Here is a 72,089-nt window from a genome sequence, read left to right on the forward strand (position 1 = left end):
GTTAAATGTAAGATGAGGTGCTAATGTCATCATAGGATTAAGAATTAAATTTGTGGTAATCTTCAATACTTCTTAGGAAATTTTGAAGATATGGATAAAATTATGGGTTTTAGAAAACAGGCCAAATGTATACTTCTAAAAATATCCTTTAAATTGATGGACTTAGTAGTTGTTTGGCTTTATATTCAGTAAATTGATACCATAAAGAGAATGATATTATAATCCTAATCCAATGCAGTTAATTCCTCCCAAACTTCAGGGGATTAAGGCATTCTTTCAAGAAAAAATAAAATGATATGTCCAAAAGAAGATATTATGAATGTTAATAAATTATAATTTTTAAATATTGAGTCTCAATCTTACAATGTAAAATCAGTTTTTTCTTTGCATGATAGTGTGGGACTCTAAAAAATGATCATGGCAAGGTGAAACCAAGCAAAAAGACTTAAATTATCAATGGGAAAATTAGGATCATTCCATCACCTTTAAAATTTTTTGTCAAAGCATTACAATTTTTCTTATTTTTGGTTATAAATACACAGTTGATCCTTGAACAATGTGGGGGTTGAGCTCATGAAATCTGTGCAAAACTGTGCAGAGGCTGGCCCTCTATATCTGTGTGGTTCAATATCTGTGGAGTGTGTAGTGCTGTAGTACATATTTATTGAAAAGAATTCATGTAAAAGCAGACTCCCATAGTTTAAAACCATGGTGTTCAAGGGTCAACTGTATAGAGAAGTTGAAAAAAATAGTAACACTAGTATTACTTTAGCACACTGTCACTGAAAACACTGAAACCAAGAAAAATAGTGAAAACACTGAAAAGAGACTGTGGTGCTGGAGAAGACTCTTGAGAGTCCTGTGGACAACAAGGAGATCAAAAGGAAATCCTTTTTGATTTGAAGTCAAAAGTCAAATCCTAGAGGATTTGATCAAAAGTCAATCCTAAAGGAAATCAACCCTGAATATTCATTGGAAGTACTGATGCTGACCCTGAAGCTCCAGTACTTTGGCCATATGATAAGAGCCAACTCAGGTGAAAAAGACCCCTATGTTGGTAAAGATTGAAAGGAAAAGGAGAGGAAGGCAGCAGAGGATGAGATGGTTGGATGGCATCACCAACTCAATGAGCATGAGTCTGAGCAAACTCGGGGATATAGTGAAGGACAGGAAAGCCTGACATGCTGCAGTCCATGGGGTTTCAAAGACTTGGACGTGACTGAATGAGTGAACAACAATAGCAACACTGAAAACGGTAGAAATGTCCAGAATTTAAATGTTTTATTTTCTTGTAAATATTTATCTATAGCAATTTTAGCCATGCTTGCCTTATTCTCATCATATCACTTATAGATATGGAATATCTTTTCTAGGCCTTGGTGAACTTTCATAATTCTTTCTAAGAATGGATCAGTTTCCAATTAACACTGACTTTTTGATACATTGAGGGTTCCTCAAATGTGAAATTTTCTGTAGGCATCACTTAATCTGAGACACCTTCGTCCTTTTGACACTGTTATTTTCCTCATTGATGTTCATAAGTTTGCCTTCACTAAGTTCCTTTAGGCTCATATCTATAATTTCTCATCCAGTGGTGGTATCAACATTCCCCAGGTCTGCTATATCTCCTATGGCTTCATTTAGATTCAATTCAAATCTCACTTCTAGCATTTTCATTTTCATCTATGTTGGCTGATTCCCTTTTTCTACTTTTGTCCATATAAATATCACATGGGTTTATTATTGGAATACAAGGAAATAATGTAGGTATAGTTGACTTCAAAACAATCTGGAGTTAGGGGGCCAACTCTTTCTGCAGTTGAAAATCCATGTATAACTTCCCAGTTGGCCCTCCAAAACCACAGTTCTACACGTGCAAATTCAACTGACCTCTGATCATGTAGTACTGTAGACTGTATTAACTGAAGAAAAAAGTCATCTATAAGTGGACTCATGTTGTTAAAATCACATTATTCAAGTGTCAACTGTACACAATTTGCTATCTGTGCATGGAATTAATAGTCACTGACAAGCTTTGAAAGAAGTGTTGTGATTGATCATTGATGTCATTGATTACTGATTGTACATTTATTGTTTCCACTGTCTTTCATAGAATGAAGAGCTACTAGTAAAGTCTGTGCTTTGTTCAATTACTAGTATTTAATATATTGTGGCAACTGAAATTTGAGCCATGTTGTTGGGGATTTGGCATTATTTAAATAAACCATGGTAACTGAAACCTTTATATATTGAAATTGCATAAAGCAAGGACAGCATATATTAGAAAAAAAGAAGATTGTGTTGGTCATGGATCCCTAGAATTCAGTTCTGGGTTTACTTTTGCCAAGTGTACTATCTGAAACCTTTAAAAGAATTAGCTATAATACTTAATATTTAAAAGACACAAGAGAAAGGACAATAACTTTTTATTTTAAAAGGCTGACAAACAAGGATATATTGAACAACACAGAGAGTATAGCCAATATCTTATAATAACTACAAATGGAGTATAACATATAAAAATTCTGAATCACTATATCATATGCCTGTGATTTATACACAGTTTTATGTAAACTGCACTTCAGTTTTTTAAAAAAGCTGAAAAAATACCAGAAGTAATATATCATCCAAAGAAATAAGAAAATTTAAAAATTATCATCTTACTTAGAGAGCATGGCAAGGTAATTCAGCTTGTTGTCTAGCATCTGTTGATCAGAATAGATTTTCTTTTTTAATTGGTTGTTTAGAAAAGGTTTTGTGCATTCTGTGCATGCTCAGTCGCTTCAATCATGTCCACCTCTTTGCATACCCGTGAGTTGTAGCCCGCCAGGCTCCTCTGTCCATGAGATTCTCCAGGCAAGAAAACTGGAGTGGGTTGCCATGCCCTCCTCCAGGGCATCCTCCCAACCCAGAGGTCTAACCCACATCTCTTACATCTCCTGTATTGGCAGGCAGGTTCTTTACCCCTAGTGTCACCTGTGCATTCTGCGGATTTGGGCGAGTGTATAGTGGCATATGGGCTTCCCAGGTGCACTAGTGGTAAAGCACCTGCCTGCCAATGTAGGAGACATAGAGACATGGGTTTGATCTCCAGGTGGGGAAGATATTAAATTCTAATTGGGCATTAAAAATTAAATAGATATTTTCAATGCCAAACTCATGTTAGCAAACCTGTGATTAAGAACTTTCATAAGAATAATTTAAAAATTTTCTAGGCAGAGCACAAGGCAGCCATAAGTTTTCTTATTATTTCCCTGTTCATATGGGTGGATTTTCTTTTTTCCTAACCCAATTTCACTGAGGGTGTAGTAAAAAGTCCCATGCATGCGTGCATGCGAAGTTACTTCAGTTGTGTCCAACTTTTTGTGAGCTTACAGACTGTAGCCCTTGAGGTTCCTCTGTCCGTGGGATTCTTTAAGGAAGAATACTGGATTGGGTTGCCATGCCCTCCTCCAGGGGATCTTCCCAACCCAGGGATCAAAAGCACTTCTCTTATGTTTTGTATATTGGCAGATGGGTTCTTTACTACTAGCCCTACCTGGGAAGCCCCCAAAAGTCCCATGACAACTTGCCTTTTGGGAAGGGGGTGATCTCAAGACATTAGCTCCTCATTCATGTGGCTATTATAGACGTAAGTCTTGGAAACCAACTCATGAAAATGACCTGGGAAGCCTAAATGTCAGCTTCCATGTCCCACTCTTATTTTCAATGTCTTATTTGAGTTAAATTCTTAAAGATTTTATTCATCTTGTGAGGTCAGCATATGTATGTATTAATAATTTACAAACCTATAGCTTACCTGATATACCTCTGTGTTGTGGTAGTGTTTTCTTGTTCATTTCTTGGCTTTTGTTTTACAAAAAAAAAAAAAAAAAGCATTTTACCTGTTGTTAATATATTTACAGAAGGAAAACTTAAGGTCCAGTGAGAAGGCAATGCTTTAGGTTTCAAAATTTAGCCAAGGTGGTGGGCAGCACTTAGAATGAATGGGTAGGGAAGAGTGGTGATAAAAGAGAGAAGAGACCCAGGGGACTCAGGTTAAACGTAAATAGAGAATGTTATAGAACCATAGAAAAGAGGTCCAGGAGGTAGAGAAAGAAAAGACTATGTAAATAAAAATAAATGTCAATACAAACCAAGTCAAAAAGTGTTAGAGTTGAAGCAGAATTGGAGAATGTCAAATTCTTTTAGTGCAGTCATTTTACAGTGGGAGAAATTGAGACCCTGGGCAATAATCCGTGTATTCTAGTAAGAAGTTTATCCTGGATCTCAGGGTGGTACCCTTCCCACTGCTGTAGATGTGAGAGGCAGGAGGACCCAGAACAGAAGCAGAGACTGCTGCTGGGAGCCAGGAAGGGGAGAGAATCACTTGAAGAAGTGCTGATGGGGAAATGAAAGACCAGTAAAAGGCCTGTGTTATGGGAGGTAGTGTGGTTTCTTGAGCAGGGAAGTGGTCAGGATGTCCCATCCATATGAGTTTATTCTGTGGGGATCATGTGTATCTAGACAGCTTATATAACCACTTCCTTCTTTCCCTGTTACACTTCATACAGATTTCAGACTCTTGGATAAATGTTCCCTGATATAGTCTGTCGGTTTCCCTTCTTGCACATCTCACTCCTTTCACCTCCTTAACCCTTTTTGTTGGGTAATGATACATTAATATATGAACCTTTGTGTATAAAACTAACATATATAGGAGTTTGGATTATTTTTTATGAAATTAAATGAGCTATTAATAGCATGAACTTGACATGATGAAGTTTGCTTTTTTTTTTTTTTTTTGTAGCGATGATGACCATAGTGCTGAAAAGATAGAGAGAGGGTTTGGATTGCATTGTCTAGATAAGGGGTTGTGGCCTTGACCTGGGTCACATGTGATGAATGCAGAACTAAATGATAGTGAGGTTAGAGAGGAAGAGGCATATTTTATAGATTATGAAGACAAATGCCATGGTGACTGTGAGGAGTAAAGGAGAGATACATTTTCAAAAAATGCAGGTTTCTAGGTTTCTGTTTGAATGAGTGGATGGGCATTGCCTTGTCAGGGGGTAGAGCTGATATCATCTTATGTCCCCTAAATATTTTTTTTCTTATTCCTATTCTTTCCCATGACAATAGAGTGAATTTGTTCTTTGGTGACTCCAGGAGAGAAACTGGGTTTGAGATATTTCTCAACAACTTCTTCCTGCTCTTTGTCTCTGAAGCCAAGCTGCTCTCAGAAGTTTCAGCTCTGGTCTCTCCTCCATCCCCTGACTTGATCAGAAACAGACCCTCAGGCTTGTAGATTTTCCAGAATTGCCTGGACTAGATGAGTGTATTAGTCTGTCTAGGCTGCATAGCAAAACACACAACCTGGGTTACATAAAACCACAGACATTTTCTCACAATTCTTTGAGTCTGGTGAAGGTTCTCCTTTTGGCTTGCTTATAGACAGCCACCTTTTTGATATGTCCTCATGTGACCTTTCCTCAGTGCATGTGGTGAGCGGGCGGGGGGGGGGGGGGGGGGGGGATAGGAGAAAGAGAGAGAAAGGGAAAGAGAGAGAGGGAGAGAGAGAAGGTGAGATTTCTCTGGTGTCTTTTCTTAAAAGCTCCCACACTCAGGACATTATTTAACCTCATATCAATACTTTCTTAGAGGCTTCATTTTAAAATATAGCCACACAGGAAGTTAGGGCTTCAACATATGGATTTTGGGGCTTGAACAGAAACAGTTTATAAGAGTGAGTAAGTCCACTTCAATTTTCAGTGCCAGCAAGATTACTTGGATTACACACTTAAGGAAAACTCTCTAGGAAGTTTATCAGAAATTAAATTGACAATTTGATGCACACATCTTATCCTCTCTATCTGTATCTCATTTGGTTCTGAATTCAGGAGAATGGAAAGAATACTATTTACTGGGTTCTATAATATGGCAACAGAGCAGGACCCTGCAAGACCTTTCTGGGAACAAACCGAGTGTTCTCTGCTTTTGTCTGTAGAAAAGCTTTCCCCTCCTAGTCCTTCTCTGAATTCCCAAAGGCAAACTTAATTGGAGAAGTGAGGAAATGCAGAAACAAAGGAAAATAGTCAAGCATGACAAGACAATATTATAGTTTAGCTACAATACACAGTCAACAACCTTTAATTCCTCCTCAAGGGACATAGATAATATTCCAAACCATATCTGTGTGCTATTTTGCAGGTGCTAAAACCTTTGTCAGGTGAAAGAAGTTCACTGCAGGCTGACCACCAGCAGGTAATTCCAGACTAGTTAGAACCAGAGGTTGATGATTTTCACTGCTGAAATACCACCCAGTTACCTCATCATCAACCCATCAGAAGGGTGTGCATCTTCTGATCACACACCTGGAGACCTTCTCCTTCATTCAGCCTTTAAAAAATCTTTCCTTGAAAGCCTTCAGTGAGTTCAGGTATTTCGAGCATGAGTTGCCCATTCTCCTTGCTTGGTCCCATGCTGGGCACCTTGCAATAAATGCTGTATTTTCCTTCACCATCACTCAATGTCAGTAGACTGATTATACTGCGAGTTGGACAAGTGGACTCAAGTTTGGTTTGGTAACAATATTAACCAGTAAAGCTAGTTGTGCTGCAGTTATAAATAAATCTGAGAATCTTAGCGGCTAAAGACAACAAAGTATATTTCTCCTGCAGCAAACCTCATGTTGCCAGACAGCCCTGTTTTCCTGTAACTGCCATCTGTAAGAGGTGACTGTTGGGGTCCTTTAGTGGGCCAGAACCTGCTGAAAATGAAAGAAAGAGGCTGATATTCCCTGGTTTATGCAGAGAACCAATAAAAACCTTGACACAGGGCTTTCATTGCTCACAAAGGCACAGGGCGCCCTCTCGAGGGGGTCTTGGAAGCCCGGGCAGGAGAGTGAGCATTGCGGGTTTCTATGCTCCAGAGAATTAGCCAGAGAGAGACAGGGATAAAAAGAAAAAAGAAAGACACAGGAACCCAAGCTCTGATGGAGCAAATGTGCTTTGATGATCTTTCTGTGAGTATATATAGGCTGTTGTACAAGAAATTTCTTTCGACAATGATAAAGATCAGAAAACCAAACAGACAGCAACTGTTACCAAGGGAACAAGGGACTAATATTGGTCACAAGGTCAGGAGACAATCCATATCTCAAGAAAGAAGATCGAGATGAAGCAGTTTTGTTGTAAAGAGAATGTTTACTGAAGGAGATTCAAGCCTGTCTCATATAATGACCTCAGTCCTGGGAGCAGCTTGCCATTCCACTGATAAGGAACAGATGATTTATGAGAAACAGCACATAGGAATCCTCCTGTTAAACATTCCCTAACAGGTGACCTCCAGGATGGCACTGCATGGCAAGATGATCAGCTCCATTGCCTACATGGTCAGGCCTGGAGGAAGCTACATCTCCAGCACACTGCATTTCATTGCTCAGAACTCAGCAACATGGCCTTGAGTCAATTACTGGAGAGAAAAACAGAGGCATTTTAAGAACAGGTTACTAGGCAAAAAATATGGTTAACATGTGGCATTATATCAGCTATAGCTTCCTAAAATCTCAAACCAAGTGCTTGCTAATGACAAGAAGATTCAATAAAGATGAGATCTGGTGCTTGTGAGTGATTTGGGTGGGGCTTAAATTGTGTTTGGTTCTTGGAGGAGTTTGGAGGTCAAAGAGGTTGCCAAATATCTGTATCCAGAAGTCAAGGAAAGCATGGAAACAACCCCATGTCAAGTTGCCCCTCCCATTGTCCTTGCTGAGTTTTGGGTAGTTTTTGAATAGCTTTTGTCCCATATCTTTGGCGATTTTCTAGAAATCTAAAGTTGGTTATTTTGAAAATTTTGTCCAACTATTATAATCAATATTTGGAGAAAGGACTTGCTGAGCTTCTAACTCTGAGATTCAGGATGTCCTGGTCTACATTGACATTTAATAACATGATAGATTGAACAAACAGGAGTTTCAATTCTTAAAGCAAAATGCAACAAGGAGCATAACTGCTTATCAAGTTTGTAATACACCAGAAGTCAGGGTGATTTAAAGCATAAAAATTTATTTGTCTCCAGAGGATACATTGTAGGGTAAGAAAACAAATCTTAAATTACCCCACATCATAGTTTTGGTGGTAGGGTTTCTATTGTTGTTCTAAGACTGTCATGCGTATATAGGCTAGTGAGAGAGTGTACAGTGGGACAGGGAGATAGTATAGAGTATAGTGTATAGTGAAATTAGGTGAGTACATTTGTGTTGATTCCCTGGGAACCAGGATTTTCTTTGTGGAGAAGAGTAGTTGATATGAGATGGATGAATAAAACTCTGTAGTTTTAAACTTGAAGTATATATAAAAGTATAAAATATATTTATTGCAAGTACAACTTAAAAAAATCATAATATTTAAGCTTTAGAAAAAGGTCCTAGCCACTTGAAAATTCCCCAAACCAATGCTTAGGACCCAGATTATGGTTTCCACATATTATTTTCCCATTGAAAGTCACCAAAGCATCTTGGAGAAATGGCTAATTTCTAGTTTGGGGTAGGAAGTTTCTACAAGAGTCTGGAACAACTTTGCTGTACCAGAAGGTAAAGGGAAGCTCAATGATAAAGGCATGTTGAAAGGATTCATAAGTGACTGGGTTTAAAATGTTCCCATGTCACAGCTGGGAGTTTGAACCTCAAGAAATGGCCAGGATGGATTCAAATATTTTTAATATGCTGAAATTCATGATTGTTCAATAATGCAAAAACCTACCCATTGTTCTGCTAGGAAGCCGTATAAACAATTCATTCTCTCGACAATTGGTAAATATATGGAAAGAATCAAGTACTCATTCTGCCTTTGGTTACCTCAGGGTAGTGAGATAGTTACTTAAAATGAAACTTTTTTAGAAATGTTCTAACTTAGAAGACATGATACCTTCACACGTCCCCTACAGAAGTACCAGATCTAGGTAAGTTGTTCTTGAGGTGAGTTCAGGGACACTTGCTTGCTCCTGACATGAGTTCAAAGCTATTTTTACACCAACACCAAGATGTTATTTGAGTGTATATTGTTTTCCAGAGACTATAGGACATCAGATTGTATTTGGGAACAGATATGAAAAAATAGCTGTGTTCTACTAAGTCAGATGTTCAAGAGAACTGCAAAAAGCATTTAAAAATTCTCTATTACTATTAGTTTATTTTTACTTTGAATAGTTAATAATGTATATTTTAAAATGTTAATTTTTACCCCTAATATAGTATGCATCTATTATATATGTATGTATCTATCCACCTATTTAAAATTCTATCCCTCACACATTTCTTGTGGGAATGTAAGATTGTACAGGTGCTATGGAAAACTGAATATTACACAAAATTAGACACTGAGGTAATCATTTCACTCAGCAATTCCGCTTCTGGGTGTAATACCCATAATGACTGAAAACAGATGTTCAAAGAAATATTTGTACATGGAGGTACATAGAAGCACTGTTCACAATCAGTTCAGTTCAGTTCAGTTCAGTCATTCATCTCAGAAACCTGTCCTCGATATCTCCTGTATGTCCTCGATGCAGGGAAAGCAGAACTGCAGAAGCAAGGTTAGTCTTGTTCTCTCCCCAAGACTTTTCTATTACGTCCCGCCTCCTTCTTTAAATTCAAAAGTGGAGAACACCTAAGTTGAGAAGTATTTAATCAATAAATGATCTGATTCCCATAGGAGTGGAAGAGGCAACTGTCCAAATTTGTGGGTTTCTGAATCCCCAGGCTCTGGATTAGAGTCATAATCTGACATTCTTACTGCACCTTACTAACCCAGTGAAGCCTGAAGCCTGGCTGTCCAGTAGCACCACTCCTGGGCCTGGCCGCCTACTGCTGGTGTGCCACGTCTCAGGATTCTACCCAAAACCTGTGTGGGTGATGTGGATGAGAGGTGAGCAGGAGCAGCCTGGCACTCAGCAAGGAGACATCATGCCCAGTGCTGACTGGACTTGGTATCTCCGAGTAGCCCTGGATGTAGCGGCTGGGGAGGTGGCTGGCCTGAGTTGCTGAGTGAAGCACAGCAGTCTAGGAGAGCAGGACATCATCCTGTACTGGGGGTGAGAAGGAACTGGAGCCCAACTGGGGATGGGAAGAGGTGGTCTTCAAGAACAGGGGGCACTCCTGAGGAAGGGGTTAGACTTGATGGGTGAGCTAGGGAGGGAGGAAGGAGAGGGGGAAGAAAGAGTGACGGAGGGAGAGATAGGAAGGGAGAGACAAAGAGAGAGAGAGTTTGAGATTCATTTCTGGGACTCCAGTGCCAGAGGAATGAAAATAGCTGAACTAAGGTAGGCAATAGGTAAGAGTGAAGGACTATAAGATGGGATGGGGCAAGAAGAACAGACTGTGGGTGGCTGTGAGAATATGACATCTGGGAATATGAAAAAGAGAATCAGAAATGTCCAATCATCAAAAGCAGGTAAGCACAAAAGTGAGTGTGGACACCTGGGTGGGCAAGAAGGCCTGGAGAACCAGAGAATGGGTTTGAAGTGATATCCCTTTGTCTTCTCCCAATTGCCAGGACACCCCGCATCCATTGGCTTGTGGCAATAATAGTGCCCTCCTTGATCCTTTGTATGTGCCTTGCATTATGGTTTTGGAGACGCTGGTGAGTTTTCATTTTTTAATCTTTTAATTTCTGTCAATTGTTTTATTTTTTCCCTCAGTTTTATCTATTAATATCATGTCTTTTTAGCCTCAATATTTCACTAGAAACTTTCCCCAACTTCCATCTGTAGGTAAATTTATTTAAAAAAAATTGCAGTAAATTACATCATGGAAAATTTACTGCATTAGCCATTTTTACACATATAGTTTAGTAGTCTTAAGTACATTCACATTTATGCAGCCAATCTCTAGAACTCTTTTCATCTTGAAAAACTAGAAGTCTATGCCCATTAAACCACTTTCCCCAATCCTTGCTCCCTCAGACCCTGGCAACCACCATTCTACTTTCTGTCTCCATGAATCTCTATACTCTAGGTACCTCTAGAAGTGGAATTACTTGCCTTTTTGTGAATGATTATTACATTTAGCATTATGTCCTCATAATTCATTCATGTGGTGGCTTGTATCAGAATTTCTTTCCTGTTTAAGATTGTTTTGTTTACTTGTTGATCTCTCAACAGACACTTGGGTTATTTCAACAGTCACTTTTTGCCTGTTGTGAATAATGCTGCTATGAACATAGTGGACAAATATCGCTTAAGCTGAGCATTTTTTTGCTTGTGTTCTTAACAGGTCATTTCAGAATATCTCATGAGCCCTGAATGTCTCCTTTTTCACTTGGAATAAGTATCTAGGAACCCTGAAACTCAAGTTGTCAGCCTATGAATCAATCACATCATATTTTATCAAATGATCATCATATTTGGTCAAATCATTGTTTATGTAGGTTGTAATATAAATCATAATTTATACCTTAGCAGAAACATAAATGCAAATTGTTATGAGACAATATCACTAGCAGGATCCACTCAGATATCAGAGATGTGATTTGTGAGAAAGAACATACCTTGGAAAAAATGAAATGATGTACACAACTTCATGGTGACATGCCTTTGACTTCTTATTTAAAACTTTTTTTTTTGCTTCTGCTGAAATATCATTTTTCAAATTGAACTAACTGTAATTATGCTGAGATAATTGTATTTGCAGAGCTGCCGAGCATCTTTAACAAAGTGTCTCCATCTTGGCCTGGATGATTTTCTGCCTATAATGGTTAGCTGAGCAGCTTGTTTCTCCAGAAAGCCTTCCTTAATGCTACAGTGGAAGTAACACTCCCTTGACTGGTATCTTGCATAGATCCACTTTACTCATACCCAGAACACTATGGTTCTCATTGTTTTTCTTTTCTTTCTACTTATAAGCTCCTTGAGAGAAGAGCTTGCTCTTGGTGGATTTCTGGCCCAAATCATGTTTTTGTGTGTAGTGTTTTTATTGTTATTCTAAAGCTATCTTGTGTGTATAGGCTAGCGAGATATGGTGTATAGTGAGACAGCTGGATAGTATGGAATACAGCATATACTGTGTTTAAGTGAGTACATGATTGTGTTGATTCACAGGAAATGAATTTTTCTATGTGGAAAAGTTGATGTGAGTGAATGAGTAAAACTTTGTAGTTTTAAACTTGAATTGCAAGTATAAATAAAAAACCATAATATTAACACTTAAAAAAGGGTCCTGGCCACTTAAAAAAACCCTAAAATGAAGGCTTAGAACTCAGATTAAGGCTTTCACATAATATTTTCCCACTACAAGGAACCAAAGTACCTTGGAGAAATGGCTGATTTCTGGTTTGGAGCAAGAAGTTTCTCCAAGAGTCTGGAACACCTTTGCCATACCAGAGGAAAAGGGAAGCTCAATGATAAGTGTATGATAAAAGGATTCATAAGCGTCTGGGGTGAAAAAACTCCCATATCATAATTGGGACAGTTTGAGTCTCAAGAGAACCAATGGCTAGGATTTGATGTTGTTGTTTAATAGTTAAGTTGTGTTGAATCTTTGTGACCCCACCGACTGCAGCATGCCAGGCTTCAGTGTCCTTCACGGTTGCCTGGAGATTGCTCAAATTCATGTCCACTGAATCAGTGACGCTATCTAATCATCTCATCCTGTGCCACTCCCTTCTCCTTTTGCCTTCCATCTTTCCCAGCATCAGAGTCTTTTCCAATTCATCAGCTCCTTCCATCAGGTGGCCAAAGTGCTGGAGCTTCAGCTTCATCATCAGTCTATCTAATGAATATTCAGGGTTGACTTCCTTTAAGACTGACTGGTTTGATCTCCTTGCAGTCCAAGGAACTCTCAAGAGTCTTATTCAGCCCTTCAGTTAGAAAACATCAATTCTTTGTCACTCAACTTTCTGAACAGTCCAACTCTTACATCCGTACATTGTCGTTGTTGTTCAGTCTCTCAGTCCTGTCCGACTCTTTGTGACCTCATGGACTGCAGCACACCAGGCTTCCCTGTTCATCACAAATCTGGAGTTTGCTCAAACTCATGTCCATTTAATCAGTGATGCTATCCAATAATCTCATCCTGTGTTGCCCCTTTCTCCTCTTGCTCTCAAACTTTCCCAGCATCAGGGTCTTTTCCAATGAGTCGACTCCTCACATCAAGTGGCCAAAGTATAGGAGCTTCAGCTCAGCATCCATCCTTCCAATGAATATTCAAGGTTGGTTTCCTTTAAGATACACTGGTTTGATCTCTTTGCTGTCCAAGGGACTCTCAAGTGTCTTCTTCAGCACCACAGTTTGAAAGCATCAGTTCTTAGGCACTCAGCTTTCTTTATGGTCCAAATCTCACATCTGTATATGAGTACTAGAAAAACCATAACTTTGACAATACAGACCTTTGTTGTCAAGGTGATGTCTCTTCTTTTCAATATGCTATCTAGGTTTCTCATTGCTTTTCTTCCAAGGGCAAGTGTGTTAATTTTGTGGCTGCAGTCATCGTCCACAGTGATTTTGGAGCCCAAGAAAATGAAATCTGTCACTGTTTCCATTTTTGCCCATCTATTTGCTGTCGAGTGATGGGGCCATGTAAGGCTCAGAGAACTGCGCTCTGAAAGGAACACTCAGGGTCAGCCTCTAGTGGACTGACAAAGTGTATTATCCAGCTGCACAGTTTTATGGTCTCAGGGAAGAGAGCATAAAGCCGACTTGCATGTAGCCTTTCTCGATAAACATCAAAGCATTCAAGCATAAAATACAGTTCCCACTGCCCAAGACATAATATAGCTTTTGCAAAACTCTAAAGGGAGTCTTATCATGTAACAACAGTCCTTGTTCCCAGAAACAGGTGGTCAGAAAGAAGTCTTCCAACGCCTCAAGGCTGGGTGTATAACCCTTCCTTATCCGTTCCCAGCCTCAGGCACTCGGTGAATGCTCATAACCCTTTGTTATGCTCGTTCCAGCTTCCAACCTTCGCCATGAGAGGAGCAAATACATTTCCAGTATTTGCTCAAAGCCTTCCAGCTCCTCCACGTTTCCTCCCTTTTTCCTTAAGAGCAAGGACTGTTGCAGCCATTTTTACTCTTGCTTTTTGGGTGGCGGTGGCTCAAGCATGTAATGTTTGGAATCCTATAAGAACAATAACAAACAATAAAAAGATCAGCACATAAGAAGCCATCGTATGGGGTACCCAATTTTTTGGATTTAGAAAGGAAGTGCTAGCAGATAGTGTATTATAGAAGTCAGTGTTATATAACACAGGGGGAATGTTGTTGAAGGTAGATGTGATTTGTTGCTTCAGTTTTCTATATCTAGACTAGTGTTTGATTTTCGAACCTAAAGGATGTAACTTTATTGTTCCCAAGGATATTTAGTGGCATTGTATGTCATATTGGTCAAACAGAAAGTAGTGAAATTCCAGTGACACGGCAACTTCAATTGTACCTGTAAAGCATGCAGATCATCCCCCACATACATAAGGGAAGCTTGTAGGTCATCTAAGTGTATTGTATTTGTTGATCTATCTGAGCTTGTTGGGCCCAGAGATCATTAGAATCCTTTTTCCAGGCAGTAATGAAATCATGATTTTGAACAGAATTATACAATGCCATTCCAGAAACTGTACTAACGGTTATGACTGAAATAATACCCACTATAGCAGCTCTGATCCAGCCAATAAAGCATTGGCTTCTTTTTAGGGATTCTTTCAGAACAAAAGACAATAACATGGAATCTGACCAGGGTTCAGAGATCTTAACTGGAACGCATAAGTCAGTCCTTTGCCAGACTAAAAACAACCCTGTCTTTAATAACATTAATTGGCACACTATGATTTAAACAGGTATACAAATGACACTCAGTGCAGGACAGAATTGAGCCATTACTCCTAAATTGTCCAATAGCAAAAAGATATGGAGTGTTTACACAAGCTCGAACATAACTGGTATAATTATACTCAATAGTGTAATTTTGTGGAATGGAAATATGTGCATAAGCATACGAGACGCTAAACCGAGACAAGCAAGCAGGAATTTTCCAAACATGCCAGTGTTCAGGCCCCAGGACTGGACTGATTATCTGGGGTCTGGGAGGTGAAAGACGTCTGTTGTACCAGTTCAAAAGTTCATCGCGTTGATGCCAGAGTCCTGTTTGTGTTCTGTTAAGATGTGGTGCTTAAACATTATACCACTGGCACGTGTTATTATTTTCTTGTGATTCTGAGCTATTCACAAAGAGTCCATGAGGCCCCCAATCTACAAAAGTCATGTTTGCGTGAACAGAGACTTTTCCAAGCCTTCTTCTATAGGTGGACCAGTCCATTTCCGGCACAGACGATTTTTTCTTCCAAGATATGCTGTCACAAGGAGGCTCAGAAGGCCTAAATAGATAGTGAGTGAAGTTGGCTATTTGTCCATGGTAGGTAGTATCTGTCCAGTTGAGAACAAAGGTCATGGTAGCAAACATTCCAAGACAGAAAGAGCCATTTGAGAAAGAGTAAGTCCACCATTGTGGATATAGACGGAGACACAAAGGGAGGGCGCTGAAACAGATTGGGAGCATTGGATACGTAAGTGTTAACTGTCTTTCCTTCCTCTTTTATTCGTGGTCCTAGATCTGACCAGGGGGCAGGAAAATGTAAGCTATCATTTGTGAAAACCACAGGAGATGATTTTGTCTAATCCACCACTTGTAAAAGAGGCGGGTTAGGGATATAAGCCCAATAGGTGTAATTACCACTTACTGCAGAAGCACAGGTTAAAATGGCCTGTTGGTCATCAATAGAGTATCCTCAGCTCGTCTTGTGGAGAAGGCAATGGCACCCCACTCCAGTACTCTTTTGCTTGGAAAACCCAATGGACGGAGGAGCCTGGTGGGCTGCAGTCCATGGGGTCGCTAAGAGTCAGACACGACTGAGTGACTTCACTTTCACTTTTCACTTTCATGCATTGGAGAAGGAAATGGCAACCCACTCCAGTGTTCTTGCCTGGAGAATCCCAGGGACGGGGAAGCCTGGTGGGCTGCCGTCTATGGGGTCGCACAGAGTCGGACACGACTGAAGCGACTTAGCAGCAGCAGCAGCAGCAGCAGCAGCAGCAGCAGCAGCAGCAGCTCATCTTGACAGATTTTTCATTTGTGCCCAGGTAGGAAAAGGCGCATTTGGTCAGGGACATTTCATTTTCTTGCGGTCTTTCAGTGTCATCTGTTGCAGTTTCCGTTTTAGTGCTGTTTCCGGTCGGGGGGTGTGGAGCAAGGCCTGCCCCTCTTCTGACTCTTCTGAGTGGGACCCACCGTTCAGTTCCATCATCTAAAGCGACAAGACAATATCCCTTGCCTAGGAACTTAAGTGTTCCTGGCTGCCATTGATCAAGACATTTAACCCAAACAGCAGTTTGCTCAGGCATACGCGAGGGTGAATCAGAAAAATGTCGCTCTGCTTGTGTTTCCTGACTGTGTAGAGGCAAATTAAAATAATTGATTGTTAGAAGGGCTATAGGCAAGATGGCTTTAGGTCCATAGGGGTCCCTTAGCTTATTCCCCCTGTTTTGTTCATTAAGAACGAGCTTGAGTGTACGGTGGGCCCGTTCAAAGATGGCTTGGCCCTGAGAGTAGTACGGGATGCCAGTAAGATGGCAAATATCTCATTGATGTATGAAATCACGAAAAGCATTGGCTGTAAAAACAGGACCATTGTCCGTTTTGATGGCGGCAGGGATCCCCATCATTGAAAAACATAGTAGAAGGGCTGTGATGGCAGCTTTAGTAGTCTAGGTGGTGGAAGGAACTGCCCAAATGAAGCCAGAAAAGGTATCTATGACTATAAATAAAAATTTAAAAGGGGGCAGTTTGTAATGTGTAAAATCAGCTTGCCATTATTCATTTGTTTGTAAGCCTCTAGGATTAGTCCTTTGGGGACTAGTGATAGTGGACACCTGGAGAGCATTATCAATTTCTGTTTTTGCCAAAGGTAGGTAAATCTTAGTAGGGTCATATCTAGCTATAGTGCATAAGTGAGAGCATGCAAGAAAAATGATTTTCTCTATTAAGTCTATATAGGAAAGAATGTGTTTAGTCTGTTTGGAATGGAGATATACCCATTCAATAGGGTGATTATCCTGTGCTATAATGGCTGTAGGAGATATCTTGGTACCAAAAACATATATCTGAAAGGGGGAATTGTAATGAATACAGTATACAAATGTTTGTGGAATCTTCTGTTCCACCAATTGTAATTCTTTCTCAGCCTCAGGGGTAATTTGTTGGGGACTATTCAAATCAGAGGAACCGTCTAATAATTTGAATAAATTTTGTAAAGCATATGTGGGAATCCCCAAGGTAGGTCGTAGCCAATTAATATCCCCGAGAAGTTTCTGGAAGTCATTGTTTGTAAATTACCCCATCTGATAGAAAGTTTCTGTGGCTTTACGGTGGAGCCGTCCATAAAATATCCAAGATATTTAAAAGGGGAGTGGTGTTGTAATTTATCTTTTGCTATTAGTAGCCCATGATTAGTTAAATTAGTTATGACCTCATTACCTAATAAATTTAATTGAAATTCTGAGGGAGAAGCCAATAAAATGTCATCCATGTAATGAATGAGATGTACCTCAGGAAATTGTTGTCTGATGGGCTGCAAAATTTTTGTCAACAACGAATTGACAGACCATAGGGGAGTTCATCATACCTTGGGGCAGGACCTTCCATTGATACCGTTGAACAGGAGATTGATTATTAATACAGGGCAATGAGAAGGCAAAGCGTTGCCTGTCCTCTGGATGTAAGGGTATAGTGAAAAAGCAATCTTTTAAATCAATAATCATAATAGCCCAGTCTTAGGGACCATAGCAGGGCTTGGGAGTCCTGGTTGTAATGTTCCCATAGGAATCATTATAGTGTTGATATTCCTTAAATCTGTTAACATTCTCCATTTACCTGATTTCTTTTTGATAGCAAAAACTGGTGAATTCCATGGCGATTGAGTAGTTTCTATTCTATTTTGTTGTAGTAATTCAGCCACCAAAGTATGCAAGGTGGACAGTTTCTCTTTTGATAGGGGCCATTGAGCTGTCCAGATAGGTTTATCAGACTTCCATTCTAACTTCAGTGGCTTTATCTCAGTGACCCCTAAGAAAAAGGTTCATTCAATTGTATAGTCACTTGAGCTTGTTGTAGAAAGTCTCTTCCCCATAAGTTTAATGGTAATGGGGCAATGTACGGTTTAATGTAAGCAACTAATTGATCAGGGCCCAGGGCTTTTTTTTTTTTTTAATTTTTTTTTGATTTTAATTTTAATTTTTTTTAATTTTCATTTTTACCTTATTTTACGTTACAATACTGCATTGGTTTTGCCATACATTGACTTGAATCCACCTCGGTGGGTTCATGTTAGGGCCCAGGGCTTTTAAGTAAGATGAACTAACATTAAGTTTGGGCTGCATCTGCAGTTCCTATTCCCACCAGTTGGTGGGAGGCTAAAACCGTAGGCCAATCTGAAGGCTATTCCTCTATTCTTATGATGGAGACATCTGTCCCAGTGTCTAACATTCTTTCAAAAGTTCTTCCTCTGATTTTTAATTTTAACATGGGTTTATTGATTTCTTTTATAATAGTAGAAAGGGCTGCAGTAATGTTGGTACTCCTAAAGCCACCTGTTCTGGTATGTACCCTTTTATTAAGTGGGGGCACATAGGGTAATAGCAATAGCTGAGCAAATCTGTCACCCTTTTGAAAATACAAGTTGTGAGTCACATGGAACATTACTGCAATTTTACCTGTGTAAACTTTATCAATGATCCCAGTATGTGCAATTATTCCATGCATGGTGCTGTTGCTTCATCCCAACAGGAGGGCTATAGTATTTTTTGGTATAGAGCCAAAATATCCAGTTAAGATTTTCATAGGATTATTTACCATTAATAATTCCATATCTCAGGGAGCAGGAATGTCTACACATGTACTATGTCTGGTAGCCGCTGTTAATTCAGTAATATTTGGTTGTCCTCCTTGTTTAATGGGGCTATCGGAGAGCCCTTGTTCTAGTTTCCCAGAGGAGGTGTTTGGATGGGTAAGGAATTACCTTGTTTATTGAATTTAGAGCAGCATTTATTTAGCCAATGATTCTCCTTTTTACATCTTGGGCAGAGCCTGGGGGGCTTAGTTTTAATAGCCCCTCCTTTGTCAGGAGAAAGACGTGTTTGTCAAGGCAAGCGACACTGTTTCCGCATGTGTCCTGGCTTGCCACAATTAAAACACTTAACTTTATATTTTTGGGAAGCATTTAAGGTTTTTAAAGCAGCTATTTTAGCTTTATGTTGAATTGTCCCCACATTCTGGCAAGCTTTCAAATACTCCATAATTCCTCCTTGCTCCCTAATGGGTCTGATAATAGCCTGACAATCTTTATTAGCATTATCAAAAGCCAGTTGTTTCAAAATGATTTTTCACAAAGATGTATCCTTAAGACTGCGATCAATGGCTTCCTTCAATTTACTAATAAACTGAGCACATTCTTCAGTTGGTCCCTGCAATATTTTTACAAAGGATCCATCAGAGGTGGAACTGTCGATTTTAGCCCATGCTCTGATAGCTTTTTTAAAAAATCCAGTATAATATGGGTGGCTGCACAAATTGTAATTGCGCAGCAGTTTCAGCCATAGCTTTGGTGCCAGTGAGAATTTCAAAATTTAGTCCAGCAGGGTTTCCCTTGCTTTGCTGTTCTTGCAAGATTAATTTGGCTTTATCCGTGACTCACATTTGCCACTGTAGTAGCTGTTGTGGAGTCATAACCATTTTAGCAATTAAAAAAATCTGCATGAAGCCATTGATCTGCCTAGCCCCAAGAAGTTCCATACAGTAGGGTGAGGTAGGTCTATACAACATACATGCCTTTTTGAATTGCGTGAGCAAACCAAAATCAGGTGATTGCCACTGATTATGTCCAGGTTGAGGAGTATTAAATTGGACAGGAAAAGCCCACTCACAAAGAGGCATGTCCTGAAGAGGAATGCTAGGAAACGGGGGAGCAGTAGCGGCAACGGACAGCATCTCGGCGGGCGAAAAAGCCGGTGTTAGAGGCTTGTTAATATGAACTCGCGAAAAGCAAGGTGAAGGTGGATCAGGGCCCTCTGGTAAAGTTGATTGTTTAACTGCTTTCAGCATCTGTGACTCTTGTTTGTCCGTAATCTGCCCTAGCATTACATTTTTCTGATTTAAAACCTCTGATAGATCTTTCTTTTCTAATTCATATTAAGGCAGGGATCGAACAGTTTCAACCTTTAAATTTCCTCCCAAGCCATCTAATTGTTTCTAATGGCCCATAAAAGAGACCAAGTTACCCACCATTGTGAGGGAATTTTTACCCCCTGTCTATAAGCTTTTAAAACACTATTTTTTACTCTGGTCTAAGTCTGTAAATCTAAGGTTTCTTCCTCTGGAAACCATGGATTATATTTAACCACTGTCTGGTAACAGCTAGTTAACTGCTCTTCTAGCAGATTAACCCCGTATTGTTTCAAGAAATGATGCATGAGATAAACAAAAGGAATCTTACTTGTCTGATGTCTCATCCTGCTTACCTCGCTTCTGCAGGAGTGTGGACCTTGTTCAAAACCAGTCTGCTGCTTTGAGCACCACGTTGGGCACCAGTTGTAAGGCTCGGAAAACCGCACTCTGAAAGGAACACTCAGGGACAGCCTCTAGTGGACTGACAAAGTGTATTTTCCAGCTGTGCAGTTTTACGGTCTCAGGGAACAGAGCATACAGCAGACTTGCACGTAGCCTTTCTCGATAAACATCAAAGCACTCAAGCATAAAATACAGTTCCCACTGCCCAAGACATAACATACCTTTTGCAAAACTCTAAAGGGAGTCTTATCATGAAACAACAGTCCTTGCTCCCAGAAACAGGTGGTCAGAAGGAAGCCTTCGATTGCTTCAAGGCCGGGCGTATAACCCTTTGTTATCCATTCCCAGCCTCAGGCACCTGGTGAATGCTCATAACCCTTTATTATGCTCGTTCCAGCTTCCAACCTTCATCTTGAGAGAAGCAAATACATTTTCAGTATTTGCTCAAAGCCTCCAGCTGCTCCACAGGGCCAGCTGCCATGATCTTAGTTTTCTGAGTATTGAGTTTTAAGTCTGCCTTTTCACTCTCCTATTTCACCTTTATCAAGAGACTCTTTAGTTGCTCTTTGCTTTTTCCATAAGGGAAGTGTCATCTGCACATCTCAGGTTATTGATATTTCTCCTGGAAATCTTGATTACAGCTTGTGCTTCATCCAGCCTGGCTTTTTGTATGATGTACTCTGCATAGAAGCTAAATAATCAGGTTGACAATATACAGGCTTGATGTACTCCTTTCCCAATTTTCACCAGTCTGTTGTTCCATGTCTGGTTCTAACTGTTGCTTCTCGACCTGCATATAGGTTTCTCAAACCATCTCTTGAAGAATTTTCGAAAAATTGTTGTGATCCACACAGTCAAAGGCTTTAGCATAGTCAATGAAGCAGAAAGTGAAAGTCGCTCAGCCATGTCCAACCCTTTGCCACCCCATGGACTGTATAGGCCAAAATACTGGAGAGAGTAGCTTTTCCCTTCTCCGGGTGATCCTCCCAACCCAGGGATCGAACCCAGGTCTCCTGCATTGCAGGTGGATTCTTTACCAGCTGAGCTACAGGAAAACCCTCAATGATGCAGAAGGAAATTCTCACATCCATACTCCATGTGTATGTAGTTTTAATGCACCTTTTTTTTTTTTTTTGAGTTCCCTTCCTTTCTCTGTGTTCCAGCAGATGTTAACAATTTGATCTCTGCTTCTTCTACCTTTTCTAAATCCAGCTTGGACATCTAGAAGTTAACTTTTGACACTAGGTTTAAATTACAACATTAAAACAAAAGTAATAGCACAGGCTACACAGTTGCTTGAGTTTCCTTTGTTTAGTTTATCAACATGCCCAGAATCCAGAAATGGAAAAGTTAAAAGCACCAAATCAGTGAGTAATATTTATAAGAGTTTATTGTGGATATAAAAACAGTTCACAAATGGGGAGATTCCAAATTAAAAGATTGATGTGAAGTTCAGGGTCATGAAATTACAGAATGATTTACTGAGTAGAAATGAGGAAGTTATTAATTTTTACAATGATTGGTTACAGGAGTAGAAGTTTCTCTTGCCATTTTTAGGTAGTTGACTTCTGTTTCTTTTATGATTGTCAGAGCCATTTATGAAACAAACCTAGCTTGAGTTACACTTACTTTGGTGAAATAAGTTGGTTTTAGTTTTCTTACATGGCTTAAATGTTTTCGACTATCAAGAAATTCTCACATCCATACTCCATGCATATGTAGTTTTAATACTCTTTAGATACTGTGACCGCCACTCAGACTGTATAGGATTGCTCAGTAGCTGTCCTCAGGCAACCATTAGATACCAGCTCACTTGGGCAATTGCCTTGTACTTCAGTGGAAGGTCCTCTGGTGTCCTCAGGCTTGCAGAAATCTTACCTCTAGACCTGAGGTGTGTGTCTTCCTTGATCTTGGAGTAGACTTTAAGGTACTTGTATTTATTTTTCTAGGGAACTTAAGGCAATCAGAGGTAAATTTTCACCTTTTTGTCTCTACCATCTCAGTCTAATTTTCACCAGTAAAGAAAAGATCTTGTTTACTGATCTTCTTGATTGGAGTAATTGAGATTTTGAAATAATTTGTTTCCACTCAGGATTTCCCTTTGATACCATGGGCCACTGACAGAGGAGCCTTTATAGTATTAGTGTGGAGTGAAAATCAAGCTCTGAGTACCATACTTCCTGGACATCATCTTCGTGTCCCAGTGAGTCTGTCAGTACCTTTAGCCAAGTATTAGCCAAGCAGGAGATACTAATGGTGAGGATAAAATGGTATAGAGAGCATACGTTCACTGTTCCAGTATCTGACTCCCTGAAATGGGGGCTGGGGTTCTCAGAATCTCCCTTTCTCCTGTGCATCTCCATTCTCAGAGGAGGTCTCTCTGTGAATGTACACCAAGGTACTGTGGCCACTCACACGGATCCATTTGGTACTCTCTCCAAGACTACCTGCACTGCCTCTCTGTTACTGCTGCCTCACTGTCAGCGCTATATTTGCTGTATGAGAGAATGAGATAGGTGGACAAACCAAAGGATACTTCTAGATTAAAAGAGACTGGAAGTTCAGCAATTGTTTAGTATTACCCTCTTCTTTAATAGATGTGGAAATAAAGGATTGGGAAGGTGAAATAACTGTTCAGCACCACAAGGGAGATTTTCCAGGGTGGTACGTATAAAGAAGATGAAGACCAAAGAATGGAAATGAGGTGGAGTGGGAGTTCAGAGCTGTGGGAGGCACAGTTTTTCTGAGATGTGCAATGTGGGTCAAAGATTTGTCAGTTGGGGAAGAGAGGAAGTCAGTTTAGAGTACTGAAAAAAAATGCTGAAATTAGAGATCAAATACCAGCTCCGAGAGTCACAAGTTCTACTTCCCAGTGAAATGCCTCTTCTACTACTTCTGTTACTTGGAGTTATCCTCCCAGGTGGTGACAATGAGGATGGTAAGAATAACTCTGGCTGCTCTCAGCACAGGTGCAGGGGTTCTTGATAAAAGAATGCCACACCTACCACTAAGGGTCTGGGCTCTGCTGTCTCCAGCCGTCTCCTATTCTGGAGGCTGGTGATGGAGCCACAAACTTTGGAGGTGGGGATTGCTTCAAGCTCTGTATTGTTGTTCAGACTCTGGGTTCTTTTTCATTCTATCCTGATGCCACATTTCCCTCTCATTCTTCTTATCTTTCCACCACTACAGTGTTCCAAGGGCCAACCTCCTTCCATCTCAAGCAGATTTCAACCTTTGTCAATAGCACATGGGCTCAAAATCTAGGCTCAGGCTGGTTGGATGACTTGCAGATTCATGGCTGGGACAGTGACCCGGGCACTGCCATTTTCCTGAAGCCCTGGTCCAAGGGCAACTTTAGTGATGAGGAGATGACTGAGCTGGTGGACCTCTTCCGAGCCTACTTCATTGGATTCACTCGAGAAGTGCAGGATCGAGTCAATGAGTTCCAGTTAGAATGTGAGTGTATTCCTCTGATCTGGAGAGACTCTCAGTGACTTTTCTTTCTCTTGTGTCAGGCTACTGCTGCCTCTGATGATGGTCCCTTTTCCCCCTCTTTATCCAACTACATGTACACACTTGTCCAGAGTAGCCTTCAACCCCAACTCCATACCTCCACCCAGTATCTGAGATTCTTCCTGTTTCTTGCTCTCTTCTGTGTATATGACCACACTTGTGGTTATCCTTGTTTGCATCTATGTAATTTGTTTCTCTAAAACCCCAAGGAAGAACCTCCTTTCCTACTCTGTGCTTGAGTGAACTTAAGTGTGACTTCCTACTCCTCTAACTGATGTCCTCAAGCATCTGTTGCCTGATCCCTTCTCTGCATGTAACCCTTCCCTCCACCGTGGAATGCTGCACTTCTGACTCCATCACACATTGCCCCTCTCCCCTCTTGCCCACTCTACATCCTTAAAACTGCCTAACCCCGTCGTTGATGATATGCATACGTCTCCCCAGTGCTCTTTCTGAAAAGTCCTGAATGCTGCAATTGGTTTTATGTCAATAATTTCACCTCTCAACTTGTCGCCACTAAAATAAAAAGTCCTATGCCTTTTTCTCATCTCTTTCTTTCCTGTTTGCTTTATAATAACTTGTCTCAGTTTTCCTTCACACAGACCCCTTTGTGATCCAGGTCATAGCAGGCTGTGAGCTGCATTCTGGGGAGGCCATAGAAAGCTCTTTGAGAGGAGCTTTAGGAGGACTGGATTTTGTGAGGATCCAGAATCATTCCTGTGCGCCTGCACCAGACAGCGGTAGCAGGGGGCAGAAGTTTTGTGCACTCATGACTCAGTATCAAGGCATCTCCGATATCATTGAGAGGCTCCTCTCAGAAACCTGTCCTCGATATCTCCTGGGTGTCCTCGATGCAGGGAAGGCAGAACTGCAGAGGCAAGGTTAGTCTTATGCTCTCTCTAAGATGTTTCTTTTTCTCCTCCCACAACTTTTTTTAAATTCAAAGTGAGAAGTCCATAAATAGAGACATGGTTAATCAATTAGTCATTTGGTGCCCATAGGAGTCGAAGAGGCAACTGTCCAAATTTGTGGGTTTCTGAGTCCTCATGCTCTGGATTAGAGTCATAATCTGACATTCCTACTGCTCCTTTCTACCCCAGTGAAGCCTGAGGCCTGGCTGTCCAGTGGCCCCACTCCTGGGCCTGGCCGCCTACTGCTGGTGTGCCATGTCTCAGGATTCTACCCAAAACCTGTGCGGGTGAGGTGGATGAAGGGCGAGCAGGAGCAGCCTGGCACTCAGCAAGAAGATGTCATGCCCAATGCTGACTGGACTTGGTATCTCAGAGTAACCCTAAATGTGGCAGCTGGGGAGGTGGCTGGCCTGAGTTGCCGAGTGAAGCACAGCAGTCTAGGAGACCAGGACATCATCCTTTACTGGGGTGAGCAGGAACTGGGGCCCAACCTGGAATGGGAGGAAATGGTCCTCAAGAACAGAGAGGGTGACACAGGAAGGGGAGGGAGTTGATGGATGAGAGAAAGATGGAGGGAGGAAGACAAGCATGGAGAGAGGATAGGCGGGAAGGAAAGAGAATCAGGGAGACAGAAAGAGAGAGAGTCAGAGGGACAGACTTTGAGGTTTATTTCTAGGACTACAGTGCAGGAGGTATGAAAATGGCTGACCTAAGCTGTACAATAGATAAAAATGAAGCAGTCTCCACTACTACAGTAGTAGTCCCACTGTAGTCTCAGTGGGATTTAGCAAGAAGGAGAGATTAAGGGTGGCTGTGAGCATAAGACCTCTGGGAATCTGAGAAATGGAACCCGAGATGCCCATGCTTCAGAAGCAGTTAATGATGGTGCTGACACTCAGATGGGCAAGAAGGCCTGGAGAACTAGAGAACGGTTTTGAAGTGACATTTCTTTGTCTTCTCCCAATTGCCAGGACACCCCACATCCATTGGCTTGATACTTGTGGCAATAATAGTGCCCTCCTTGATCCTTTCGATATGCCTTGCATTATGGTTTTGGAGACGCTGGTGAGTTTTCATTTTTTAATCTTTTTATTTCTGTCCATCCTTTTATTCTTTCCCTCCTTTTAATCTATTAATAGTACATCTCTTTAGTCTCAACATTTCTGCTAGAACATTTCCCTTTTGTCCCCAACTCCCATCTGTAGGTGAATTTATTTTAAAAAATTGCAGTAAAATACATCATGAAAAATTGACTGTGTTAGCCATTTTTACACATATAGTTTAATAGTCTTAAGTACATTCACATTTATGAAGCCAATCCTAAAAATTCTTTTCATCTTGAAAAACTAGAAGTCTATTCCCATTAAACCACTTTCCCCAATCCTTTCTCCCTCAAGCCTTGCCAACCACCATTCTACTTTCTGTCTATATGAATCTGTCCACTCTAGGTACCTCATAGAAATGAAATCATTTGTCTTTTTGTGAATGGCTTGTTCCACCTAGCATTATGTCCTCATAATTCATTCATGTGGTGTCCCGTGTTAGAATTTCTTTCCTTTTAAATGTTGTTCTGTTTACCTGTTCATCTCTCAATAGACACATGGGTTAATTCACATTTTAGCTGTTGTGAATAAGCTGCTATGAACATAGTGTACAAATATCTCTTAAGTTGAGCATTTTTTTACTTGTGTTCTTAACAGGTCATATCAGAATATCTTGTGAGCCCTGACCATGTCTCCTTTTCCATTTGGAATAAGTATCCAGGTACCCTGAAACTAAAGTTGTCAGCCTAGGAGTCAATCTCATCACATTTTATCAAATAATCATCACATTTGATCAAATCATTATTCCTGTAGGTTGTGAGATAAATCATAATTTATACCCTAGCAGAAACATAAATGAAAATTGTTATTATGAGACAATATCACTAGCAGGATCCACTCAGATTTCATAGATGTGATTTGTGAGAAAGAATATACCTTGGAATAAATGAAATGATGTACACAACTTCAAGGTGACATGCCTTTGACTTCTTATTTAAAACTTTTTTTTTGCTTCTGGTGAAATATCATTTTTCAAATCTAACTAACTATAGTTTTGCTGAGGTAATTGTATTTGCAGGGTTGCTGAGCATTTTTAACATAATTTCACTCTCTTAATTTGGATGATTTTTTAACTACGAGGGTCAGCTGAGCAGCTTGTTTCTCCGAATAGCCTGCCTTACTGTTAGAGTGGAAGTAACTCTCACTTGACTGGCACTGTGCAGAGATTCACTTATCTCTGTACCCAGAACACTGCAGTTCCTTTTCTTTTCCTTCTACTTATGAGTTCCTTGAGAGAATGGCTTGTTCTCAGTGGATCCCTGTTGAAAACTTATTTCTGGTGGTAGAGTTATTACTGTTATTGTAAGACTATCATGTTTGTATAGGCTAGTGAAATATAGTATACAGTGGGACCGGTGGATAGTATATAATGTAGTGGTGGACAGGTGGATGGTATGAAGTTTAGGTGATTACTTATTTGTGTTAATTCACTTGGAACCATGCTTTTCTGTCTAGAGAAGTTAATGTGAGATAGATGTAATATTAAACTCCAGAATCTTAAACTTGAATTGCAAGCATAATGAAAAGATCATAATATTTAGGCCTAAAAAATGTCATAACCACTTAAAAGCCACAAAACCAAAACTTAGTGCTCACATTATGGCTGTGACATATTTTCACACTAAAGGAACCAAAGCACCTTGAAGAAATGGCTGATTTCTAGTTGGGGCAGAAAGATTCTTCAAGATGCTGGAACAACTTTGCCATCAGTTCAGTTCAGTTCAGTTCATTCACTCAGTCATGTCCGACTCTTTGTGACCCCATGAACTGCAGCACACCAGGCCTCCCTGTCCATCACCAATGCCCAGAGTTCACCCACGCTCATGTCCATCGAGTTGGTGATGCCATTCTGCCATCTCATCCTCTGTCATCCCCTTCTCCTCCTGCCCCCAATCCCTCCCAGCATCAGAGTCTTTTCCAATGAGTCAACTCTTTGCATGAGGTGGCCAAAGTACTGGAGTTTCAGCTTTAGCATCATTCCTTCCAAAGGACACCCAGGGCTGATCTCCTTTAGAATGGACTGGCTGAATCTCCTTGCAGTCCAAGGGACTCTTAAGAGTCTTCTCCAACACCACAGTTCAAAAGCATCAATTCTTTGGCACTCAGCTTTCTTTACAGTCCAACTCTCACATCAATACATGACCACTTGAAAAACCATAGCTTTGACTAGACGGAGCTTTGTTGACAAAGTAATGTCTCTGCTTTTTAATATGCTGTCTAGGTTGGTCATAACTTCCCTTCCAAGTAAGCATCTTTTAATTTCATGTCTGTATTCACCGTCCACAGTGATTTATTAGGAACGTGCAAATCAAAACCACAATATAGTATCATCTCACTTCAGTGAGAATGGCCGTCATCAAAATGTCTCTCCCTGGAGGAGGAAATGGCAATCCATCCCAGTATCATCTCATGACAGTCAGAATGGCTGTCATCAAAAAGTTTAGAAACAAACGCTGGGGAGGGTGTGGAGAAAAGGGAGCCCTCTACACTGTTGGTGGGAATGTAAACTGGTATAGTCACTATGGAGAGCAGTGTGGAGATTCCTTAAGAAACTGGAGATGGAACTGCCATGTGACCTAGCAGTCCTACTGCTGAGCATGCATACTGAGGAAACCAGAAATGAAAGGGATACATGTACCCCAGTGTTCACTGCAGAACTGTTTACAGTAGCTAGGATATGGAAGCAACCTAGATGTCTATCAGCGGATGAATGATAGGGAAATTGTGGTACATATACACAATGGAATATTACTCAGTTATAAAAAGGAATGCATTTGAGTCAGTTCTAATGAGGTGGATGAAACTGGAGCCTATTATACCGAATGAAGTGAGTCAGAAAAAGAAATAAAAATACTGTATATTAATGCATAATATGAAATTTAGAAAGATGATAATGACAATCCTTTATGTAAGGGACCAAAAGAGTCACCAATGTAAAGAACAGACTTTTGGAATCTGTGGGAGAAGGTGAAGGTGGTACGATTTGAGAGAATAGCACTGAAACATGTATATTGCTATATGTAAAATAGATGACTGGTGCAAGTTCAGTGCACGAAGCAGGACACTCAAAAGCTAGTGCTCTGGGACAACTCAGAGGGATGGGGTGGTGGGGGGAGGTGGTAAGGGGGTCCAGGATGGGGGGACCCATGTGCCCCCATGGCTGATTCATGTTGGTGTATGGCAAAAACCATTACAATATTGTAAAGTGCTTATCATCTAATAAAATAATTAATTAAAAAAATGTGAGGCAGGTTTGTAATTACACTGGGAAGAAAATAGAAGTTGAAAAACCTGCCATTTCACAGTTGGGAGGAGTTGGCTGTATTGTCCAAATTAGTAGGCAGACCACAGAAGTGAATACGTGAAGGATGACAAACGGGCTCCACTGTGAAAACATGTAAAATTCTGAATTATTGTGGCCCATCTACCTAAGTTCCATCTCCTGATTACTTGATAGAAAAGTAACTTGAACAAGTTGGAAGATGAGATGTTAAAGTGTGAAATTGTGTTGATTAGTAAAAGTGTATGTTAGTATTTTATTAATTAGAGTTTAATTTTGTTCTAAATTTCTTTTTTATATAAATTTATTTATTTTAATTGGAGGTTAATTACTTTACAATATTGAATTGATTTTGCCATACATCAATATGAATCCGCCACAGGTATACACATGTTCCCCATCCTGAAACCCCCTCCCTCCTCCCTCCCCGTACCCTCCCTCTGGGTTATCCCAGTGCACCAGCCCCAAGCATGCAGTATCATGCATCGAACCTGGACTGGCGATTCTTTTCATATATAATGGCATGTATAAGATTCTTTATTTTTTTTAAAGGAAACCCAGGCATGTGACCAGATGGCTGTAGTCAGCTTTGTAAATGAGAGAAGATTTAACACATCATTGCATCATCACATTTAAAAATATTTATGCTTATTATTTATAATCACTAAATTATGTATTCTTTAGTTGTTGATTATTTTAATTTATTGTGGTAAATTAAAAAAATCTTTTTCATATTCACACAGATGAGAGGAAGCTTAGCTGATCAAGTCAACAGCAAGCTGCAAGTTTACAGGAAATATATTAGTGCTGCAAAGAAGGATTAAATAGAATTTGTGAGTGCATGGATTTACAATTGTGGGAAACATAGGAAAGAGAATTTTTTCTTAAAAGAGCCCTGGCCAAAGCTGCACACAAAAAAATGTTTCATCATAGGTAGGAGTAACAGATTAGGAGGAATTGAGCAAGAATGAAGGAAAAACCAATGTACATCATATTTCTAGGAAATTAGTATTAGCCATTCTTGCTTTGAAATCTACTTTCTGTATGACTCTAGTTTGGTATCTAGAAACATTCTTTGGTCAATCTGATAATTGTTGTGGTCTATAAGTTTCAGAAGTGACTGATTTATGCTTTGTTCAGTTTACTGTGGTGATTCATACATTCAGTGCCTCAGTGTTTAATATGGAACTTAGAGATGGACCATCTTCACTCATACATTTCTACTTTCTGCTTTTCTGGATTTTTAAACAGTGGTCACTAAGGATTAGTTTTTGCAGTCTTATTACAGTGCACTGTTTGTGCATAGGTGGGTGCACATCTTTTACTACATGAAAAAAAAAGTTCATGTAGAAGTTCATACATGATTTTAAAGTGATACATATAGAAAGATTAACAGATTTAAAGTTATTTATTTGTAAATAAGACAGACCAAAAGCATATAAGCTAAGATTTTAATTGAGGAAGCTATAGGAACATGATCAATAAAAATTTAACCATAGAAATTGAAAATAAAAAAGAAAAACAAAAAATTGGTAAAGGTGGCACAACACTTAAGGAACACACTGCTTGAGAAAATTAATAAAAACATTAAAACCTCTCTCAGAGCTAATGAAAAAATAATAAGTTTTAGAAAAGTAGACATATTACTGCATAATACAGAAGTTAAAATAAGAAAATTCTGTGTATGATTTATATCAACATATTTGTTATAGATAATATTTTATTTTTAAAAACTCCCAGTAAAGGAAGAAAATATGAACATATAAGTAACTGTTAAGGAAAATAAACAGTAGTTAATGTTTTTACTAGTTGTGCAGGTCCTAAATCCAGACTATAGGGAATGGCAGGTAATAGTACTTCATGCACATTGTTCTAGGTAGAGAAAAAGATGGAAAATGATTGCAACTGATTTTAGGAGGCAATATTTTCATTATATCAAAGCCAGCAAGATTTTTTTCCAGGAAAAAAACAAACAAATATTAAACCAGTAGCTAATAGCAAATCTCATTTATGCACATTTATCTAGAAACCATCTCTATATAGACGCAAAGAAAATATATGCAAACAGAATCCAGCACCACGTGAAGTGGCATTTATCCAGCAAATGGAAGAATTATTTACCAATAAAAAATCGCTTGATAGAATCCCTTTCTTTAAAAAATTAAGGACATATAACCATATAATCATCTCCAGAGTTATAGAAGAAACATTTTATACCTTTAAATGTCTATTCTGATAAAACATTACTAACTCAGCACAAAAGGAAACTTCCACTGTATTGTCAAATGTAGCTATTAATACACATAGCCTACATGAGGTAAATTCAATTGTGAATGTTTAAAAGCATTCCAGTGAAAATCAAATACAAGTTGTCTGCCTGCTTTAATCTTCACCATTCAATAGAATATTAAGAGTCCTAGTTAATCCAGCAAGGCAAGGAAAATAAGGAGGGATTAAAAGAGAAATTAAACAAAAAGTATTAATTCTTCTGGTTCAAGATGATGGAGTAGATGGACATGTACTCATCTCCTCCTGTGAGAGCACCAAAATCACAACCAAAGATAAAGAAGAAGTCACAGTGAGATGGTAGAATGGGCACAATCACAATAAAATCAAATCCCATATCCAATGGTGGGTAACCCACAAACTGGAGAATAATAATACCAAAGAAGTTCTCCCACTGTTGTGAAGGTTCAGATCCCCATGTTAGGCTTCCCAGCCTGAGGACCCATTAAGTTCAGTTCAGTAGCTCAGTCGTGTCCCACTGTTTCCGACCCTATGAATCACAGCACGACAGGCCTCCCTGTCCATCACCAACTCCTGGAGTTCACTCAGACTCGCGTCCATCGAGTCAGTGATGCCATCCAGCCATCTCATCCTCTGTCATCTCCTTCTCCTCCTGTCCCCAATCCCTCCCAGCATCAAAATCTTTTCCAATGAGTCTACTCTTCACATGAGGTGGCTGAAGTACTGGAGTTTCAGCTTTAGCATCATTCCTTTCAAAGAAATCCCAGGGTTGATCTCCTTCAGAATGGACTGGTTGGATCTCCTTGCAGTCCAAGGGATTCTCAAGAGTCTTCTCCAACACCACAGTTCAAAAGCATCAATTCTTCGGCGCTCAGCCTTCTTCACAGTCCAACTCTCACATCCATACATGACTACTAGAAAAACCATAGCCTTAACTAGACGGACCTTAGTCAGCAAAGTAATGTCTCTTCTTTTGAATATGCTATCTAGGTTGGTCATAACTTTTCTTTCAAGTAGTAAGCGTCTTTTAATTTCATGGCTGCAATCACCATCTTCAGTGATTTTGGAGCCCCCCAAAATAAAGTCTGACAGTGTTTCCACTGTTTCTCCATCTATTTCCCATGGAGTTATGGGACCAGATGCTATGATCATCATTTTCTGAATGTTGAGCTTTAGGCCAACTTTTCACTCTCCTCTTTTACTTCCATCAAGAGGCTTCTGAGTTCCTCTTCACTTTCTGCCATAAGGGTGGTGTCATCTGCTTATTTGAGGTTATTGATATTTCTCCTGCCAAGCTTGATTCCAGCTTGTGTTTCTTCCAGTCCAGCGTTTCTCATGATGTACTCTGCTAAGCAGGGTGACAATATACAGCCTTGACATGCTCCTTTTCCTATTTGGAACCAGTCTGTTGTTCCATGTCCAGTTCTAACTGTTGCTTCCTGACCTGCATACAGATTTCTCAGAGGCAGGTCATGTGGTTTGGAATTCCCATCTCTTTCAGAATTTTCCACAGTTTATTGTGATCCACACAGTCAAAGGCTTTGGCATAGTCAATAAAGCAGAAATAGATGTTTTTCTGGAACTCTCTTGCTTTTTCCATGATTCAGCAGATGTTGGCAATTTGATCTCTGGTTCCTCTGCCTTTTCTAAAACCAGCTTGAACATCAGGAAGTTCACGGTTCACATATTGCTGAAGCCTGGCTTGGAGAATTTAGAGCATTACTTTACTAGCGTGTGAGATGAGTGCAATTGTGTGGTAGTTTGAGCATTCTTTGGCATTGCCTTTCTTTGGGATTGGAATGAAAACTGCCCTTTTCCAGTCCTGTGGCCACTGCTGAATTTTCCAAATTTGCTGGCATATTGAGTGCAGCACTTCCACAGCATCATCTTTCAGGATTTGAAATAGCTCTACTGGAATTCCATCCCCTCCAATAGCTTTGTTGATAGTGGTGCTTTCTAAGGCCCACTTGACTTCACATTCTAAGATGTCTGGTTCTAGATGAGTGATCACACCATCGTGATTATCCGGGTTGTGAAGATTCTTTTTGTACAGTTCTTCTGTGTATTCTTGCCATCTCTTCTTAATATCTTCTGCTTCAGTTCGATCCATACCATTTCTGTCCTTTATCAAACCCCATCTTTGCATGAAATGTTCCCTTGATATCTCTAATTTTCTTGAAGAGATCTCTAGTCTTTCCCATTCTGTTGTTTTCCTCTATTTCTTTGCATTGATCACTGAAGAAGGCTTTCTTATCTCTTCTTGCTATTCTTTGGACCCAATAAAGGAATCCTGGGAATCCTCAGGGAATCTGACCTTGAAGTGCAGTAGCAGAATTTGATTGTAAGATTTCCCTAAGACTGCGGGAAACCTACTTCAGGCTTGGAGGGCACAAACAAAACCTTGTGTGCACCAAGTCTCAGAGGAAAGGAGCAGTGATTCCACAAGAAACTGGAGCAAAACTACCTGCTAGTATTGGAGGACCTCCTGTAGAAGTGTGGGTTAGCAGGGGCACACTACAGAGACAGGGGAACTGGCAGCAGCTGTCTGGGAAGGTCTCCTTTGTCATATACACTCTTGGAGGTCACCAATAACCTGACCATAGAGCCTGTAGACTGAGGGCTCAGTCACCTCGGGGGGGGGGGGGTGTGTGTGTGGAAATCAGGGAAGGAGTGCAACCACACTCATCAGCAGATAATTGGATTAAAGCTTTACTGAGCAAGACCCTTCCCATCAGAGCAAGACCCAGTGTTTCTCAACACTAGTCCCTCCCATCAAGAAGCTTGCATAAGCCTCTTAGCCTCCTACATCAGAGGGCAAACAGAAGAAGCATAAATAACCACAATCCCACAGCAACTAAAACAAACCACATTATAGAAGGTTAATCAGCATGAAAAAGCAGAAATTTACATCCCAGGTGAAGGACAAGATAAAACTATAGAAAAACAACTAAATGAAGCGGAGATAGTCAATCTTCCAGAAAAAAAGAATTCAGAATAATTATCAGTTCAGTTCAGTTGCTGAGTCATGTCTGACTCTTTGCCACCCCATGGACTGCAGCACACCAGGCTTTCCTGTCCATCACCAACTCCTGGAGTTGACTAAAAATCAGTGATGCCATCCAACCATCTCACCCTCTGCTGCCTTCTATTTTTTTCAATCTTTACCAGCATCAGGGTCTTTTTCACTGAGTTGGCTCTTCTCATGTAGGGGCCAGAGTACTGGAGTTTCAGCTTCAAAATCAGTCCTTCCAGTGACTGTTCACGGTTGATGTCCTTTAGGATTGACTGGTTGGATCTCCTTTAAGTCCAAGGGACTCTCAAGAGTCTTCTCCAACACTGCAGTTCAAAAGCATCGATTCTTCAGCACTCAGCTTTCTTTAGAGTCCAACTCTCACATCCATACATGACTACTAGAAAACTATAGTTTTGACTAGACAAATCTTGGTTGGTAAAGTAATGTCTCTGCTTTTTAGTATGCTGTCTATGTTGGTCATAGCTTTTCTTTCAAGGAACAAGCGTCTTTTAATTTCATGGCTGCAGAAACCATCTGCAGTGATTTTGGAGCCCAGAAAAATAAAGTCAGCCGCTGTTTCCACTGTTTCCTCATCTATTTGCCATGAAGTGATGGGACCAGATGCCATGATTTTGCTTTTCTGACGGCTTAGTTTTAAGCCAAATTTTTCACTCTCCTCTTTCACTTACATCAAGAGACTCTAGTTTTTCTTCACCTTCTACCACTAAGGGTGGCATCATCTGCTTATCTGAGGGTATTGATATTTCTCCCAGCAATCTTGAATTCAGCTTGTGCTTCGTTCAGTCTGGCATTTCTCATGATGTACTCTGCATTTAAGTTAAACAAGCAGGGTGACAATATACAGCCTTGATGGACTCCTTTCCCAATATGGAACCAGTCATGTGTTCCATGTCCAGTTCTAACTGTTGCTCCTTGACCTGCATACAGATTTCTCAGGAGGAAGGTCGGGTGGTCTGGTATTCCCATCTCTTTCAGAATTTTCCAGTTTGTTGTGATCCATACAGTCAAAGGCTTTGGTATAGTCAATAAAGCAACTCTTGGAACTCTCTTGCTTTTTCAATGATCCAGCAGATGCTGGCAATTTGATCTCTGGTTCTTCTGCCTTTTCTGAAACCAGCTTGAACATTTGTAAGTTCACAGTTCCCATACTGTTGAAACCTGGCTTGGAAATTTTTTTTTTTTAGTTTTTTATTTTTTAAATTTTAAAATCTTTAATTCTTACATGCGTTCCCAAACATGAACCCCCCTCCCACCTCCCTCCCCATAACATCTCTCTGGGTCATCCCCATGCACCAGCCCCAATCATGCTGCATCCTGCGTCAGACATAGACTGGTGATTCAATTCTTACATGATAGTATACATGTTAGAATGTCATTCTCCCAAATCATCCCACCCTCTCCCTCTCCCTCTGAGTCCAAAAGTCCATTATACACATCTGTGTCTCTTTCCCTGTCTTGCATACAGGGTCGTCATTGCCATCTTCCTAAATTCCATATATATGTGTTAGTATACTGTATTGGTGTTTTTCTTTCTGGCTTACTTCACTCTGTATAATCGGCTCCAGTTTCATCCATCTCATCAGAACTGATTCAAATGAATTCTTTTTAACAGCTGAGTAATACTCCATTGTGTATATGTACCACCGCTTTCTTATCCATTCATCTGCTGATGGACATCTAGGTTGTTTCCATGTCCTGGCTATTATAAACAGTGCTGCGATGAACATTGGGGTACATGTGTCTCTTTCAATTCTGGTTTCCTTGGTGTGTATGCCCAGCAGTGGGATTGCTGGATCATAAGGTAGTTCTATTTGCAATTTTTAAGGAATCTCCACACTGTTCTCCATAGTGGCTGTACTAGTTTGCATTCCCACCAACAGTGTAGGAGGGTTCCCTTTTCTCCACACCCTCTCCAGCATTTATTGCTTGCAGATTTTTGGATCACAGGCTTGGAGAATTTTGAGCATTACTTTGCTAGTGTGTGAGATGAGCTCAATTGTGCGGCAGTTTGAGGATTCTTTGGCATTACGTTTCTTTGGGGTTGGAATGAAAACTGACCTTTTCCAGTCCTGTGGTCATGCTGAGTTTTCCAAATTTGCTGGCATATTGAGTACAACACTTTCACAGCATCATCTTTTAGGATTTGAAATAGCTCAACTGGAATTCCATCACCTCCACTAGCTTTGTTTGCAGTGTTGTTTCCTAAGGCCTACTTGACTTCACATTCCAGGATGTCTGGCTCTAGATGAGTGATCACACCATCATGATTATTTGGGTCATGAAGATCTTTTTTGAATACTTCTTCTGTGTATTGTTGCCAGCTCTTGTTAATATCTTCTGCTTCTCTTAGGTCTGTAACATTTCTGTCCTTTATTGAGCCCATCTTTGCATGAAATATTCCCTTGGTATCTCTAATTTTATTGAGGAGATGTCCACTCATTTGCATTCTGTTGTTTTCCTCTATTTCTTTTCATTGATCGCTGAGGAAGGCTTTCTTATCTCTCCTTGATGTTCTTTGGAACTCTGCATTCAAATGGGTATATCTTTCCTTTTCTTCTTTTCCCTTGTTTCTCTTCTTTTCATAGCTGTTTGTAAGGCCTTCTCAGACAAACATTTTGCCTTTTTGCATTTCTTTTTCTTGGGGATGGTCTTGATCACTGCCTCCTGTACAATGTCATGGACCTCAGTCCGTAGTTCTTCAGGCAATCTATCAAATCTAGTCCTTTGAATCTATTTGTCACTTCCACTGTATAGTTGTAAGGGATTCAATTTAGGTCATACCTGAATGGTCTAGTGGTTTTCCCTACTTTCTTCAATTTAAGTCTGAATTTGGCAGTAAGGAATTCATGATCTGAGTCACAGTCAGCTCCTGGCCTTCTTTTTGCTGACTCTATAGAGCTTCTCCATCCTTGATTGCAAAGAATATAATCAATCTGATTTTGGTATTGACCATCTGGTGATGTCCATGTGTAGAGTCTTCTCTTGTGTTGTTGGAAGAGGGTGTTTGCTATGATCAGTTCTCTTGGCAAAACTCTGTTAGCCTTTGACCTGCTTCATTTGTACTCCAAGGTCAAATTTGCCTGTTACTCCAGGTCACTTGACTTCCTACCTTTGAATTCCAGTCCCCTATAGTGAAGAGGACATCTTTTTTTTGGTGTTAGTTCTAGAAGGTCTTGTAGGTCTTCATAGAACTGTTCAATTTCAGCTTCTTCAGCATTCCTGGTTGGGGCATAGACTTGGATTACTGTGATATTGAATAGTTTGCCTTGCTAATGAACAGAGATGATTCTTTTTTTTTTTTTTTTTTGGATTGCATCCTAGTAATGCATTTTGGACTCTTTTGTTGCCTATGATGGCTACTCCATTTTTTCTAAGGGATTCTTGCCCACAGTAGTAGATATAATGGTCATCTGAGTTATTTTCAGCCATTCCAGACCATTTCAGTTCACTGATTCCTAAAATATTGATGTTCACTCTTGCCATCTCCTAATTGACTGCTTCCAATTTGCCTTGATTCATGGATCTAACATTCCAGGTTCCTAGGCAATATTGCTCTTTACAACATCAGGCTTTAATTCCAACACTTGTCACAGCCACAACTGTGTATCGTTTTTGCTTTTGCTCAATCTCATCATTCTTTCTGGAGTTATTTCTCCACTGATCTCCAGTAGCATATTGAGCACCTACCGACCTGGGGAGAAGAAATGTTTATCAAGACCTACAAGAACTAAAGAATAAACAGATCAATAAAACACTAGAAAGAATCCATAGCAGAATAACTGAGCCAGAAGCACAGATAAATGACCTGGAGGACAGAATGGTAGAAATCACTGCTACAGAACAGAATATAGAAAAAAGAATGAAAAATAATGAAGACAACCTTAGAGACCTCTTGGACAACATTAAATGCATGAATATTCACATTGTAGGGATTCCAGAAGCAGAAGAGAGAGAGAAAGGACCTGAGAGAATACTTGAAGAGATAATAGCTGAAAAATTCTCTAACATGGTAAAGGAAATAATTGACCAAGTCCAGGAAGCACAGAGAGTCCCACACAGGATAAATCAAAGGAGGAACATACCCAGATACATAGTCATCAAACTGATAAAAATTAAAGACAGAGATAAAATATTAAAAGCAGCAAAGGGAAAATGACAAATTACATACAAGGGAACTCCCATCAGGCTATCAATTGACTTCTCAACAGAAACTGTACAAGCCAGAAGGGAATGGCATGACATATTTAAAGTGATGAAAGGGAAGATCTTACAACCAAGAATACTCTACCTAGCAAGACTCTCCTTCAGATTTGATGGAGGAGTCAAAAGCTTACCAGACAAGCAAAAGTTAAGAGAATTCAGCACCACAAAACCAGCTTTACAATAAATGTGAAAAGAACTTCTCTAGGCAGAAAACAATATAAGGAAAAGACCTACCTACAGAAAATGAACCCAAGACAATTAAGAAAATGGTAATAGAATCATACATATTGATAATTTCCCTAAATGTAAATGTATTAAATGCACCAACCAAAAGACATAGACTGGGTGAGCAGATGAAAACTGCATGTATGCATTTACACTTACCACATCACTCTGTTTGACCTCCCAAATTGTATGTAATTATTTTATATTGTTAGGCTAATCATGTTCCTGTTATGGCTCACAATTGTTCTTATCTTTTATGTTTTGTTTGGCTATTGATTGTGAAAACTGATAAACATCTTTTACTATTGTGATTATGTAATTATTACTCACTTAATACCATTGTATCATGGTCAACAGAAAAATTATAGAATTCTATATCACCAAAACTACCATTTAATAGAAAAATCTGTAATCGCTTTTCAAAATTCAGATGCATATCAGAGTTATCTTGGAATTAAAAAAAAATACAATTGCCCAGGTATTTTTTTTTTTTTTTTGCCAGAGCTCCAGATATGTTTCTAGTAAGCAGCCATTTTTAAAATCAACTGGACTGTATGAGGATCTTTTACCTTTATCTAGTTTGTTTCACTTTTTAAATTTCATATTCATTGCTCCCATTTCATTTAGCTCATGTTTTTCAATTTATACAGCTTTCTCATTTTTTTTGATGTTCTTTCTTAAGCCTTTATCAAGCATAGTAAAAAGCTTTTGTATGCATATATAAAAATAATAAGTATAATACATATATTTTAAAAAACACGAATTTTTCCCTAACTAAAAAATTAATGACATTTTGACTCCATTTGTTTCACTTGGTATGATTAGAATGCTAGATTTCTAGTTTAAAAAAATAGATATGCAACAAACCACAAAGGTTTGTTTTATGGCACAAGTAACTATAGGCAATATCTTGTAATAAGCTATAATGGAAAATAATTTCAAAAATAGCAAATGTATATATGTATAACTGAATCACACACACACAAATGAATTTTTTGAAATTTAGTAATGCTTATCTTTTTGCCATTTTTTCTAAATATCCTATGTACATCTAATAACAATGTATGAGATGCAAAATTTTAAACATACTTGTGTATGATATGGTTAATATAAGTTAATTAAATATAATTCTATTATATTTAAATTATTGATGACATCATTCAATAATCTCCTATTCTTATCTTTCCTGAACTTAATAAATTATTCTCAGAGAAATTTTAATGTTTCACTATGATTCTATTTTTTCCTTTTCTTTATATTTCTTCTGATTTTTGGTTTATGTATCTGTTTCTTTGTTGTTAAGGTGTCTAATTGTTTATGATGTTTATCTTCTTTGTGAATTTTACCTTTTATCATGAAAAATATTCATCTTTGCTTCATTTAAAATAAATAAATTAAAAAATAAGCTACAAAGATATATTGTACAACACAAAGAATATAGCCACTACTTCATAAATTGAGTTTATATATTTTATAAATGTAATTGCGTAAATTTTGTATATTTTATAAATGAAATTTAACCTTTAATGGAAATGGGGACTTCCTTGGCAGTCCAGTGGTTAAGAGTTTATTTCCATTACTAGGGAGATGGGTTTGATCCCTGGTTAGGAAAGAAAGATCCCACATGCCCCCGGGTGTGGCCAATAAATAAATAAATAAATGGAATGGAAATGAAAAAGAAAATATGAATCACTATATTGTATACCTATTACTTGTATGACATTGTACATCAACTATAATTCAATTTAAATAAATTTAAAATTAAAAAGTATAATTTGAAGATTATATGATTATGTATAAGCACAATATTGGGAATAAAAAGAACTGAGGAATTATCTAAAAATGAACAAATATAAACTGAAAGGATTTCTAGAGAATTGGTATTCTTTCAGATGATAAAATTTCTACCTATAAAAATAATGGAATAAAAAGTAAATCATTAGAGCTAACATGAAAATTTAGCAAGGAATTTAGACACAAAATAAATATTAAAAATAAACAAACTTTAAAAAATATAATTAATAAACCAATACAATAAGATACCATCCATGGATGGAGAAGTCTGGTAGGCTGCAGTCCATGGGGTCACAAAGAATCGGTGAGTGACTTCACTTTTTATAGTAACATCAAAAACTATAAAATAGCTAAAAATCAGATAAAGAAAGAATATAACAGTATTTTGCAGAGAAATTCTAAAAACTATAAAGATCATGAGACTATTTCCAATCAATAGAAGTTGAATGGAAGACGTTATTATTACAAGGAATAATTGCAATTTTCTTTCTTTAAATTATTCTATAACTTCAGTAAATTCCCAGTTAAAATTCCAGGTGAATTTTTCTAGGTACTTAATAAACTTATTTTTTTATATCATGTGGAAGAATAAATGACTATGTAGGTCGAAATCATTTTTGAAATAGAAGAGTGAAGTTTATTCACAATGGAATAGTCTTAAATGCAAAAGATAATACTAGAAAGTTAATAGTATATAATATGGCAGATATTAGGGCTATATTGTTAGTGCAGAATTATTTCTTAAATTAGATTTTCAGACTTGAAACTCTAGCCTTGGGAGAACTGGCCTATGGTGGGTTGTTCCTCTCTTGCCATATACATGACTAGTTTACTAGTGGACACTTAAGGGGGCCTAAGTGCTGGTGTCTCCTTCCCAGCCTTGACTCCTAAGGGCTTAGTTCCTATCAGAGCCTGTAACTAACCTAGGTCCTGCTGGGCAGTGGCCCTGGGTTTGCCGCTTCTTGGGGGATAGGAATGGACATGTCCAGGAGGAAAGGGGGTGACATAAGTGTGCCCCTGTTTGCATATTGTTTCTTCTGTGCTGCAAGGTATATTGATGTTTCTTCCCCCTCCTCCGCCACCCAACAGAATTAATTTAAAAGCAAAAATGGTTAAATTTTGCTTTCTAAAAGTAAGACTTTCTCTTCATAACATATATATCCAACAAACTTAATGGGCAAAAACTTGAGGGAAGTATTTGAAATTTTGAAAAAAAAAATGCATATATGTATTTTGTACATATATAGAGATAATAATATAGGAAACGTTTTAAAAGAGTGCTGAATGAATTACATTAATAAAGAACAAATATAGTACTCTTTTTGAAATTAGAGTTGAACTTTAATAGCTATAGAAATGCAAATTAAGATAAGATCTCATTTTATACCATTTAATTTGCAAAATTAAAAAGCTGTAGCAGCCCAGTGTTTGCAGGGATGTGAAAAAATTGAGTTGACCAAAATATTTGTTTGGGTTTTTAATGTCATGGAAAACCTGAAAGAATATTTTGGCCCACCCAGTAAGTGTAAATTCCCATGAACTGATGGTGATGAGGTAATTCTGGAGAGTTTGCTGTAGTAACTTGTCTAATGATGTTCATATTGACCCTGAAATCCTACTTCTGATTATGAGTAATGGAAAACATATGTAGAGATGTTTATCTCAGAGTTTTTATGGTAGTGAAGTGTTGGAAGCATTATAGATGTTCATCTCTATTATGGGATTCTAGGTAGCAAGTAGAGACAACAGACTCAACACAGAGTAGTACGGGAAGATATTTAAAAGAGTCCTGAACGAAATAATATTAGTAGGTGAAGTATATACAGCGTAATACCATTTGTGGGAATTAAAGTTGTACATATCAAATATAGTACATTTCATAAGAATATCTAATGGGATAACATATTTATATATTAGAATGTGGGAAAGATAAGGCTATGGGGATAAACAGATGAATCAAATATTTCACAGAGAAAGACTGCTGGAACAAATGATGTCCACGAGACCATAATTGAGGAGAATGATTAACTCAACAATGTGTACTTAAGATTTCAAAGGCAAAACACAGCACAGAAAAATGAACATTGGAAAATATTTAATGAAAGAGTTAGGGTGATGGGTTTACACCATGAGTAGTTTCTTCTCAGGGAAAAATATATAATATTATATAAAGTACTTGTATGTCTAAGAACAGAATCAAAATATCTGCAATATCAAAACACTGGTTGAAAATGTCAAGGTTTTTTTGTAATCAGCAAAGATACAGATAGAGAAAAGTTTCTATATTTTACCACTGGGTATCAAAAGAGATTAAAACAGCTTCAGCATCTTAGTTATTGAAAAATTCGAAGTGCTAGGCTCAGAGAGTAAAGAATCTGCCTGAAATACAGGAGATCTGGGTTTGATCCCTGCATGATGAAATTTCCCTTGAGAAGGGAATAGCTACTCAATCCAGTATTCTTGCCTGGAGAATTCCATGGACAGAGGAGCCTGGCGGGCTACAGTCCACAGAGTCACAACGAGTCAGACGCAACTGAGCGACTAACACTTGTTTCACTTTAAAGGCCTCCACATCATCAAACAGCTTACAAACTCATGCTTAAATGCATAATAACTTTTTATATCTAAAAATAATTGAAAATTACTTACAAAAACATGCACAAAACCTCCTCACCTTTCTTGGTCCTGAGGCCACAAGGAAATTTCTCTCACTAGTTCTCATAGAGGAAAAACTATTTGGTATAGTAAGAGATGTTCTGAAGGAGTATTCTTTGAGTAAATTTCATGAGTTTCACAGGCATGTTTAAGTTTCTTAAAGTAGGGTAATCATGTCAGCCTGAAAAAAAAAAATATGGGCAAAGTATTTTTACACAACATGCAGGATCTGGTCCATGGGAGCAGCTCTCTGATGTTCTGGAAAACTCAATGGCAAGTTTTGCATAACCTACATGAGTGAGTAGACTGTAAGTCCCATAAATATTGTTTATGTTGAAATAATTTGAATTATGTTTTTTATCAGCACAGACTTTTAGGTTATGTACTCTAACATGCACCTGTGTACAACAGTTTATAGTATGTTAAATGCAGAGAAATAACATTAATAATTGGTGGATTAATAATAACACGGATGGAATTTGCAATTGGAAATTTTTGTGGCTTTTAGGTACTTACTCCAGGACAGTTGTTTGAATCTCAGGTTTGCTCCCTGAGACTGATAGTATCTGTAGTGAGGACCAATATTCTTCTCGAAATATAATTTGGTTCTGCTCTAATACAGAGGCTTTTCTTGACCTTCCTACAACTCTGTTCAACTCTAATATGTAACCAATTGCACTTCATAGACAATGCGAAAGACTTTAGAAAGAGAAATATTTAAAGTGAGTATGAGCCCGAATTTGGGTATAAATTGTCCTGAGACAAACATCCACGGTTTTTGAACAGTGATATTCCCAGATGGCCTATTTAAGTTACTAACTACACATTTAGTACCTAAATAGATAGATACTGCCAAATGGGGTTATATGGAAGAGACTAGTGATTATCTCCAAGAATCTATTTTGTACTTCCTCTAGAATAAATCACCTCCCAATTATAGCCAGCAGAATAAGACTGTACCTCTTAGGCAACCTTTTAGCTGGCTGTGGTCATGTGCCTGGGGTCTGTTCAACATAGTGTACAGCTACCGCAAAGTGGAACTGAGGCAGTGTGGGATGAGTATCTTTGGCGTATTCCTTTTTCCTTATGCTACCTAAAAGGAGAATTTGATGAAAGAAACTCTTGAATCATTTCAGAGAATAGGATGACCTTTGGAATGAGAACCAAGCATGGTAAAGACCTAAAGAAAACAAAAAAGCAAAACCCCATGCCCCCCAAACAAAACAGGAAACTGGAACCTAGTTCCCCACACAATGAAATGTCATAACAACACTGAATTGCCTGCTTCTAGTCTTTTCACAAGAAATATAACTGCATGTTTTTAAGGATTTTGTTAATCTGAATTTTCTGTCACTTACAGTCCAACTTGATCCTAACTGATCTAGGATGTTGCCTGAATATCAATGAAAACTTTGGCTTTTCTTTTGCCACTGTGGCTAGAGCCATGATCATGCTCAGGCTTCAGTGTGTTCCAGTGCAAGAAACAGAGCTGGTTGGACCCCATTGAGACTAATGAAATATCCAATGCCAACTCCCATCAGCAGATCCCGAAGCTGATCCTAGATGGTCTGGCTATCTAGAAGTCTGTCACTGTCACTGTTCATTTTTGGGCTTGAAGCTGGATAAAACACCTTGGGCTGCTGAAAGGGTAGGTATATGTGCTTAGGTATGTGAAAGGGTATCCAATACTGAATAAGGTAACCTAGATGAAGAGGATGTGAAGGATGAGAATTGCACACAGACTACTCAGAAAATACCACAAATCTAAAAATAATGACTGCCATATGTATCACAGCCTTTACCTGAAAGTGATGGGTAATATATTTAAAATCAAGTGTGTTTTCACAGAACATATCCATAAGCCAAAGGTGGACAATGCTTGTAAGAAGCTTCAGGCCCACCAGGCTTAGGACTTTCAGATCTACAGCTAGAGAAGCAGAAAGGTCTTTGAAGAGGGGCTCCAGGTCAAGAAGGAGGAAATCATCAACGTTCTGTTCAAGGAGGAAGAGACCAAGAAATAGGTTCTACCCTTCTTGTCTGTACACACTGGCCTTGACAATTATGTAGATCACTCATTCAATAAAACAAGACTTTGTCTGCCTAAAAAAAAAAAAAAGGTTGATAACCATGATTAAAAAATTTTTGCTAAGGGTAAATTAATTTTTTCACAATAACATCTATGTTACCTGTATCTCATTTTATTTTTTCTATATATTTTCCAAGGCAAAGGTGAAAATGCAACTAGTCATTCCAAAATATATATGAAAAGGAACCTGTTAGATATCAGCATGAACTTCTGGGAAAGTGGTAGAGGGAAATATTTCATAATTCATCTCACTGAGATAAATCCAAAATAGAAAAAGGAACTTTCTCTGTGTCGAACTCAGAGAAGAGCTGCAACTTAAAAACAAGAAAAGTCTGTAACTTATAAACAAAGTTGGAATAACATTTAAGCACACAGTTTCTCTCATTTTAAATAAAATGGATGGTCAATGGATATCCACGGTTTAGGATAATAAGTTTAATTCCGAAGAGAATTAATGAAGGTTACTCAGGACTTTGTTAGAAGATGAGCATGGAGGAAAAAATCACTACAGAAATGGAGAGCAAATTAATGTATGAGAAACATTTAGATTTAGTAATTAGGGAATGACAACATGAGGTTTTGATCTTGGTAGTATGCAGTGGCTCATGTGGCGGGTTTTAAAGAAATTTTTAATTAAAAAACTTATTGTAGTATAGTTGATTACAATGTGGTGTTAGTTTCAGGTGTATCACAAGATGAGTCAGTTCTATGTATACATATAGTCAACTCTTTTAGATTCTTTTCCCATATAGGTCATTATAGAGTATTGAGTATATTCCTGTGCTATTTAGTAGATTCAAATTATCTATTTTATATGTCAGTTCAGTTCAGTTGCTCAGTCGTGTCTGACTCTTTGCACCCCATGTATTGCAGCACGCCAGGCCTCCCTGTCCATAACCAACTCCCTGAGTTCACTCAAACTCACGTCCATCGAGTTGGTGATGCTATCCAGCCATCTCATCCCCTGTCGTGCCCTTCTCCTCCTGCCCCAAATCCCTCTCAGCATCAGAGTCTTTTCCAATGAGTCAACTCTTCACGTAAGGTGGCCAAAATAGTGGAGTTTCAGCTTTAGCATCATTCCCTCCTTCAAAAGCATCAATTCTTTGACTCTCAGCTTTCTTCACAGTGCAACTCTCACATCCATACGTGACCACTAGAAAAACCATAGCCTTGACTAGACGGACTTTGTTGGCAAAGTAATGTCTCTGCTTTTGGATATGCTATCTAGATAGTTCATAACTTTCCTTCCAAAGAGTAAGCGTCTTTTAATTTCATGGCTGCAGTCACTATCTGCAGTGATTTTGGAGCCCCCCAAAATAAAGTTTGACACTGTTTCCACTGTTTCCCCATCTATTTCCCATGAAGTGATGGAGCCAGATGCCATGATTTTCGTTTTCTGAATGTTGAGCTTTAAGCCAATTTTTTTGCTCTCCTCTTTCACTTTCATCAAGAGGCTTCTGAGTTCCTCTTCACTTTCTCCCATAAGGGTGGTGTCATCTGCATATCTGAGGTAAGTGAGATTTCTTCTGGCTATCTTGATTCCAGCTTGTGTTTCTTCCAGTTCAGCGTTTCTCATGATATACTCTGCATATAAGTTAAATAAGCAGGGTGACAATATACAGCCTTGACATACTCCTTTTCTTATTTGGAACCACTCTCTTGTTCCATGTCCAGCTCTAATTGTTGTTTCCTGACCAGCATACAGGTTTCTCAAGAGGCAGATCAGGTGGTCTGGTATTCCCATCTCTCAGAATTTTCCACAGTTTATTGTGATCCACACAGTCAAAGGCTTTGGCAAAGTCAATAAAGGAGAAAAAGATGTTTTTTGGAATTCTCTTGCTTCTTCCATGATCCAGCAGATATTGGCAATTTGATCTCTGGTTCCTCTGCCTTTTCTAAAACCAGCTTGAACATCTGGAAGTTCACGGTTCACGTATTGCTGAAACCTGGCTTGGAGAATTTAGAGCATTACTTTACTAGTGTGTGAGATGAGTGCATTTGTGTGGTAGTTTGAGCATTCTTTGGCATTGCCTATCTTTGGGAGTGGAATGAAAACTGACCTTTTCCAGCCCTGTGGCCACTGCTGAGTTTTCCAAATTTGCTGGCATATTGAGTGCAACACTTTCACAAAATCATCTTTCAGGATTTGAAATAGCTCAATTGGAATTCCATCCCCTCCACCAGCTTTGTGTGTAGTGATGCTTTCTAAGGCCCACTTGACTTCACACTCCAGGATGTCTGGCTCTAGGTGAGTGATCACACCATCATGATTATCTTGGTCATGAAGATCTTTTTTTGTACAGTTTTTCTGTGTATTCTTAGCAATATGTATATGTCAATCCCAATCTCCCAGATTATTCCTTCCCCTTTCACTTGGTGACAATGTTTGTTTTCTACATCTGTGACTCTATTTGCATCTTGGAAATATGTTCATTTTTACCATTTGTTTTAGATTTCATATACAAGCAACATCATATGCTGTCTCTGTCTACATTTCACTCAGTATGACAGTCTCGGGTCCATCCCTGCTGCTACAAATTACATTATTTTGCTCTTTTTTTTTTTTTAAATGGTTGAGCAGTATTCCACTCTACATATGGGCTACAAGACTTCGCTGGTGGCTCAGACGGTAAAGCAGCTGTCTGCAATGTGGGAGATCCAGGTTTGATCCCTGGTTTGGGAAGATCCCCTGGAGAAGGAAATGGCAATCAATTCCAATACTATTGCCTGGAAAATCCCACGGACAGAGGAGCCTGGTAGGCTATAGTCCATGGAGTCGTAAAGAATCAGACACGACTGAACGACTTCACTTTCACCTTTTCTTTATCCATTCCCAACATAGAGATTTTTGTATGCTGTGTAGCCTTTTTACTGTTGTGGCCTGGACAGGCTCTAGAAGGACTTTCCTTCTAGTGTCCACTTGAGGCTTACTGTGCTAGGTTGCTGCTACTTAGGATGGTTTTGTCCAAGTGGCTATTTTTCATACAGATGAGTGTCCTAGGTCAGTTTCTAGTGAAACACACTCAGGTGTGTGCAGGAGGCTTGCTGGGGGTGCTCTCAGCAACAGCAGGACTGGGGAGAGGGTGAGGCTGAACTGTGCTGCAGATTCAGTAGAGGATCTAATCAAACTCACAGAGACTTCTGGAGCTAGGAGGACCCTTCAGAGACTTCCTAAAGCTAGGTAATGTGACATACTTTTTACTCACATATTTGACATGTGCTTTTTACAAGGAAGGGATGTTCCCTTGGCCAAACCACCTCTTGCAGTGAAGGCAGTTTCTGGAGTGGAACATGTCTGTGAGCTGTCAGCAGCTGACACTCTTTGAGACTGAGAAAACATGCCTGCTTATCTTGAAGGGGGTACACTGGTGGCTCCACAGCATCTGCTAGAGCAAGGGTGCATTTCTATGGAAGTAGAGATTTACATGCTAAGTCTTAAATAAACACACAGACCTCAAAAAGTCAGTGTTGAAAACACAGGCCACAAAGCAAATCTTAACAAAATGTGCATGAGATTCTATGAACAATAGCCTTCAATTAGGTTGCCTCTGTATGAATGGCTGAGGCAAAGAATCTGTTAAAGAAACCAGAGATTGTTAGATATGGGCTATTTTAAGAAATAAAATACTTAGGAATACACCTAGCTAAAGAAACTAAAGACCTATATATCCAAAATTATAAAACACTGATGAAAAAAATCAAAGAGAACACTAATAGATGGAGAAATATACCATGTTCATGGATCGGAAGAATCAATATAGTGAAAATGAGTATAGTACCCAAAGCAATATACAGATTCAATGCAATCTCTATCAAGCTACCAGCGGTATTTTTCACAGAGCTAGAACAAATAATTTCACAATGTGAATGGAAATACAAAAACCTTGAATAGCCAAAGCATTCTTGAGAAAGAAGAATGGAACTGGAGGAAGCAACCTGCCTGACTTCAGGCTCTACCACAAAGCCACAGTCATCAAGACAGTATGGTACTGGCACAAGACAGACATATAGATCAGTGGAACAAAATAGAAAGCCCAGAGATAAATCCACACACCTATAGACACCTTATCTTTGACGAAGGTGGTAAGAATATACAATGGATTAAAGACAATCTCTTTAACAAGTGGTGCTGGGAAAACTGGTCAACCACTTGTAAAAGAATGAAACTAGAACACTTTCTAACACCATACACAAAAATAAACTCAAAATGGATTAAAGATCTAAGCGTAAGACCAGAAACTATAAAACTCCTAGAGGAGAACATAGGCAAAACACTCTCTGACATAAATCACAGCAGGATCCTCTATGATCCACCTCCCAGAATACTGGAAATAAAAGCAAAAATAAACAAATGAGATCTAATTAAACTTAAAAGCTTCTGCACAACAAGGGAAACTATAAGCAAGGTGAAAAGACAGCCTTTGGAATGGGAGAAAATAGTAGCAAATGAAGCAACTGACAAACAGCTAATCTCAAAAATATACAAGCAACTTATGCAGCTCAAGTCCAGAAAAATAAACGACCCAATCAAAAAATGAGCCAAAGAACTAAATAGACATTTCTCCAAAGAAGACATACAGATGGCTAACAAACACATGAAAAGATGCTCAACATCACTCATTATCAGAGAAATGCAAATCAAAATCACAATGAAGTACCATTTCACACCAGTCAGAATGGCTGTGATCCAAAAGACTACAAGCAATAAATGCTGGAGAGGGTGTGGAGGAAAGGGAACCCTCTTACACAGTTGGTGGGAATGCAAACTAGTACAGCCACTATGAAGCACAGTGTGGAGATTCCTTAAAAAATTGCAAATAGAACTGCCTTATGACCCAGCAATCCCACTGCTGGGCATACACACCGGGGAAACCAGAATTGAAAGAGACACATGTACCCCAATGTTCATCGCAGCACTGTTTATAATAGCCAGGATATGGAAACAACTTAGATGTCCATCAGCAGATGAATGGATAAGATAGCTGTGGTACATATACACAATGGAGTATTACTCAGCCATTAAAAAGAATGCATTTGAATCAGTTCTAATGAGGTGGATGAAACTGGAGCCTATTATACAGAGTGAGGTAATCCAGAAAGAAAAACACCAATACAGTATACTAACACATATATATGGAATTTAGAAAGATGGTAATGATAACCCTCTATGTGAGACAGCAAAAGAGACACATGTATAGAACGGAATTTTAGACTCTGTGGGAGAGGGAGAGTGTGGGATGATTTGGGAGAATGGCATTGAAACATGTAGACTGTCATGTAAGGAACGAATCGCCAGTCTATGTTCGATACAGGATACAGGATGCTTGGGACTGGTTCACGGGGAAGATCCAGAGAGATGATATGGGGTGGGATGTGGGAGGGGTGGTTCAGGATTGGGAACTCATGTATACCCGTGGCTGATTCATGTCAATGTATGGCAAAACCAATACAGTATTGTAAAGCAAAATAAAGCAACAAAACAAAACAAAACAAAACATTGGTACCAGTTTTTGCCTTTGTTTTCAGTTTGGATTAGGTGGGGAGCTTAGATAAGATATCCCAAATTTGGTTCCTTTACTATATTATTTTGAACTGGCTTCACAGTAAAGGAGACTTGTAAAGAAATTCACCTTCAATTCACACATTTTATATACAAGCTCATTGTAGAGTCTCAACTTGTTTGTTCCAGCTCTGTTGTTCCCTGGATTTCTGAGACAGAAATTGAGACGTACACATTGAAAGATGGTAGGTTTTATTAATAAAAAATTTAAAGGCTTCCTTGGTGGCTCAGACAGTAAAGAATCTGCCTTCAGCGCAGGAAACCTGGGCTCGATCCCTGAGTCAGAAATATTCCCTGGAGAAGGAAATGGCTACCCACTCCAATATTCTTGTTGGGGATTTTCATGAACAGAGGAGCCTGGTAGGCTACAGTGCATAGGGTCACAAAGAGTCAGACATGGCTAAGTGACTAACAATTTCCCTTTTTTCAGAGGCCTCTGCTTCTAGAAATGGTGGACTGTTCAATTTGAACCAACTCTTTTGTCAAAGAGAAGTAAAAAAAAAAAAAGAAAACAAGAAAATATGAAATAAAATCTGCCTCAAGACATTGAGGAACTAACAAAGGAGAAATAAATTACTGGCTTAATATCTAGGAGAAAACAGAAATTCACAGAATGAGTCTTATAGTTGGGCTGCTTTTCCACTACGAGCGTCTTCGGATTCCATGAGAGGTGCTGAAAGCACTGAAAAAGCTATATTTTAAGGCATTGTTTATTGATGTTAGGAGAATGTTGCTTGTTTGGTTGAGCAAGTATTTCTGACAAAGGACAATATTTGGTAAATATATAATGCACATATACAATGCACAGTAGGAGGCAGAGAGGAGGCCAAAAGGCAGAGACAAATTTTTTTATGTTTAAATGTCTCTTGTCTTGCCATAAAATATGCACTTTACTCCACAGTACTCACCAAGTGTTGTTCCTTCTTGATCTTGTAAGGGGTCACATGTCCCACCAGGATGACCCTTAGATCTGGATCATGTAAACTGTCAATAATACATCATTTAATCCACTTTCTTTTGTCTCCCAAATCTTCTGTAACTGTGCCTTGACTTCTAATGGGTGAAACAGTTCTCAGAACTTTCTGAGAACTTTTTCTGGGTTATAATCCTCACATTTGGCTTGAATAAAAATTTCCATTTCTTTCTTAGAAAAACAAACAAAAAACACACTAAGAAGCTCATCAAAGCTTTCAACAGACTTGCAAATCTTTAAATGTATCATGTCCTGAACTTTGGGTTACAGTCTTAAAGGGCTGCATCTGAAGTCAGTGTAGATCAGAAGGAGTGTAACTCTGCAGAGACTGTAACCAAGTTTCAGCTTATTGTAATTTCAGAAATTAATAAGGTGATTTTTTATTGTCAATACCCACAAATGATTCTAGGGGAAGGTAACATTTTCCTAAGCTGGATATTTCTGTATATTTTTGAAGTGTAAATGATCAACACTAAAAAACAAAATTTAGAGGCCGACACTCCACAGTGAGCAAGTTTGTGCCTTCCACGGAAATCCTGGGCGCCTTTCCCCCCAGCCTCTTCCATACTGGGCCCTGGGGCAGAGGACGTGTCTCACATGTAGCTATAGATTTGGTGTGTCTCTGAGAGTGAACCTCTCTGGGTGTCCCTCAATGTGGAGAAACTTTTCACCTTTAACCCAGGTGTTTTATCATCGGTGCTGTACAGATGGAGAAGTCTTGAGGCTACTGTAAAAATAAAACTGAAAACCAGAAGCAGGAGGCTTAAGTCCAAATCCTGAGAACACAAGAGAACTCCTGAATCCAGGGAACATTAATCGATAGGAGCTCATCAAATGCCTCCATATCTACACTGAAACGAAGCACCACCCAAGGACCAACAAGTCCCAGAGCAAGACATACCACACAAATTCTCCAGCAACACAGGAACACATCCCTGAGCTTCAATATACAGGCAGGCCAAAGTTACTCCAAAACCATTGACATCTCATAACTCATTACTGGATACTGCATTGCACTCCAGAGAGAAGAAATCCAGCTCCACCCACCAGAACTCTGACACAAACTTCCCTAACCAAGAAACCTTGACACCACTTTAGGTAAAACCCCAACCACAGTGAGGAAACTCCATAATAAAGAGAACTCCGCAAATTCCCAGATTACAGAAAGGCCACCCTAAATGTAGCAATATAACCAAGATGAAGAGACAGAGGAATACCCAGCAGGTAAAAACACATGATAGAGGCCCACCAAACCAAACAAAAGAGGAAGAGATAGGGAATCTACCAGACAAAGAATTCCAAATAATGAGAGTGAAAATGATTCAATATCTTGAAATCAAAATGGAATCACAGATAAATAGCCTGGAGTCAAGGATTGAGAAGATGCAAGAAAAGTTTAACAAGGACCTAGAAGAAATAAAAAGAGTCAATATATAATGAGTCACTGCAGATGGTGACTGCAGCCATGAAATTAAAAGACGCTTACTCCTTGGAAGAAAAGTTATGACCAACCTAGGTAGTATATTCAAAAGCAGGGACTGATGAGATGGATGAAACTGGAGCCGATTATACAGAGTGAAGTAAGCCAGAAAGAAAAACACCAATACAGTATACTAACACATATATATGGAATTTAGGAAGATGGCAATGACGACCCTGTATGCAAGACAGGGAAAGAGACACAGATGTGTATAACGGACTTTTGGACTCAGAGGGAGAGGGAGAGGGTGGGATGATTTGGGACAATGACATTCTAACATGTACACTATCATGTAAGAATTGAATCGCCAGTCTATGTCTGACGCAGGATGCAGCATGCTTGGGGCTGGTGCATGGGGATGACCCAGAGAGATGTTATGGGGAGGGAGGTGGGAGGGGGGTTCATGTTTGGGAACGCATGTAAGAATTTTAGACTTTAAAATTTAAAAAATAAAAAACTAAAAAAAAAATTAAAATTTAAAAAAAAAAAAAGCAGGGACATTACTTTGCCAACTAAGTTCTGTCTAGTCTAGACTGTGGTTTTTCCTGTGGTCATGTATGGATGTGAGTGTTGGACTGTGAAGAAGGCTGAGTGCTAAAGAATTGATGCTTTTGAACTGTGGTGTTGGAGAAGACTCGAGTGTCCCTTGGACTGCAAGGAGATCCAACCAGTCCATTCTGAAGGAGATCAACCCTGGGATTTCTTTGGAAGGAATGATGTTCAAGCTGAAACTCCAGTACTTTGGCCACCTCATGCGAAGAGTTGACTCAGTGGAAAAGACTCTGATGCTGGGAGGAATTGGGGGCAGGAGGAGAAGGGGACGACCGAGGATGAGATGGCTGGATGGCATCACAGACTCGATGGACATGACTCTGAGTGAACTCTGGGAGACGGTGATGAACAGGGAGGCCTGGCGTGCTGCAGTTCATGGGGTCTCAGAGAGTCGGACACGACTGAGTGACTGAACTGAACTGAACTGAACTGAACTGAATGCAATGAATGAGATCAGAAACATTCTGGAGGGAACAAATAGTAGAATAACGGAGGCAGAAGATGGGATTAGTGAAATAGAAGATAGAATGGTAGAAATAAATGAATCAGAGAGGAAAACAGAAAAATGAATTAAAAGAAATGAGGACAATCTCAGAGACCTCCAGGACAATATGAAATGCTCCAACATTCGAATTATAGGAGTCTCAGAAGAAGAAGACAAAAAGAAAGACCATGAGAAAATACTTGAGGAGATAATAGTTGAAAACTTCCCTAAAATGGGGAAGGAAATAATCACCCAAGTCACCAAGAAACACAGAGAGTTCCAAACAGGATAAACCCAAGGCAAAACACGCCAAGACACATATTAATCAAATTATCAAAGATCAAATGCAAAGAACAAATATTAAAAGCAGCAAGGGAAAAACAACAAATAACACACAAGGGGATTCCCATAAGGATAACAGCTGATCTTTCAATAGAAACGCTTCAGGCCAGGAGGGAATGGCAAGACATACTTAAAGTGATGAAAGAAAATAACCTACAGCCCAGATTACTGTACCCAGCAAGGATCTCATTCAAATATGAAGGAGAAATCAAAAGCTTTACAGACAAACAAAAGCTGAGAGAATTCAGCACCACCAAACCAGCTCTCCAACAAATGCTAAAGGATATTCTTTAGACAGGAAACACAAAAAGGGCGTATAAACCCAAACCCAAAACAATAAAGTAAATGGCAATGGGATCATACTTATCAATAATTACCTTAAATGTAAATGGGTTTAACGCCCCAACCAAAAGGCAAAGACTGGCTGAATGGATAGAAAAACAAGACCCCTATATATACTGCCTACAAGAGACCCACCTCAAAACCAGGGACACATACGGACTGAAAGTGATGGGCTGGAAAAAGACATTCCACGCAAATAGAGACCAAAAGAAAGCAGGAATAGCAATACTCATATCCGATAAAATAGACTTTAAAACAAAGGCTGTGAAAAGAGACAAAGAAGGCCACTACATAATGATCAGGGATCAATCCAGGAAGAAGATATAACAACTATAAATATATATGCACCCAACATAGGAACACCGCAATATGTAAGACAAATGCTAACAAGCATGAAAGGGGAAATTAACAATAACACAATAGTGGGAGACTTTAATACCCCACTCACACCTATGGACAGATGAACTAAATAGAAAATTAACAAAGAAACGCAAACTTTAAATGATACAATAGACCAGCTAGACCTAATTGATATCTATAGGACAAATCACCCCAAAATGATGAATTTCACCTTTTTCTCAAGTGCTCATGGAACCTTCTCCAAGATAGATCACATCCTGGGCCACAAATCTAACCTTGATAAATTCAAAAAATTAAAATCATTCCAAGCATCTTTTCTGACCATAATGCAGTAAGATTAGATCTCAATTACAGGAGAAAAACAATTAAAAATTCCAACATATGAAGACTGAACAACACGCTTCTGAATAACCAACAAATCACAGAAGAAATCAAAAAATGCATAGAAACGAATGGAAATGAAAACACAGCAACCCAAAACCTGTGGGACACTATAAAAGAAATGCTAAGGGGAAAGTTCATTGCAATACAGGCATACCTCAAGAAACAGGAAAAAAGTCAAGTAAATAACCTAACTCTATACCTAACGCAACTAGAAAAGGAAGAAATGGAGAACCTCAGGGTTAGTAGAAGGAAAGAAATCTTAAAAATTAGGGCAGAAATAAACGGAAAAGAAACAAAAGAGACCATAGCAAAAATCAACAAAACCCAAAACTGATTTTTTGAAAGGATTAATAAAACTGACAAACCATTAACCAGACTCATCAAGAAACAAAGGGAGAAAAATCAAATCAATAAAATTAGAAACGAAAATGGAGAGATCACAACAGACAACACAGAAATACAAAGGATCATAAGAGACTACTATCAGCAATTATATGCCAATAAAATGGACAACGTGGAAGAAATGGACAAATTCTTAGAAAAGTACAACTTTCCCAAATTGAACCAGGAAGAAATAGAAAATCTTAACAGACCCATCAAAAGCACAGAAAATGAAACTGTAATCAGAAATCTTCCAGCAAACAAAAGCCCAGGTCCAGATGGCTTCACAGCTGAATTCTACCAAAAATTTAGAGAAGAGACAGCACCTATCCTACTCAAACTCTTCCAAAAAATTGCAGGTGAAAGCCAACTTCCAAACTCATTCTATGAGACCACCATCACCCTAATACCAAAACCTGACAAAGATGCCACAAAAAAAGAAAACTACAGGCCAATATCACTGATGAACATAGATGCAAAAATCCTTAACAAAATTCTAGCAATCAGAATCCAACAACACATTAAAAAGATCATACATCATGACCAAGTGGGCTTTATCCCAGGGATGCAAGGATTCTTCAATATCTGCAATTCAATCAATGTAATTCACCACATTAACAAATTGAAAAATAAAAGCTATATGATTATCTCAATAGATGCAGAGAAGGCCTTTGACGAAATGCAACATCCGTTTATGATAAAAACTCTCCAGAAAGCAGGAATAGACAGAACATACCACAACATAATAAAAGCTATATATGACAAACCCACAGCAAACATTATCCTCAATGGTGAAAAATTGAAAGCATTTCCCCTAAAGTCAGGAACAAGACAAGGGTGTCCACTTTCACTGCTACTATTCAACATAGTTTTGGAAGATTTGGCAACAGCAATCAGAGCAGAAAATAAATAAATAAATAAAAGGAATCCAAATTGGAAAAGAAGTAAAACTCTCACTGTTTGCAGATGACATGATCCTCTACATAGAAAACCTTAAAGACTCCACCAGAAAATTACTAGAGCTAATCAATAAATATAGTAAAGTTGCAGGATATAAAATACACACACAGAAATCCCTTGCATTCCTATACACTAATAATGAGAAAGCAGAAAAAGAAATTAAGGAAACAATTCCATTCGCCATTGCAATGAAAAAAATAAAATACTTAGAAATATATTTACCTAAAGAAACTAAAGACCTATATATAGAAAATTATAAAACACTGATGAAAAAAATCAAAGAGAACACTAATAGATGGAGAAATATACCATGTACATGGGTCAGAAGAATCAATATAGTGAAAATGGGTATACAACCCAAAGCAATCTACAGATTCAATGCAATCTCTATCAAGCTGCCAGCGGTATTTTTCACAGAGCTGAAACAAATAAGTTCACAATTTGTATAGAAATACAAAAACCTCGAATAGCCAAAGCATTCTTGAGAAAGAAGAATGGAACTGGAGGAAGCAACCTGCCTGACTTCAGGCTCTACCACAAAGCCACAGTCATCAAGACAGTATGGTACTGGCACAAAGACAGACATATAGATCAGTGGAACAAAATAGAAAGCCCAGAGATAAATCTATGCACCTATGGACACCTTATCTTTGATGAAGGCGGTAAGAATATACAATGGATTAAAGACAATCTCTTTAACAAGTGGTGCTGGGAAAACTGGTCAACCACTTGTAAAAGAATGAAACTAGAACACTTTCTAACACCATACACAAAAATAAACTCAAAATGGATTAAAGATCTAAGCGTAAGACCAGAAACTATAAAATTCCTAGAGGAGAACATAGGCAAAACACTCTCTGACATAAATCACAGCAAGATCCTCTATGATCCACCTCCCAGAATACTGGAAATAAAAGCAAAAATAAACAAATGAGATCTAATTAAACTTAAAAGCTTCTGCACAACAAGGGAAACTATAAGCAAGGTGAAAAGACAGCCTTTGGAATGGGAGAAAATAGTAGCAAATGAAGCAACTGACAAACAGCTAATCTCAAAAATATACAAGCAACTTATGCAGCTCAAGTCCAGAAAAATAAACGACCCAATCAAAAAAATGAGCCAAAGAACTAAATAGACATTTCTCCAAAGAAGACATACAGATGGCTAACAAACACATGAAAAGATGCTCAACATCACTCATTATCAGAGAAATGCAAATCAAAATCACAATGAAGTACCATTTCACACCAGTCAGAATGGCTGTGATCCAAAAGACTACAAGCAATAAATGCTGGAGAGGGTGTGGAGGAAAGGGAACCCTCCTACACTGTTGATGGGAATGCAAACTAGTACAGCCACTATGAAGCACAGTGTGGAGATTCCTTAAAAAATTGCAAATAGAACTACCTTATGACCCAGCAATCCCACTGCTGGGCATACACACCGGGGAAACCAGAATTGAAAGAGACACATGTACCCCAATGTTCATCGCAGCACTGTTTATAATAGCCAGGATATGGAAACAACTTAGATGTCCATCAGCAGATGAATGGATAAGATAGCTGTGGTACATATACACAATGGAGTATTACTCAGCCATTAAAAAGAATGCATTTGAATCAGTTCTAATGAGGTGGATGAAACTGGAGCCTATTATACAGAGTGAGGTAATCCAGAAAGAAAAACACCAATACAGTATACTAACACATATATATGGAATTTAGAAAGATGGTAATGATAACCCTCTATGTGAGACAGCAAAAGAGACACATGTATAGAACGGAATTTTAGACTCTGTGGGAGAGGGAGAGTGTGGGATGATTTGGGAGAATGGCATTGAAACATGTAGACTATCATGTAAGAAATGAATTTCCAGTCTATGTTCGATACAGGATACAGGATGCTTGGGGCTGGTTCATGGGGAAGATCCAGAGAGATGACATGGGGTGGGATGTGGGAGGGGTGGTTCAGGATTGTAAACTCATGTACACCCATGGCGGATTCATGTCAAAGTATGGCAAAACCAATACAGTATTGTAAAGCAAAATAAAGTAAGAATAAAAATTATATAAAAAAATAGGTCATGGGTTGTATGTGGCCCATGGGCTGTATGTAGTTTTGCCAATTTTGTTGTAAAACTGAAAAAAATACACTATTTAAGAGGTCACTGATGGCCTTGCCATGAAATTGAACACTCAGAAGACTAGCTTAGTGAACTAGAGTAGTAAAATATCCAAACTAACATACAGAGTAAAAAAGCGAACAGAGCAGTACATAAGAGATATCGAAGATAGAGTCTACTTGACTAGTATGCATGAAGTACCTTTATGTAAAGGAAACTAGTGAAATTACAGCTGACTTAAACAGTAACTGTGGAAGCCAAACCAAGTGAAACATCTGTTGGTATGGAGAAAACAATACTGCCAATCCAGAATTTATCCAAACAAAAATATTGTTTAAAAATGAAGTTAAAATAAAGATATTTTCAAACAAAGTATGAATGCCAGTAGACAATACAGGAAATACTAAAGTCCCTGAGACTGAAAGATAGCATCAGAAGTGAAAGCAAGAAACCACAGAAAAACAAAGAACCTTGGCAATAATAAATCTGTAGATGCATATTAAAAAATACTGAATACCAAAATAAGATTAATAATTGTATGTTTTACAGTTTCCAACATTTGCAAAAGATTAGTATATGATAAGAATAGCACAAAAAGCAGGAAAATGGTTAAAGGCACCAATCTATTGAAATGTAAGTGATAAAAGTCCAAATTTAATGTAGAGGCTAATGGATTAAGCATGCTATCCTTCATATTCTTCAATTTAAAAAAAAAGAAAAAAAGAAAAAAAAAGTTAAAACAAAAACAAGTATAATATCATATATGAAATGAACCGCCAGTCCAGGTTTGATGCATTATACTGGATGCTTGGGGCTGGTGCACTGAGACGACCCAGAGGGATATTACTGGGAGGGATGAGGTAGGGGGGTCCAGGATGGGGAACACGTGTATACCTGTGGTGGTTTCATGTTGATGTATGGCAAAACCAATACAATATTGTAAAGTAATTAACCTCCAATTTAAATAAATAAATATATATTAAAAAAATAAAACAGAAACAAAACCCAAATACTGAGAAATATAGAGACACAGCAAAATGAATACTTTTTCTTTAGAACAATACAGACAACAGATACAGGTTTACTAGCAACCTAGATAATGAAGTAATCATGCCCAGACTTTAAAATGAGTAGGATTAACACACTCAAGAAGGTAAAAACAAGATTGAGAGATTTGGCCGCTAATTGGAAGTTATATAGAGAGAAGCAAATGAAAATTCTGTAACAGAAAAATGAAATGATAGTAGCTAAAAAATGGATGAATATAATACCAGATAAGACCTCACTAAAGATGGAATTACTGAACTGGAAGATAGATTAGAAGAATATGTCTAGAATGAATTTTGAAAGAACAAAGGGTAGAAAATACAGAAAAGACAAAGTATGCAGCTGAGGAAATACCATATAAAGGTCAAAATATGCATAGCTGGTCACAAAGTGACTGAAGAGATGGAGAAAACGGTAGAGATGAAATAATGGTTGAGACCTCCCCAAAATAGAAAAATGGGATCAAGAATTCCAATGAAGAAGGAGAAAATGAGCAACAACAACAAAAATGTCATAACAAGTGTTGTTGTTCAGTCACCAAGTCATATACAACTGTTTGCGACCCCATGGACTGTAGTAGTTTAGGCTCCTCTGTCTTCCACTAGCTCCTGGAGTTCGTGTTGAGTCAATGATGCTATCCAACCATCTTATTCTGTGTCACCCCCGTCTACTCCTGCACTCAATCTTTAATGGCCTTCGGGTCTTTACCAATGAGTTGACTCTTCTCATCAGGTAGCGAAGGTGTTAGAGCTTCAACTTCAGCATCAGTCCTTCCAATGAATACTCAAGGCTGATTTTCTTTAGGATTAACAGTTTTTGACCTCCTGGCAGTCCAAGGAACTCTGACAAGTCTTGTCCAGCACCACAATTTGAAAGCATCAATTCTTCAGCACTCAGTCTTCTTTATGGTCCAGCTCTCACATCTGTACATGACTACTGGAAAAATCATATGGACTGACCATATGGACCTTTGTTGGCAGAGTAATGTTTCTTTTCAACACACTGTTCAGATTTGTTATAGTTTTCCTTTCAAGGAGCAAGTGTTTCTTAGTTTCATGGCTGTACTCACTGTCTGCAGTGATCTGGAGTCCAAGGAAATAAAATCTGTCACTGCTTCCACTTTTCTCCCTTCTATTTGCCATGAAGAGATAGGTCCAGATGCCATGATCTTAATATTTTGAAAGCTGAATTTTAAGCCAGCTTTCTCACTCTCCTCTTTCCCTTTCATCTAGAGACTCCTTAGTTCCTCTTCATTTTAAGCCATTGGAGTGGTATCATCTACATATCTGAGGCTGTTGACATTTCACCTGGAAATCTTTGATTCCAACTTGTGATTCATCCAGCCTGGCATTTTGCATGATGTACTCTACATAGACATTAACAATATACAGGGTGACAGGGTGACAATATACAGCCTTTTCACTCTCCTTTCCCAATTTTGGACAAGTCCATTGTTCCATATCGAGTTCTAACTGTTTCTTCTTGATCTGCATACAGCTTTCTTTGGCATTGCCTTTCTTTGGACTGGAATGAAAACTGACATTTTCCAGTCATGTAGATACTGCTGAGTTTTCCAAATTTGCTGGCATATTGAGTGCAGCCCTTTGACAGCATCATCTTTTAGGATTTGAAATCACTCAGCTGGGATTCCATCACCTGCACTAGCTTTGTTCATAGTGATGCTTCCTAAGGCCCACTTGACTTCACATTCCAGGATGTCTGGCTGCAGATGAGTGATCACACCATCATGGTTATCTGGATCATCAAGGTCTTTTTTGTATAGTTTTTCTGTGTATTCTTCTCACTGTTTCTTAATGTCTTCTGCTTCGGTTAGATCCTTATCATTTCTGTACTTTATCATGCTGATCCTTGCATGAAATGTTCCCTTGTTACCTCCAATTTTCTTGAAGAGATCTCTAATCTTTCTCATTCTATTGTTTTTCTCTAATTTTTGCATTGGTCATTTAAGAAGGCCTTCTTATCTCTCTCTGCTTGCTATTCTCTGGAACTCTGCATTCAGTTGAGTATGTCTTTCCCTGTATCCCTTGCCTTTCACTTCTCTTCTTTCCTCAGCTATTTGTAAAGCCTCCTCAGACAACCACTTTGCCTTTTTGCATTTCTTTTTATTTGGGATGGTTTCGGTCTCTTCCTCTGTACAGTGTTACAAAGTTCCATCCAAACTTCTTTAGGCACTTGTCTACCAGATCTAATCTGTGAATCTATTCATCACCTCCTGTGTATAATCATACCACGTACATCACAGTAAAACTGCTGCTGCTGCTAAGTCGCTTCAGTCATGTCCAACTCTGTGCGCTCCCATAGACGGCAGCCCACCAGGCTCCCCATCTCTGGGATTCCCCAGGCAAACACCCTGGAGTAGGTTGTCATTTCCTTTCTCTACTGCATGAAAGTGAAAAGTGAAAGTGAAGTCGCTCAACCGTGTCCGACTCCCAGTGACCCCATGGACCGCAGCCTACCAGGCTCCTCTGCCCATGGGATTTTCCAGGCAAGAGTACTGGAGTGGGGTGCCATTGCTGAAAACCAAAAGCAAAGAAAATATTTTTAAAATAGCCAGAGACTAGAGAATGGTTTTCTATCACTAAACTAGCATCTGACTTCTCAAAGAAAACAATGGAGGCCAGAACTGCATGCAATACTGTTTTCAGAGTTCTAAGACAATGAAATTGAAAATCTAGAATTCTGTAGTCAATGAGACTGTCCATCAAACCGAAGGTAAATACTGTTCTTATTTTTAGACAAGAGCAAACTGAAGCAATTTGTTATCAAAAAAGGAAATGTTGAAGCATATTCTTTAGGCAGAAAATACTACAGTGGGATAGAAAAACTAATTATGATGTTAAAGTCAAAATAGTGGTTATGTTTAGGAATGAGAGATGCAGTAAGAAGTGACATATGGAGTCTTCCTAGGTACTAGTGATATTCTAATTCCATAATATAGATGTGTTCTATTTGTGATATATCAATGAACTGTATGATTGGGTACATTTTTGAATGCTCAGTAAAAAGATTAAGAAAAGATAGGATGCTTTTTAAAAAATAAAATAAATTCTTCCTCCTTTTTTAAATTGAAGTATAGTTGATTTACAATGTTGTGTTAATTATTGTGGTACAAAAAGTGATTCAGTTATACATATATATGAAATATTAAAAATATTTATTATAAGATATTGAATATAGGTCTCTGGGCTATATAGCAGGACCTCATTTTATATAGAGAATGGAGCACTCCCTAAATAAAAGCTTACATCTGCTAACTCCAACCTCCCACTCCATCTCTCCACCTTGGCAGCTACAGTTTGTTCTCTATGTCCATGATTCTGTTTCTGCTTTGCAGATACATTCATTTCAGTCATTTTTAGATTCCACATGTAAGTGATATCATATGATGTTTGATTTTCTTTTTTTATGACTTACTTTACTTAGTATGGCAATCTCTAGTTCCTTCCATGTTGCTGCAAATGGCATTATTTCATTCCTTTTTAAGGCTTAGTGGTGTTCACCACTCAGTATAGTGACTACAGTGAGTATAGTCAGTATATATATATATAGAGAGAGAGAGAGAGAGAAAAGATAGGAAGTTCTGAAACATCAATTGACACAATTTTTTCAATTGGTAAAAAATAACTAGATTCTGTTTTCTAAAATCCTATATATATTGCTTTATTATTATTTTAAAATTCATACTGAAAATCTTTTTATGATGAAAAAATTATCTAATAAAGGAAATGAGTAGATGATCAACAGAGTTATCATGTTAATAGCAAAAGGAAGCTAAAACTCCTTAACAATGTTTGAATACATAATAAACATTCAAAATGAAATATGATCAATTATGAAACTATAAGTGCTATGGGACTATGACTATTTTGAAAATATCGACATGCTATAAATGAATTTATCATATGCACAATTGAATGCTTGATAGGACAAAATCAAGCATTCAGAGCACCATCCAAGAAAATGTATTAGCATTCTCTTCATTTGGCAGATATTATGTAAATTATGCCAACACTATCAGTATGATAGAACATTTATGCAGAAGACTAACATTTACAACAAATAATATAGTAACACATTATTTAGGGGATGAAATAGGAAACCATTAATTAAAATTATGGTAGATGTTATAGATCAAGCAATTTTTAAATTTTTAAAATATTTATTTATTTGGCTGTACCAAGTCTTAGTTATGGCATGTGGGACCTAGTTCTCTGACCAGGGATTGAACCCAGGCCCCTTGCATTGGGAGCACAGAGTCTTAACCACTGGAGCACCAGGGAAGACCGAATCAAGCAATTTTAAATAAGATAAGAAATGCTAAATATTTTCCACTAAGATTTAATGATATAATCTCAGATATGAGCCAGGTAAAACATAATTATTAGATTTATGTATTTATAAACACATAAAACATTTGTGTGTGTGTGTGTGTGTGTGTGTGTGTGTGTGTGTGTGTTGAATAGCTAGCTTAGTACATGAGATGATTGGGAAGGAATTATATAAATCATACATAGCTACAAAAGCTGAATACAGACAAAAATGATTTGAAACATCAGGTATATGATAGTACCACCCTGTGTGGAAAATATAATTGACAAGCATCTTAAAATACTTAAAAAACTTTTGATGGCATTCTATATACTTTGACCTGTGCACAATAATTTTAAAATTTTAATAGCAAAAGATATAGTAAAAGCTTATTATTATTATTATTATTATTTTACTAAAAACAATTCACTTTTATTAATTAGCATATTTAACACACAGTTGAAATAAAACCTTTTAAAACCCACTGTGTGATACTTGATTAAAATACAAATTACAAGCATAGAGAAAGATATTTGTTTTTCTGATACAATGACCTGAGAATTGTGATTTCTATGGTTTACAAAACAGAGGCTAGGAATCACTTAGTAAATTGACAAACCCTAATTATATGATTTTTTCAGGAAGGGTTTCCCATACACTTCTAGGTTATCACAGAAGATGTTTTTATTTCAATGTTGTCAACTAATATCCATGATTTCTGTTGATATTATAGATATGTCAATATTTTAGTTAACCATCACTGAGTTCTTACAAATCAAGTGATATAACTACTGAAAATTTGGAACAAACCTCTGTCTTACTTTAATACGTGGAAGAGTCCATCGTCACTTACATGATGTGACCTACAGGGATATTTGACATCAGTGACAAACATCTCCATTTAGATGTTCATTGTACATTTTACATTACTGTGTCTTTAATCTTCTAATGGAGATTAGATATAAATGGTTCCAACACAATATAGAAGGTCTTCTCTCATCTTTGAGGTAGCAACCATCAGAAAAAGTTTGAATACACACTAGAAACAAAGCCTAGCATGGAGTATTTGAGAGTTGAATTACATTCATTTTGGTTTTCAAATAATCTCAAATCATGTCAGTCTAAACAAGGATACAGTGCTAATAACTGCAACTTCTTAAACACCAACCGTTCATCTCATGATCCATACTAACATATCAATTTTCTACATGTTTTAACTACAGATTACTCTCTGCAGTAATTCTCCTTCAGAGTAACTTCAGAAAACAGGATTGATGAAATGCTTCCTAGTAAGCCGTCTCTGATATTTACTTAGATTTGAGTTTTGATTAAATACTTTTCTACATATTTATTACATTGTTCCCATGTGTTTCTTGTATAAACTCTCATGTTTTCTGGTGTATATTTAGGACAAATCTCTTCCATCACTTGTTTCATTACTAGGGTGTACTCTCAAATGTCTAGTGAGATGACCACTCTGATTAAAGCCTTAACTACATTCCTTTCATTTGTAAGGTTTCTTTTCAGTATGAATTCTCTGATGTTTATGAAAACTTGAGCTCTGACGAAAGGCTTTGCCACATTCTTTACATGTATAAGGTTTCTCTCCAGTATGAATTCGCGGATGTTGAGTAAGGCTTGAACTTTGGGTAAAGGCTTTGCCACATTCCTTACATTTATAAGGTTTCTCTCCAGTATGGATTTGGCGATGTGGAATAAGGCTCGTAATTTTGATAAATCTTTTGCCACAATCCTTACATTTATAAGGCTTTTCTCTAGAATGAATTACCTGATGTTCAGTAAGACTTGAACAGCAAGTAAGGACTTCACTGCATTTGTTAAATTGGTCGGACTTCCCAGTATGAAGTCGCTGATGATGATTAAGACTTGAGTTCTGTTTAAAGGCTTTGCCACACTGTGTACATTTATAAGGCTTCTCTTCAGTGTGAACTCGCTGATGTCTAGTAAGACTTGAGCTACAGTTAAAGGCTTTGTCACATACCTTACATTTATAAGGTTTCTGGCCAGTATGGATTCGTTGATGTTGGGTAAGATCAGTGCCACGCATAAAGCCTTTACCACACTCTGTACATTTGAAAGGTTTCCTTCCTGAATGGATTTTCCTATGTCTCGGTAGATTGGATGAGTAAGTAAAGACTTTCCCACATATATCACACTTGTTCTCTTTCTGTGGATTCTGAATCCTCTGCTGTCGAGTAAGATCTGAAGACGGATCAGAAACTTTCCGGAGTGCTCCAAGTAATTCTCTCCTGCTGTTCCCCTTGCAATCTCCACGCATGGTCGCCATGCCTTGCAAAACTGAGGAAATCGAGGACTATTGGCTCACAGTTGGGCGAAAGGACGCCAAATCTGGGTGTATTGCTGTTGTCTCTATTCCCCTTACATCCTGAGGATCCCTCATTTTCTCCAGAAAGGTGACCTGAGAAGCTGCCATTTCCTCCTCTTCTTCCTCCTGCTCTGTGTCTTCTCTGGGGATATTATGTTGCAAACTCATAACTACATGTTGAGAAAATACCTTTCCTGCACGCTCGTTGCAGACCACCCCTGCGAGTTCTTCTCCTTTCTTCTTGTGTTATAGAGAGCAGACTGCAGAACAATTCATGAGAGACAATAATGGACCTGCCAACTGGGCTACCAGACCCAGGCTCTCTAGTAAAAGCTTATTTTTAAATAGTCTTAAAAATATCATACAAGAATGGTACTATCACTTTTCAGTTTCTAAAACGGCACTTGAATGTATTGAAAATATAAATAAATATAAAATGAAAATAATTGTTAAATACAAGATGAGGTGCTAATGTCATCATAGGATTAAGAATGCAATTTGTGGTCATCTTCAATACTTCTTTGGAAATTTTGAAGATATTGATAAAATTATGGGTTTTTAGAGAACAGGCCAAATGTATACTTCTAAAAATATCCTTTAAATTGATGGATTTAGTAGTTGTTTGGCTTTATATTCAGTAAATTGATACCATAAAGAGAATGATATTATATTCCTAATCCAATGCACTTAATTCGTCCCAAACTTCAGGGGATTAAGGCATTCTTTAAAGAAAAAATAAAATGATATGTCCAAAAGAAGATATTATGAATATTAATAAATTATAATATAAATTTATATATATATAATTCATATGTAATATATATAAATTATATACAAAATATATAATTTGTGTAAATTATATAGTTTATAATATAATTATAAAATATTGAGTCTAAATCTTACAATGTAAAATCAGTTTTTTCTTTGCATGATAGTGTGGGACTCTAAAAAATGATCATGGCAAGGTGAAACCAAGCAAAAAGACTTAAATTATCAATGGGAAAATTAGGATCATTCTATCATCTTTAAAATTTTTTGTCAAAGCATTCAAAATTTTCCTATTGTTGGTTATAGATACACAGTTGATCCTTGAACAATGTGGGGGTTGAGGTCATGAAATCTGTGTAAACTGTGCAGAGGCTGGCCCTCTGTATCTGTGGAGTGTGTAGTGCTGTAGTACATATTTATCGATAAGAATTCATGTAAAAGCAGACTCACATAGTTTAAAACCATGGTGTTCAAGGGTCAACTGTATAGAGAAGTTGAAAAAAATAGTAACACTAGTATTACTTTAGCACATTGTCACTGAAAACACTGAAACAGAGAAAAATAGTGAAAACACTGAAAAGAGACTGTGGTGCTGGAGGAGACTCTTGAGAGTCCCGTGGACAACAAGGAGATCAAAAGGAAATCCTTTTTGATTTGAAGTCAAAAGTCAATCCTAAAGGAAATCAACCCTGAATATCCATTGGAAGCACTGATGCCAAAGCTGAAGCTCCAGTACTTTGGCCACGTGATAAGAGCCAACTCAGGTGAAAAAGACCCTGATGCTCATAAAGACTGAAGGGAAAAGGAGAAGGCAGCAGAGGATGAGCTGGTTGGATGGCATCACCAACTCAATGAGCATGAGTCTGAGCAAACTCGGGGATATAGTGAAGGACAGGAAAGCCTGACATGCTGCAGTCCATGGGGTTTCAAAGACTTGGATGTGACTGAATGAGTGAACAACAACAGCAACACTGAAAACGATAGAAATGTTCAGAATTTAAATGTTTTATTTTCTTGTAAATATTTATTTAGAGCGATTTTAGCCATGCTTGCCTTACTCTCCTCATATCACTTATAGATATGGAATATCTTTTCTAGGCCTTGGTGAACTTTCATAATTCCTTCTAAGAATGGATCAGTTTCCAATTAACACTGACTTTTTGATACATTGAGGGTTCCTCAAATGTGAAATTTTCTGTAGGCATCACTTAATCTGGGACACCTTCGTCCTTTTGACACTGTTATTTTCCTTATTGATGTTCATAAGTTTGCCTTCACTAAGTTCCTTTAGGCTCATATCTATAATTTCTCATCCAGTGGTGGTATCAACATTCCCCAGGTCTGCTATATCTCCTATAGCTTCATTTAGATTCAATTCAAATCTCACTTCTAGCATTTTCATTTTCATCTATGTTGGCTGATTTCTTTTTTCTATTTTTGTCCATATAAATGTCACATGGATTTATTATTGGAATACAAGGAAATAATGTAGGTACAACTGACTCTGAAACAATCTGGAGTTAGGGGACCAACTCTTTAAGCAGTTGAAAATCCATGTATAACTTCCCAGTTGGCCCTCCCAAACCACAGTTCTACACGTGCAGATTCAACTGACCTCTGGTCATGTAGTACTGTAGACTGTATTAAGTGAAAAAAAAGAGTCACCTCTAAGTGGATTCATGTAGCTCAAATCACATTATTCAAGCGCCAGCTGTACACAATTTGCTATCTGTGCATGGAATTAATAGTCACTGACGAGCTTTGAAAGAAGTGTTGTGATTAATCATTGATGTCATTGGTTACTGATTGCACATTTATTGTTTCCACTGTCTTTCATAGAATGAAGAGCTACTAGTAAAGTTGTGCTTTATTCAAGTACTAGTATTTAATATATTGTGGCAACTGAAATTTGAGCCATGTTGTTGGGGATTTGGCATTATTTAAATAAACCATGGTAACTGAAACCTTTATATATTGAAATTGCATAAAGCAAGGACAGCATATATTAGAAAAAAAGAAGACTGTGTTGGTCATGAATCCCTAGAATTCAGTTCTGTGTTTACTTTTGCTGAGTGAACAGTCTGAAACCTTTAAAAGAATTAGCTATTAGTTACTTAATATTTAAAAGACACAACAGAAAGGACAATAACTTTTTATTTTAAAAGGCTGACAAACAAGGATATATTGTACAACACAGAGAGTATAGCCAATATCTTATAATAACTACAAATGGAGTATAACATATAAAAGTTCTGAATCACTATATCATATGCCTGTGATTTATACACAGTTTTATGTAAACTGTACTTCAGTTTTTAAAAAAGCTGAAAAAATACCAGAAGTAATATATCATCCAAAGAAATAAGAAATTTAAAAAATTATCATCTTACTTAGAGAGCATGGCAAAGTAATTCAGTCTGTTGTCTAGCATCAGCTGATCAGAATAGATTTTCTTTCTTAATTGGTTGTTTAGAAAAGGTTTTGTGCATTCTGTGCATGCTCAGTCACTTCAATCATGTCCACCTCTTTGCATACCCGTGAGCTGTAGCCCGCCAGGCTCCTCTGCCCATGAGATTCTCCAGGCAAGAAAACTGGAGTGGGTTGCCATGCCCTCCTCCAGGGCATCCTCCCAACCCAGAGGTCGAACCCACATCTCTTACATCTCCCGTATTGGCAGGCAGGTTCCTTACCTCTAGTGTCACCTGTGCATTCTGTGGATTTGGGCGAGTGTATAGTGGCCTATGGGATTCCCAAGTGGCACTAGTGGTAAAGCACCTGCCTGCCAATGTAGGAGACATAGAGACATGGGTTTGATCTCTGGGTGCGGAAGATATTAATTTCTTAGATTGGGCATTAAAAATTAAATAGATATTTTCAATGCCAAACTCATGTTAGCAAACCTGTGATTAAGAACTTTCATAAGAATAATTTAAAAATTTTCTAGGCAGAGCACAAGGCAGCCATAAGTTTTCTTATTATTTCCCTGTTCATATGGGTGGATTTTCATTTTTCCTAATCCAGTTTCACTGAGGGTGTAGTAAAAAGTCCCATGCATGCGTGCATGCCAAGCTACTTCATTTGTGTCCAACTTTTTGTGACCTTACAGACTGTAGCCCTTGAGGTTCCTCTATCCGTGGGATTCTCTAAGGAAGAATACTGGATTGGGTTGCCTTGCCCTCCTCCAGGGGATCTTCCCAACCCAGGGATCAAAAGCACATCTCTTATGTTTAGTGCATTGGCAGGTGGGTTCTTTACTACTAGCCCTACCTGGGAAACCCCCAAAAGTCCCATGACAACTTGCCTTTTGGGAGGGGGGGTAATCTCAAGACATTGTCTCCTCACTCATGTGGCTATTATAGACATAAGTCTTGGGAACCAACTCATGAAAATGACCTGGGAAGCCTAAATGTCAGCTTCCATTTCCCACTCTTATTTTCAATGTCTTATTTGAGTTCCTTCTTAAAGATTTTATACATCTTGTGAGGTCAGCATATGCATGTATTAATAATTTACAAAGCTATAGCTTACCTGATATACCTGAGTTGTGGTAGTGTTTTCTTGTTCATTTCTTGGCTTTTGTTTTACAAAAAAGCATTTTACCTGTTGTTAATATATTTACAGAAGGAAAACTTAAGGTCCAGTGAGAAGGCAATGCTTTAGGTTTCAAAATTTAGCCAAGGTGGTGGGCAGCACTTAGAATGAATGGATAGGGAAGAGTGGTGATAAAAGAGAGAAGAGACCCAGGGGACTCAGCTTAAAGGTAAATAGAGAATATCATAGAACCATAGAAAAGAGGTCCAGAAGGTAGAGAAAGAAAAGACTATGGAAGTAAAAGTAAATGTAAATACAAACCAAGTCAAAAAATGTTAGAGTTGAAGCAGAATTGGAGAATGTCAAATTCTTTTAGTGCAGTCATTTTACAGTGGGAGAAATTGAGACCCTGGGCAATAATCCATGTATTCTAGTAAGAAGTTTATCCTGGATCTCAGGGTGGTACCCTTCCCACTGCTGTAGATGTGAGAGGCAG

The 72,089-nt window shown here is 38.4% G+C and overlaps 1 protein-coding gene and 1 long non-coding RNA gene across 3 annotated transcripts; one reads left to right on the forward strand and one right to left on the reverse strand.

Moving 5' to 3' along the window:
• Positions 1–8,016: 8,016 nt before the first annotated feature.
• On the reverse strand, positions 8,017–21,113 carry LOC132658249 (uncharacterized). The gene is made up of 2 exons (XR_009597582.1): positions 20,532–21,113; positions 8,017–14,088 (listed from the first exon to the last, which is right to left on the reverse strand). It is a non-coding gene; the product is annotated as an uncharacterized LOC132658249 (long non-coding RNA).
• Positions 21,114–23,358: 2,245 nt separating this feature from the next.
• On the forward strand, positions 23,359–27,011 carry LOC101114089 (T-cell surface glycoprotein CD1b-2-like). 2 transcript variants are annotated; one of them, XM_027965308.3, is made up of 6 exons: positions 23,359–23,518; positions 23,770–24,036; positions 24,681–24,974; positions 25,194–25,472; positions 25,976–26,069; positions 26,705–27,011. In XM_027965308.3, exons 1-6 carry the CDS (start codon positions 23,398–23,400, stop codon positions 26,724–26,726), a joined length of 1,077 nt encoding a protein of 358 aa, XP_027821109.2. In that variant the 5' UTR covers positions 23,359–23,397; the 3' UTR covers positions 26,727–27,011. The 2 variants fall into 2 exon arrangements, with proteins under 2 accessions (XP_027821109.2, XP_011963349.4); XM_012107959.5 differs by having other exon boundaries at positions 23,361–23,518; positions 24,696–24,974.
• Positions 27,012–72,089: the final 45,078 nt, after the last annotated feature.

This window comes from Ovis aries, chromosome 1 (assembly GCF_016772045.2).
Source record: "Ovis aries strain OAR_USU_Benz2616 breed Rambouillet chromosome 1, ARS-UI_Ramb_v3.0, whole genome shotgun sequence".
In the NCBI taxonomy this organism is placed as follows: Eukaryota; Metazoa; Chordata; class Mammalia; order Artiodactyla; family Bovidae; genus Ovis; species Ovis aries.

Excerpts from the sequence above, each read along its gene's own strand:
- LOC101114089 (XM_027965308.3), top strand. The coding sequence starts at position 23,398 with ATGCTGAAATTAGAGATCAAATACCAGCTCCGAGAGTCACAAGTTCTA. Across the intron at positions 24,037-24,680 it reads CAATGAGTTCCAGTTAGAAT|TTTTCCTTCACACAGACCCC; the intron begins GTGAGTGTATTC and ends AACTTGTCTCAG. Across the intron at positions 26,070-26,704 it reads TTATGGTTTTGGAGACGCTG|GTCATATCAGAATATCTTGT; the intron begins GTGAGTTTTCAT and ends TGTTCTTAACAG.